The sequence below is a fragment of the Phoca vitulina genome, unplaced genomic scaffold (genome assembly GCF_004348235.1).
Source record: "Phoca vitulina isolate PV1807 unplaced genomic scaffold, GSC_HSeal_1.0 scaffold5, whole genome shotgun sequence".
Taxonomy (NCBI): Eukaryota; Metazoa; Chordata; class Mammalia; order Carnivora; family Phocidae; genus Phoca; species Phoca vitulina.
Window position 1 is genome coordinate 19238751 of NW_022589708.1, and position 72089 is coordinate 19310839.

The following is a 72089-nucleotide window of genomic DNA, read 5'->3' on the forward strand; positions in this document are numbered from 1 at the left end:
ACAAGAGATTTAACACAAGTCTGCTTAGGCAAACTGAAGTAGATACACATCCTTCTTCTAAAGTAGAAAAGAAAGGGTATCAGAATAGAAAACTAGTAGTTGCGGTCGTAGAGTTTTTCCCAAGAATTTTTTGGAGAGCAAATGTGAGAGGATTGAGATAAAACATACAAATCACATGCTTTAAAGTAGCTTTCCTTAAAATGCTGGCTTAACTCCTAGAGGGTTTTATTATACATTTTATTTATAAAGTCTCTTTTCGAGTGCTGAGCTTCTTCTGAATGATCAAAGATTAAGCATAGAGTAGGACAGACCTTTAGAGAAACTATGCTTTTTATAACTGAGAAATGGTGTGTGGAAAGCTGGGGCTATTTCCAGGAAGTACTACTTATTTGTGGTTAAGGAGCAATACTTAGATGCTGCCAAAATGGCAAGATTCAGAGTCTGATATATGAGAGAGGCTGGTGATGTGTTAAAATCCCAGCCTATGAGATCATTTGAGTCCTTTAAGGAAACAGCCCTATGATGACTGAGTCGCAATGTCCAAATATTCATGGGCATGAGGGATCCAGGGAGCTCTAAAGCAGTAAAACATGAATATCTATCAGAAGGCTTAGAAACAGATGTCTATATACATCATGCGGCTGGAGATTGGGTGTAGGGCCCTCTGACCAAAGGGCTTTGGATATACAAATACACCAGTTTGATACCGTTTCAGGCTGCATTTACTCTAATTGAAACCTTTATTCTGAACTTACCCTGACACAATGTGACCATTCTCCAGTTTTCTTTTTGTTTGTTTGTTTGTTTGTTTGTTTGTTTTTGTTTTTGGGTTTTGGGTTTTGGGCTTTCTTTCTTTCTTTCTTTCTTTCTTTCTTTCTTTCTTTCTTTTTTTTTCTGGTTATTTAAACTAGCTGGACACATGGAGGAGAAAGACTAGCTTTCGCTCTCTTGAGGAGGTAATGCACGATTTGGAAGAAGGCATGCTGGTAGTTCCGGTATAGACCCCGACGGGCAGTGTGGGACAAAAGCAGAGGAAACGGCTGAGTGTTTTACAGGCACACCAGCTGCATTTGGGGAACTTGAATATGGATGCTCTTACTCACGCTTCCAGTGCTAACTGAAAAAGTCAGAAAAACAGAGTACGGGCATGCCTTGTCTTACCGGGCTACACTTTATTATGCTTCGTAGATGCTGCATTTTTTACAAATTGAAGGTTTGTGGCAATCCTGTCTCCAGCAGCTCTCTCGGTGCCATTTTTTTTCCAAGAGCATTTGGTCACTTTATGTCTCTGTGTCACATTTTGGTAATTCTTGCAATATTTCAAACTTTTCCCCTATTATATATTTTGTTAGGGTGATCTGTGATCAGTGATTACAAGTCGCTGAAAGCTTAGTTGATGGTTAGCATTTTTTAACAATAAAGTATCTTTAAATTAAGGTATGTACATTGTTTTCTTAGACATAATGCTCTTATAAACTTAATAGACTACAGTAGAGTGTAAACATAACTTTTATATGTACTGGGAAACCGAAAAGTTCATTTGACTCTCTTTAATGCAGTATTTGCTTTATTGCAGTGGTCTGGAACCGAACTAGTTATACCTCCCAGGTCTACCTGTAAACCAAAAAGCAGGTGCCCATGTAACCTCTTAACATTGTGAGTTCCCCAAAGCAAAAAAATGGAACTGTGATAAGAAATCATCTCTGGTATCTTAAAGGGCCGAAGGCACTAAAAATATGCCGTAAATAGAAAATCTTCTGAAGATGGGAGTCTTTCCTCTGTCTTTCTGTAACAATTTCAATTCAGGTCACTCTGCCAGTTTACAATCTTCTTCAAATAGGCAAGGCCCTGAGTGGAGCTGGCGATGGAGGCAAAGACAGAAGAATTTTGAAGAATAGTCATCCCAGATAATGCATTACATGTTATCACTATGTTCAAATGATTCGAGACAAACACATGGCCTATAGCACTTTATAAAATGGCTGTCCCTTATGGCTTGTTTGCCTAAACCTATTCATAAATGCTTTATGTAATCACCAGACAAGTATTCCCTGAAGAGCTAAAGAGCGTGATTTGGGTTCATTTGAAAGTAAGTGTCACTTTTATATTTTGATCAGATGCAAGAGACCTGTAGGGATGCACAGAATAGAACAGATTCTAACTTCCGGTAGCATGCCTATAGCACATCTCAAATTAGAATTCCCAGGAACTATTGACATGGTGCGGTGAAAGATGTTTAGAGGTCACTTGGAGTAGATTCTAAGAGATGTTCAATGACAAAGATGTTATAAATTAATTTAGTTACTCTCCATTACTGGATGAGTGTTTCAGGTTTATTATAGAGCAGATCTCAGCAATACGAGTATTGATTCCTTCTCATAAACAGACCTATTTGCATGCCATTCAAATGAGTTTTTACAAAAGGAACAGAATAATTTGGTACCAGAGAAGGGAGGAGTAAAATATGATGCTGAGGAGGATGTAGCTAAAACATTGACTTTCTCCTCATTCCAGGCTAGCAGTAGAGTCAATTACCTCTGTTGGGATGAGCAAAAAAAAAAAAAAAAAAAAAAAAAAATGTGGATAGTGGCATAATGGACAGATTTTGAGGTGGGGATAGATTAAGGGAAAAAATAAAACAACAGAATATTCTGGCCCAAAGATTTAGGACATTCTCCAAAGACAAATAAATTTTGTCAAATTACAAAACAAATAGAACTCACTAATGGGGTGCTATCTTAATTAGTAACCTGGAGTTCATCTCACTAATGGAGAACTATATTAATTCGTAACTGCAAAAACCGAGGAAATAATTGATGTTTCCCAATGAATAGCAATGCCTGGTTTTGAGAGCATTGCATAATCAATTTAATCTTATTAAAAATGGCTCTAAAACTGATCTGGACCCAATTTATCTGGTCCCAGATGGCGTAAGAAGTCAAACTTAAATTTGAGACTCTTTTCTGCAGTATTGGCTTACATAAATGCTATTTAGAAGTTCCTGGAATTAGAATATATGGACAATTTGTCCTTAGAATCCTATAGTCAGAATACAGGAAACATTATGTTACCATTAAATCATTTCCCCTTACACTCAGGCTTAACTAACCAGGAACAAAATGTCATCGTAGTTGTTCATTTCCTTGGGAAATAGAGAATGTACATCACATTTTTACACATTTCTAATGCCACCAGAAATAGTGTCACTGACATTTCAGCTGTTCCTTGGAACTTGAAAAGGAAAGAAAAGAAAAAAAAGGAACATAATGTTATCCACCCGTTGAACTCTTCTTGCGGATGGATGTGTACAGGAAGTGAGATGAGGCATTGGGGACATTGCAGAGGAAAATTCTAGGAATTCAGCCAGTGGAGTATGCTGAGTTGAACAAGTTCTAGAACCTTTAGTTGGGAGAAGGCTTGGTGATACCTCATTGTTTAGAACTTAGAGATTTTACTAAATGTTTTAAGATAATTTTAGGGAACAGATGATGAGATAGAAAGTAGTGTCCATGCACGTGCTGATATTTTTTTGTTGTTGCATACCATTTTCATCATTTTTATTCAAAGGTTTATCAGGAATTCTTCTCATGTAGATATTGATGCATTACTTTTTTCAATATTCAATTAATTACCCTATGTAAAAGAAATTACAGAGGAAGTAAATTACATGTGTGTCGATATGTGTGTAAACGATCATATAAATATATACATATGTACTAAATTCTACCTATCTAGCTCTAAAAAACACAATACTCTAACTTTTTAAGAAAGGGTATACTTGTGGATATTCTCATATGTAACTTTTATTTCAAGGACATTTTATTGAATGCCTGCTTTACTATTTAATGTCATAATTGAAAATACTTTTTTTAAAGGTTTATTTATTTTAGAGAGAGAGTGCATGCACTTTTGTGCCAGTGAGGGGAGAGGGGGAGGGAGACAGTCTTCAAGCGGACTTCCTGCTGAGCTTGGAGCCAGACACCAGGGCTCAATCTCCTGACCCATGAGATCACCACCTGAACCAAAACCAACAGTCTGTCACTTAACTCACTGAGGCACCCAGGCGCCCCAGCAATGTGCTTTCTTTACATATTGACAACATAGAACAATATTTCAGTGCCCTAGGGAAATGGCACCTTTGTAAGATGAAATAATTTAAAATTAGGGGCACCTGGGTGGCTCAGTCATTAAACATCTGCCTTCGGCTCAGGTCATGATCCTGGGGTCCTGGGATCGAACCCCGCATCGGCTCCCTGCTCGTGGGAAGCCTGCTTCTTCCTCTCCCACTCCCCCTGCTTGTGTTCCTGCTCTCACTATCTCTCTCTGTCAAATAAATAAAAAAATAAAATCTTAAAAAAAAATAATTTAAAATTAGAAGTCTCAGTATTTAATATTTTTGTGATTGTGGTAGAAATTTGGTTTTCAAATCTCCTCTTGTAAAATTATCCTATTTCATTTTAAACTGGCGTGACAAAGCAAATAAAATCCGACAGGTTCAAAGCTTCTGAACTAGATTACTAATAATTAGAGTATGAAATAAAGGAAGGAGCAGAGAAAATAATAAATTAAGAGTAACCCAGGTATATACGGTCTTTAAATATAGTGTGAACTGATGTCTTCAAGGATTACTGTTTAGGTGGAAAGGAATGTACATTAGTGCTTGCTGCCATAGAATCATGCCTACCTGCTCATAATTGCCTAAGAATTCTGTTCCATCCTGTTTCTTACTTATCTTCTAGAAACCAACTTGGAAAGATATCTTTCAGCTGCGATAATTGAGCAGCTTTCTACAGCTTTAAAGTTCTGCATTAAAAGCTAAAACAATCTTCTTGTCCGAAAGAGAACAAAATGTGACCTCTAAATAACACAACTTATTTTAGAGACCTCTGCTCTGGAATAAACCTGCTGGAATCCTTTGACATCCAATGGAGAAAAACCTGTTTATTTGCTCTACTTTATTTCTATCCAAAAAAGATTAAAAATTAAAGCATAAAGTTGAAGTGCTTTACTAGCAGTAGGAGTAGAGTAGTAGGTGAGTAAGGTGAAGTAGTAAAGAATTCAATTGCCAATAATTGTGGCAGTCTTAAGGAGGGGACGCAAACCATTTTGATAGAATTTCCTTTCAATTTGAATGATCTCATCCACATATAAATAGTGACTGTAGAAAAATGCTGAGCCAATGGAAAGTCAATGCATGACAAACAACAACAACAAAAATATGTGTAGTTATTAGATTACTACATTACTAACTTTTTGTCATGGCCTGTGGTCAATGAAGTGGATTGAAAACAACATAGATCTTAAAAGAGGTCCCTTGTCCCTTCTGCTAAAGGATGAAGTATAATTAACTATAGTGACTTAAATATGTGGCTAAAAATGTAGTATATAGGAGTTTTAGCAACCTAATACCTAACAAGCAGAAACTCGGTAGCATCTTTATCTTAACTAAAATATTTGATTTTGCTTGTATTCTTTGCATTCATTTAGAAGTTCTTTTTATTTAGTGTTGAAAGGACTGTTGTAGGTGTCATTTATTTTAGCCATACAGATCAGCATCAGCTGCAAAGCTCGAGTAAGGTGATCTTGAAATAACAAGGATGCTAAGTTAGTATATCTGCTAATAAGCAATTTCATAATTTGCAGTTCCAGGATAATGACAAACACAAAGCCCTATTTCTCATGAACATCAAAGTGTTTTGACTTTCTCAGGTCACTTGGAATTACGTGATAGAAAGGAAATAATGATCCCGATGTTTCGAGTCTAGGAATACATGGTGAGCAAAGCTGGCCGCACCTAGACCCAGCCTTATGGAAGCAGCCCGAAAAATTCGCAGTTTTTCCTTGTAAGTTGAGGTGAGTTTTTGAAATACTTGATTACCAATTTATGGTTTGTTTTCTCCAGAAAACAGGGTGTTGCTTTAGGAGGGTTATCACTAGCTAAGACTGCGTTACGAAGCAGTGATGACATAAGCCTGTTGGAGCTGCCGTAGCTGCTTCTCCCATAACCAAGTTACATGCTTTTTATGAAAATAAGAAAAGAGAAAAACAGTTTTAACTTCTCTAATCGTTTTAGGAAGACACTGATCTAAAGAGATTATGTACTGCTTTCCCTAAATTGCTAAAATCCACCAGGGGCATTGACACTGAAGACCGTTCTTTCTAGCAGCCATAATCTGCTTTTGGACCAGATACTGTTAGTCAGGATCTCTCTGTTTTATTTAGTTTTCTTTGATAGTGTTCAATGATGTTTTATAATTGTCTCCACAAAACTCATGCAAGTCTTTTGTTACATTTAAGCCTGGAGACTTTTATTTAATGGTATTTTATTTATTACGTACTTTTTATGCACTTTAATATGTATATAATATTGGCAGATGTTGTACAAAGAATTGAGTTTCATACACGATTTAAAAAAAAAATCAGACAACTTGCTATAATTATTAATTAGATCCCTTGGGATTTTTCATGTTGACAAGCATCACCTACATATAAAATTTTTTGTTTCTTTCTTTCTAATTTACATATCTTTGATTTCCCTATTTTGCCTTACTCAGCTGCCTCAGCAGGATAGAGTACAAAGTCAAGTGTTTATCTTGTACTTGACTTTACAGGGATTACTTTCAAATTTTAACCATTAATAATATTTGCTTTATATTTTTATAGATACAATTTATAAGGTTAAAGACATTTCTATTACGCTAGTAGATTTTTTTTTAAATGATAAATTAGTATGTTTATCAAATTCTCATCCTACATTGGTTGAATTATGGAATGTCATTTTCCCAATCATTTAATATGTTGAATTACATTGATTTCCTAATACAAAATAAAATTTTCATTTTTTGAATGAATATGATTTTCTCAACATGAAACAGTACCATTTACAGTAACTTCAAAAAAATGAAATCGTGAGGTATAAATTTAGCAAAATATGTGCACGATCTATATGCTGAAAACACTGTTAAAAGAAATCAAAATGTTCATGAATTGGAAGACTCAGTGTAGTTCAGAGGTGCCAGTTCTCCCCCAGTTGATCTACAAATTTAACACAAATCCAATCAAAATACTGTTGTGGAAAATAATCAGACCTGCAAGAAACCAAGAGACACTCGGAGGAGCAGGAGAACTTGGGTTTATTTTATGCCCGCTGACCCAGATGAGCACGCACTCGAAATTCTGGGCCCCGGGTAGTCCCGGGTAGTGGGGTTACGGGGGTTTTATAGGGGAGTGCAGGGGCGTCAGATTCCAAGATTCCAGATTCCTACGCTGACTGCTGGTAGGTGGGTTTAAACTGGAGAAACGGGGTTGCTTTAGGTGGGAATAGTGGTTAGGGTAGTGCGGGTGGCGGGGGCGGGGGAGGGGGGGACGGCGCCTGTGGCGAGAAGCCTATTTACAGAAGCAGAAACGGCTGGTTATCTCTTGCTCCCAGGGGGGGCTTCTGGTTATCTCTTTCTTTTTCTAGTAACTTTCTACCTACTGGGGCCTGTCAGCCTGGGCCTGCTCTGGGTAATTTTCCTCTTCAATACAAGCAGTAATCTTTATAGATATAGACAAGCTGATTCTAAAATTTACATGGGAATGTAAAAGAATTAAAGTAACAAAGAGTTTTGAAGAAGAAAAACAAAGTTTAAAGAATCAGACTAACACATTTTGAGATTTACTGTAAAGATTCATTAACCCAGACAAGGTGGTCTTAGTGAAAGGACGACACATAAATCAATGGAACATAATAGAGAGTCCAGAAATAAACCCACAGAAATATGATCAATTGATTTCTAAAAGCTGCAAATAGGATGCAATGGAGAAAAAGACTTTTCTAGAAATAGTGCTGGAATAATTAGATGTCCACATTAAAAAAAGAAAAAAAAGGAATCTTGACCTATGCCCTACAATGTTATATTAAAATTAACTCAAAATGGATCAATAGAATAAATATTGTCTGGGCAGAAGACCTCCCTCTGTGCTATGGTCCTTCTAGCTGGATTTAGAATCAAATTGTCATGAGACAGACAGGAGAAAAGCAAATTTAATAAGCTTATGTATGGGGAATCCACAAAGACATGAAATTCCAAAGAGGATGAGGCAACTGGAAACTTATGCGAGCTAAGGAGAGGGGTAGGGGCCTGATGATACAAAAGAGAGAAACCTTCTTAGGTCAAAGGAGATATTTGGAAAAATAAGGTTATCCTGTTATGCACGTAAGTTCCTTAGGAGAAGGACAGTCTCTGTTAATAGCTCTCTTCCTGTTACAGGCTCTCCTTTCCAATGTAAATTTAGGCAGTTGAAGGAGAGGCAAAGAGCTTTTTTTTCCCCTGCTGGATTTTGATTACTTTTAACTCAAAATAATCTTTGTGTCAAAGTGGCCCATCTTGAGGTGGCCTGTTCTGGGCCCCTACAATGTAAAATATATGACTATAAAACCCTTAGAATGTAACACGAGAGAATCTTCATGACCTTGGGTTGGACAAAGAGTTTTTGATATGATACCAAATCCATGATTTAAAAAAAAAAATTAATAAATTGTAATTCATCAAAAGTAAACACTGTCACTTTGTGAAAGACACTGTTAAGAAAATGAAAACATAAACCACAGACTGGGGAGGAGATAGTTTCAATTTAAACATCCAAAGAAGTCTTGTTTCTAGATGTATAAAGCACTATCTAAACTCAATGATAAGAAAAAACAAACACATTTAGAAGTGGGCAAGATATTTGAAAATGCATTTCACCAAAGAATAAATACATATGAAAAGATCCCGAGCAATCAATAATATTAATAAATTAATAAACAACACTTTCTCCCTTCCTTTTTCTCTCATTTCGTTTGTTTTCTCTTTCATTCCTCCTTCTTTTTTAACTGTGTAATTTTCATTCCTGTTTTGATCATTTTTGACAAAAAAATGATTTAATAATACATTTTGAATTAATTGAAATCCTTCCAATAGAAAAAGCTATGCAGGGAATGAATTTTTAATAGTGATACTTATTCAAATAAAAAGAACTACCTTTTCAAAGCAGAATCTGTGTTTATCTAAAAACTTGTAAGAGATTAACATATGTTACTGATCTTTCCTTCTTCTTTGACACTTTGCTCTACATACTCCTTGTCTCTCATTCATCTCATTTTATGAAAAGTTATCTCATCCAATTTATCTTGGCTTATCTTCCATTCTGCCTCAACAAGAGGTGTCTTCTCTCCCAAATGTACTAAAAGTTTTTTGTTCTTTATGTAAAAATAAAAACATACAAAACAAACCAAATTCCATTCTGATTCTTCTTATGATATAATACTATCTCACTGCTAATATATATATATTATCTTACTCCTTATCACTAATTTTCTCACTAATATTTTCAAAGACATTTTAATTGTTTTAATCACCCTTTTAATCCTCAGTTCTTTATTTTATTTTTTATTTGAGAGAGAGAGAGAAGGCACACACGTGCGCATGCCCAGGAGTGGGGGAGGTGCAGAGAGAGGCAGAGAAGCAGCCTTCCCTCTCAGCAGGGAGCCCAACTTGATCCCAGGACCCCGAGATCATGACTTGAGCAGAAACCAAGAGTCAGAGGCTTAACCAACTGAGCCACCCAGGCGCCCCTAATCCTCAGTTCTCTTGCTTTCAACCTCCTGTCTCCTCCCTCCCACACAGACCTGGTTTTTTATATATGCCCTTTTTCTTTCTGGCTGTTTGGGCTTCAAAAAGTTATTTAAATGTCTAAGTTTTGATTTTTTTCATCTATAAGTGATCAAAATACCACTTTCTTAAAATAGAGTTTATTGAGCTAATGTATATATGTGTTTGGTTACACAGTACAAGTTTGACAAGGGTTAAGTGTTCAATTATTATTTTAATGATGATAAATATTAATGTTATACATACTTTTAAGTAACATTCAATTAGATAAAATTCAAAGTGATTCTAAACACTTAAGTTTCTTTGCCCCTATTTCTCTTAATTCTCCGGGGCTTTGCTAGACTCTACCCTCAGACAAAAATGTCTTTTGCTTTCAAGTTCATTTTATTTGATTATACCCCCTGGATTTGTTAGTGTGGCCTATTAGTGTTTAGATTATTTCTTTTCATTTATTAAGGCTTTTCTATAAGACATTCTCTTTCTTCTCCAAACTCTTTCCAGAATTCCTAACATTTGCAGAATGCACAGAGGCTAACTGGTCCTCAACCCTGGATTCCTCTTTAAAACAATGTAGCAGAAGGGAAGGGGTGAAGGGATGGGCAAAATAGGTGAAAGGGAGTGGGAGAGACAGATCTGCAGTTATGAAATGTATAAATCATGGGATTGAAAGGTGCACCACAGGGAATACAGTCAATGATATTGTAATAACTATGGTGACAGATGGTAGCTATTCTCTTGGTAAGCATAGCATAATGTTTAAACTTGTCAAATCGCTATGGTGTACACCTGGAACTAATATAACATTGTGTGTCAACTATACCTAAATAAAAAATGCATTGGGCCCCTAGGTGGCACAGTCGGTTGAGCATCTAACTCTTGGTTTCACCTCAGTTTATGATCTCAGGGTTGTGGGATCCAGCTCCGAGTCAGACTCCAAGCTCAGCATGGAATCCACTTGAGTTTCTTTCTCCTTCTCCCTTTGCTCCTCCTGCTCTTTGTCTCTCTAAAATAAATAAATAAAATCTTTTAAAAGTGCAGGGGCACCTGGGTGGCTCAGTGGGTTAAGTGTCTGCCTTCCGCTCAGGTCATGATCTCAGGGTCCTGGGATCAAGCCCCCTGTCAGGTTCTCTGCTCAGCAGGGAATCTGCTTCTCCCTCTCCCTCTGTGCTCTCTCTCACACTCTCACTCTAGTTCTCTCTCAAGTAAATAAATAAAATAAAAAAAATGCATTAAATCCCATAAATTAATAAATAAAACAACGTGGCAAGTGATCGACCCCAGTCAAACTCAGCAACTCATCAGTAATGCTATATATCAAAATAGTGTCCCATCCTGTAATGGTACCTCATTAGCTAATTCTCCCATCAGTTTTTTTAATTTTTTAATTTTTCTCTTAAGTAAGTCTTGACCATGTCTTGATCTCTCCTTTTCCTCCTTTGTGTGTATCCTATATACCCAATTTCTTCTCTGCATGGGTTAATGCCCCTGTTTCATGACTGTAATATTTTTTTCTAGCAGGACACTCAATGTGCTCAACTCTTTCCATTTCCTCTGTCTTCTTCAAAACCCAGGAACCTTATTATATTAAGGCCTTTGCATTGAAAAATATCTTGTTTGTATATTTTAAACCTGCATTTCTTAAATGTTTCTCAAATATTTTAACAATTTTCAAATATTTCTCAACCAACTTTACAAACGGTTTTGGTCATGCTTGGCTTGTTCACTTGCTTTTAAACAACACCTATAATATTTTCAGATTGTTTTCTTTTTTAAGATTTATTTATTTATTTTTTAAGATTTATTTATCTGAGACCATGTGGGGTGGGGGAGGGAGAGAGAGTCTCAAGCAAACTCCACGCTGAACGTGAATGGGGAGGGGCAGAGGGAGAAGGAGGGAGAGAATCTTAAGCCGACTCCACACCCGACATGGGGCTTGAACTCACAACCCTGAGACCATGACCATGACCTGAGCTGAAACCAAGAGTGGGATGATTAACCAACTGTGCCACCAGGTACCCTTCAGATTGAGTTCTGAACACAGTTTGAAAACATATCCCCAGTCAGTGTTTAGTTTTAATCATTACAAGAGTCAATTAAGCTTTGCACTACACTTCTCCCCCTTTTAAACATTCTTTGATCAGATAACCTGGACTCCTACTAAGGAGAAATAATCGAGGCTATATGTCATGAATTCCCTTAACTACTTACTTTCTCCACCAGTAAATTTCCTCTTTCCTCTTTCCCTTCAGTTTAAGTGGAATTGATGTATTCCCTCTAATGCACACATAGCTCTTTTACCTCTGCTCATGGCTTCATCCTCTCCTATGGTTTCTGAGTGGGCCTAGCTCTATCAGTTCTCTCTCTTTATGACACCAACTTCTTTTCTCCTGAATCTTTGTTGCAAACATATAATAATACTTAAATCTTTTCCATCACAAAAACTAAACAGACTAACAAAATCATCAAACCACCAAACTCTCCATTGAGAGTTAAATTCCAGACAATGATATACCTCTCCTTCTAACTTTACAAGTAAAGTTTCTAGAAATAATGCTTTATGCTCACCGACTTTACTTTCTCACTTTTTGTATATTTATCCATCTGGCTCCAACATTTATTTCACTCTGAAACTGCTCCTCTATAGGCCAACAGGCCAGATGGTCCTGAAAACATGTACTATGAGCTGGTAATGCTGAGAAAAATCTAACTGGGATTTTTTTTTTTTTTTTTTTTACAATTTTAAGAGAGGTGTGAAGACTATCAGAATCAGAAACACTATATAGGATCACTTTCTATTTTATAGGTAAGGCTCTGGCAAAATTCAGACTCTTCATTATGGGTCAATCTCATGTGCTCAATAGCTACTCCATACCAACCATCTAGCTACATGGTTGAAAACTTGTTTATCTTACTTCAGTGAAAGACAGGTAGAGACAGAATTAAAATATAGTATTAGTTAAAATAATCATCAAAGTTATACAATGACCATGAGTCCTTGATCTAAAGTTTTAAGAAAATTATGATAAATGATCTTGCAATATGAGGAGATATGGTGATTTGTGGAAAGCCATGCTGATATCACTCCAAAGAGCACTTAACTGAAGCAGGTCTAATTTTGATGATAGGATATAGATGTATGTATGCGTGTAACTCTTTCTATGTAAATTTGGAAAATATTTTAAGGCTAAGTATATGAGTATTTAGAAATAAGACATTCATACATTTCTAAAAGTAGAATAAATTGGTACCGAATTTCTTGAAGGGTATTTGTTTTTGTTTTGTTCTGCTCTTTGTTTTTAAAGATTTTATTTATTGATTTGAAGGAGAGAGAGAGCATAAGCCAGGGGAAGGAGCAAAGGAAGAGGGTGAAGCGGACTCCCTGATGAGCAGGTAGCCCAACATGGGGCTCGATCCAGGACCCCACAATCACGACCTGAGCCAAAGGCAGACACTTAACTGACAGCCACCCAGGTGTCCCTTGAAGGTCATTTGTTAATAAACGTCAAACAGCTTACTATTTAACTTTGGTTTTAATAGAAAAATACTATTCGGGGAGGTGTTTAATGCTGTATAATAGTGAAAATTGAAAACAATCTAAAATCCATGAGTAGGTGGTATGCTAAATAAATGTACACATGTATAATGGCATAATTGGAGGCGGTTAAAGATTCTATAGTACCAAAGTATATACTACTTAGAAAATATGTCACCTACAGAAGACTTAAGTGACATATAGTTTACAAAATAGTATGTATCATAGGATTCCAATTTTATAAATTAAACATAATATCTGATCTATACACTTAGAGAGAATCCTGAAATCATTTGCAATTGTTGATCTTGCCTAATTTTTGGTGGTGGGATTATGAATAATTTTTGCTTTTTGCAAAGCTAAATATCCTAATTCTAAAATATAATACAATATATTAGTATAAGGCAATCATCTGAGGAAATACTGAAATTGTTACTTGCACTCAATCACTTACAATTTAATAAAGAGGTGAATTCTACATCTGACCATGTCTCAGAAGAAAATCTATCAAACTATCTATTATATTTCACAGGTGGTGATACATAAATTATACTAGAGGCCATAACAGATTGCCAGTCCAGATGTTATTCAAATATTGTGATTACCCTCATGCCTTTAAAGTCATTGGGTCAAAAATGTGCACATTTCAGCACACGTGTCTATTTAAAGTAATTTGGACATTTGAACTATTTATTCTTAAAATCTGGGCATATTTTCTGTTCCTATGTAAGGGTTTGATGTATTTGTCACTGCTCCTGACCCATTATACACATTCTCATAAGTTTTACCATCTAGATATAATTTAAGCAACATGTATTTGTATTAAAATATTATCCCTATTTTTAGGGTTCATGTAAGATGATCAAATTCCATTATTGAAGATTTAAATGAAATTCCCTAGAGATAGATGATAGTTTTAGGAAAAATAAAAGGATATTAACTTGTGTGGAATTCATTACTCAAACATTATATATTCTTCTAAATATGCATGACTTGTTTAAGGAAAATTGTGTCAGGAATGCATTGTATTTTGTTTACCTGTAGAAAGTTTTCACAATTTCCCATAAACTTCCCCGTTACCTGGGAGAGCCGGAATGCCATTTTAAGAAGGGGAGATACAAAAATATGATTCTTTCCGTTCTTCAACAACAATTTATCCTTAGCTTTCTTCAGAATTTCCATCTATTTTGTCTTTATAGTATGTCTATAGAGGTTGATTTTTTTTACATTTACATGCTGTAATATGTATTGCTTTAATTTTGTAATGATAAAAACAAAGGAAAGAAAGCCTACAATATGTGTGTAATTCTCCTAAACTAAACAGATTCCCCTAAGCTCCCTTAATACATGAACTGTATAGGCACAGTTTCTTCATATTTATCTCCAACATTTCACATTAGTTAACTCAGTGAAGCTACTTCTGGTGTCTATTGTTACCGTATAAATATCTCCCTATTGTAGAATTAGGAAGATATGATTTAGATAAACTCAGAGTAAAGAAAATTCAAATGAAGACATATCTTCCTCTCCATAAAATTTATACATACTATAATTTGGTCAATATAGTCAATTTCATAAAAATAGATTCATTTTTATATTTTGGAAATATGGTACTATAATTGTTTTGTACTTAACCATTTCAACTCATTGATTGTGTTGATACTTAACTTGATATAGCAATTCTTAACTGTAAATACTGGGGACAACAGTCAAAATCTTTCTCAAGTTTTAACTAACATTTTGATGTGGATATTTATGACCTCAGTAGAGAAGAATCAGGAATGTAATGAAAATGTATACAATCATAATGTTTCTACCATTTTGTTGTAGCTATGATTCTGATTGATACATTGCATCTATTACTGTGTTTATCCTTTGTCACGAAATTCTTTGCAATAGCACTCACAAAAATAACAAGTCATAAATTTTAGCCCATGTAATTTTCTTCTAAGAAGTCAGGCTTGTAAATTAAAATTGAAAGAAAACATGGGATTTAATTAAAGTCAGAGAAGGCTGAATAGTGTGTTTTACTTGTTTTAGGTCATGTTTTCTTTAGTATGTATGTATATTTTATTTATTTTTAAAAGATTTATTTATTTATTTGAGAGAAAGAGAGAGAGAGCAAGTCGGGGAGAGGGGGAGAGGGAGAGAGAAACTCAAGCGACTCCATGGTGAGTGCAGACCCCCAATGCAGAGCTTGATTTCACAACCCTATGATCATGACCTGAGCTGAAACCAAGAGTTGAAGACTTACTGTATTAAGCCACCCAGGCACCCCTGTTCACATATTTTAAAAGGGACATTCAGTTTCATAGAATTACACACTTTTAAATGTCAAAGAAACATTAATCTATTTAAATTAAATAGATCTTTTTTTCTAGTTGAAACTATATAAAACGGACTGGTACAATCAATATTATCTAGTTTATTTTGTTATTTTAATAAATTACTTTCTATAATATTAACAGTGAATCTATATTATTGGTAGACATCCAAATTCTGGGTATATGAGGAAATTATCAATCTTTAAGCAGGAAAGTATATCTAAGAGTTAAGAGAAACCAATTGTTTTTAGCTAAAATACTTAGCCTACTCAATATTCCAATGATCAAGTATGAAAGGAAAGTGAGCAATGCAATGCTATGGAGCCTGCCGAAACAATTTAAGATCTTTGTTACTTTTACATTTGATCCTCCACTTTAAACTCCAAGATGACACTTGATTTTGAAAGATCAAAGAATAGATAGATTCACAGAACAGAGCAAGTACACATTTAAATACTCTGCTAATTTAGAAGTGAAAGAAAATTAATTGACATGATCCAACACTTTACAATAAAGTTCAGTGCCTTCAATGGGAAGACTTGCAAACAGTTCTGTCTTAACAACTTGTCTTGTTTCTAAAATTAATTGCCTTCAGCTGTATTAACAATAGAGTATGATCAAGTAACATGAAGGCTTTGGACAGATCAATAATAAAGGCATCCTAATTTATCCTTTCTTCATCACCATCACCACAAGATTAGTAAATTTCAAAAGAGCCAATTGAATGAAGTCTTTAGCCTAAAATTGCTACTAAAACATCATCCAAATACAAAGCACAAACAGCTCCTCAGAATTGCTAAACCAATCAGGCAAAAGTAACAAGGAAATTAGCTGTAGCGGGAGGGGGCATTCGAAAATACACATTTCTTATGCATTTGCTATAAAATGCTATAATCTGTAAGAGACTGAACTGTTTTTTGCATATGCAAGACTCAAGGAGGGAAAAAAAAAAAAAAAAGAGGGAAATTAATGACTTGGTGGCCAAAAGATTTTGTTGTACAAAGAACCATATTGGTTTATCTTCATTTTCGTCTTTTTCTTACATAGTCCCTATTGTCTGTGATAATAAGAGACAGAGCTATATAAAAAGTTTGATGATGCAAATGCTACATTAAGAAAACAATTCAATTAAATATGTACTGAGTCTACTCTACCAAGCTCTTGATATATGCAGACAAATATATATAAATTCATGAAAACTCTGTAAATAAAACATTTCTGATAAATTATGGCTTTAGGTATGTCTGCTTAAAAAAAAAAAAAAAAAATCACTGCACCAGAGTTTAGGAGAGCTTTATTCTAGTCCTATATTTGCCTAAGGAGAGTTTTCTGATCTTAGGTAAGTAATTTGTGCAATATATATCTTACGGTTATTTACTGCTCTCTAATTATATACTACCCATAATCTCCTCAGAGAACAGGAAGGAAAAGCAGACCAGTGATTTATTATTCCAACATGTTCAAAAGGGCCCCCAATTAGGTCAACTGTTAGATCTCCTGCAAATATTTGGTGATTTAAAGGTAATATGCATGTATATCTATGCATACATAGAAATTTAATTTTTATTTTAATATGTATATATTTTATTTTGTACAATATAAATCTCTCAGATTATTCCAGACTAAAGAAATGATGTATATGATCAGAATGGACATTGTTTCTGAAAATTTTAGAATATACTAAATTACTAACTTTAGCCTTGTTTTGTTATGAAAATATTTTCAGTGGTGATTGATGTCTTAAATCATTCTAAAACACAAATTCCCTTTTATATAAAGTGACTCTATTGAATTTGGTATTCCACATTTCGGCTTAGAATGCAAAGATTCTAAAAATAATATATACTCAAAAAGTAATTATGTATTTGGAGATTGAATTTGAAATCCAATGTTTTATTTCTATTTTTTAAAAGATTTTATTTATTTATTTGACAGAGAGAGATACAGCGAGAGAGGGAACACAAGCAGGGGGGGTGGGAGAGGGAGAAGCAGGCTTTCCGCTGAGCAGAGAGCCTGATGCGGGGCTCGATCCCAGGGCCCTGGGATTATGACCTGAGCCGAAGGCAGACGCTTAACGACTGAGCCACCCAGGCGCCCCTGAAATCCAATGTTTTAAAAAACACAACTGGAGATTATCATTTATTTCTAATATTGCTTAGCTCTCTTGCATTTATTAAAGTTATTTTTATATAATTTAGTAGAATAAATCCTGAGTTTCTATAATTTACTGAATAACCTCTAACTCAAATATCATCTCCTTATATGCTTATTATCTTTTATTAAACAACTAAACATTAATGAAATTAATGAAGAAAATTGAATTTATCATTCAGAATTGAATTGTTCATTAGAGATATTTATGTAAAGATAAATATATTGATAAATTGATTCCAAATGAAAAACCTCAAACTTGAAGAAGGAACATTCAGGGAGATTTAGAACAAACTGAAACTGAATAATAGGATGTGCTAAAAGGTATTACTGTAGTCATCTTAAGGGCATTACCTAGAGACAAATTTATATTAAAATATATAAAGTTTCCTCTATACTCCATTTGTTCAGGTAGTCGACAAGCCACTCTACCAGAAATACTTTTAAAATGCCATTATTGTATTATTTAATGACTTTTTTAAAATGTCAATGCTAACCAAAATGATCAAATGAGGTAAGATTGACTTTGACACCTTTGTATTTCTCCCTATACCATCTTATAATGCTAGATGAATGGGAACAGACAGACGGGGGAGGTTGCTGGTATGCAAAGCAATGCCTGACTCTGACTGAATTGACAGGATGATTCTGTGGATCAGAAATTCAATTGAGTCACTTGAAGCAATTCCCTTCCTTCCCTTACGTATAGGTTCTACCTTATAATGATCCATACCTTCCAGCCTCCAACCAGGGACCATTACTTTTTTGTGCGTATCACTCTTTGTCCTCATTTCCTTCCCTTCTGTTCTTTGAAATGTTTACTAGGAATCCCATTCACCTGAGAGGGAGTCCAATGCTGAGATTTTTAGTACCCTGAAAGCAGCAATGGACATATTACTTCTTCAAATCATTTTTTGAAAAGCTTTCTACCTATTTATAGGCCCTATATGCCATTTTTTTCACAATGCAAAAGAAATACAATAAATTCAATTAAATCACATTTAATGTAGTCTCCAAATAGAAAATACAAGCAAGACAAACCTACCAACAGTCTCAGTTATTCAGTTATTCAATCGGTTCCACTTTTAAAAACAGTATCAGTTACCTACTGATATAGAAAATAATTATTTTATCTACAAAATGTAAATGATTGGATGGGGTAGTATTGCTACAAAAACACTTTGAAATTCAACGCAGGTAAGTATTTTGAAAAATGCTTTTGAGGGATGCCTGGGTGACTCAGTCAGTTAAGCGTCTGCCTTCGGCTCAGGTCATGATCCCAGGGTCCTGGGATCAAGTCCCACATCAGGCTCTTTGCTCAGTGGGGAGCCTGCTTCTCCCTCTGCCCCTCCCACCGCTGGTATTCTCTCTCTCTCTGACAAATAAATAAATAAAATCTTTAAAAAAGAAAAGAAAAGAAAAATGCTTTTGAAAAATAGTTATTTGAAAAAAGAAAAATAGTGATTTGAAAAATCATCATAAAATAGAGCATCATTATACATATATAGTATATCTTAATTAGATGTACTGTAATGTAATAATGGATAGACTGTGATATAAGAAATGAATTCAGTGAACTCTTCATATCTTTCAGAACTTTTAATACAATTATTTTACCAGAAACAAAACTTGAATTACTTAGAAAATAATACCTGAATATTTAGTTCATGAATCCTTTATTATATAGTTCTCAATGCACAGCTAACACCCAAATACATAACAGAGAGGTTTCAATCTATATTGCTACTTATATTAATGATAGCTAAATATCCCTTGGTGCTTAAGTAGGGTGCCACACCAAATTATTGTAGGTCTAACTCAGCTAGTTCGGGCAGGTCTAAGAAATGGGATAATTAAGAGGAAGACTGAATGTGGTACAGAATAAATACAGGCTCTTCTTGAGAAGATAGCAGCAACTTTTCAGCATGAAAAACATTTTCTGACGAGTTAACCTTTAACTATATGGATAAGTGGAAGTGCTTATGATGAAAATGAGCTAAAATAGCAGGAGAAAAAGGAAAATGGAATGAACAGAAGTAATCCGTCCTCCTTTAGGCCACTGACCAATTTCACCAGGTTTATTAGGCCTATATCAAGACACTGGCCCTTGCGTCATTTGGAGGCATTTTGCCCATTTCAGTTTCTCCTCCTGGTTGTCAGTCTGTCCCTTAATCTGTCTCGCCTCTATAGCCATTCCTTAGAGTCATAGTACATCCTTTCAGCCTCAAACAACATTTCTAGATAAATATAGCTTTTATGTTTGTGACTATATTACATATCGTCTCTTTATAAGCCCCTTCTCTTCTTCATTTCTTTTCTATTTAAGACTTGGGCAATTCAGTGCTTTTAACCCCTTCTCCCTTCCCCCATTTAAAAAAAAGGGGGGTGCTCATAAATGTTGAGTTTGACTGTAAAGTCTTTTTTTTTCTTTTAAAAGAAATTTTTAATTTGAAAAAGAATTGAACATCAGACATGCTCATAAAAAGTCTATACAACCAGTTTTTCTTTAAATTTCCACGGGCTAGTAACTCTAGGTGACCTGCAGGCAGGTTGGTACTATCTGCTATTCCTGTGCTAGGAGTTTTGCTCACCTCTTGCCCCAGTCTCCGCCACTCCCTATTACTTATCTTCATGGATGCTCTACTCATTTTCTCTGTTAACTGCTCTCTGGAAGCGTTTGATATTGTATTCTTGTAAAGAGCCCCGAAGCACTGTATTAAGGAGGTGGAAATGGACTAATGAGTTAATATTCAATAAATAGGTACCCTCTCTGGGAAGACTGGCAGGAACCAACTGGTTGTTCACCAATATCTGTATTTTCATTTCTTGGCAGACTTTTAGTTTACATTTCCAAGACCCTTTGCAGTTACATAGGGTCAAGTGGTAAACAAAAGGAAATGACGGAGTCCGTCCTAGGCTTGGCCTCTAATGCCTCCCTAACCTCTTTCAAGCTCTCTCTTTCTTTATGTGACTGTAAACAGTTAAGTGGAGGTTTCTGAGACCTTAAACATGGCACAGCTTTGAGATGGAAGGGGCCAGTGTCCTTGATTGACAACGTGGAAGAGTGACTACTGCTTATCTGCAGCGTAATATGGCATGAGACAGGCACAAAACTTGAGGAGATAAGCCATGGGGAATTGTAGGATATTTGTAAGACAAGATAGATTATCCTGACTAGTACAGCTGCACTACATGGAAATTCTAATTTATAACAATTGCTATTGTGTTAGATAACTGATTTTTTTTCTTATACTTACAGTTTTTTTAATCACAAATTAATGGCATGACTATTTTTAGGAGGTTTCCTTGTCTCTTGGAAACATTATTCTTTTTGATTTCTCTGTTTCTTACCTTCAAATCAAGAAATGGTATTTTAATATGTTGATACGACATTTGTTAAATTAAATTGAAAGAGATCTATATGTATTACCAGTAAGTTGGACGTGTAATTTACTGTCCAAGCTAGGACACTTGAAAGTAAAAAGTTTTGCTAAAAATAATTGGAAATACGAATTTATAACAAATTGTAAAACAAAAATTGTTGTAAAACAGTAATTTTACAATAACAAATTCGTTTATTAGATAGGTATTTGTAAAAACCTTTCAATTTCTTTTAGTTTTTAAAAATAAAATTCTTGGGGTGCCTGGGTGGCTCAGTTGGTTAAGCGTCTGCCCTGGGCTCAGGTCATGATCTCAGGGTCCTGGGATGGTGCCCCACATCCCTCCCTCCCCTCCCCCTACTCGTGCTCTCTCTTGCCATCTCTCTCTCTCTCAAATGAATGAATAAAATCTTAAAAAAAGAATTAAAAAATAAATAAAAATAAAATTCTTTATAAAAAGTATAAAGTAATATATATACATATATGTCAGCAAAATCTTAAAAATAGCTATTTTATACTGATTAAACAAAAATAAGCAAATCAGAAAACTTATTCTTGTCACATATTTACATATTTTAGTCACTTTCCCAGCCATATGAGTCTCTAATACCAAATGATTTGTACATTTCTGAAGAATATATCTTTTCAACATTTGAAGGATCAGCATTTAAAATTTTTAAAATAAATTTGATCATGACCTTCATCACAATTAATTTGTATGCTTAATTAATTAAAAATATTTGATACATTCAATTGACTCGTAAGCTCAAACCAAAATATTTTTAATTGGGAGAAAGCTAAAAAAAAATCCTGGTAAGAAAAAATAGTATCAACTTTTTTTTCCTATTCAAATGTGAAAATATTATAGCCCAAATGTTTAACAGCTACTCTCCTTTGCCTGTGAATTCCAGGGTGTCTTTTTTTGGATAAATATTTATATGAGAAAAAAAGCCATTCTATTAGTCTTTCTTATTTCAAGCTTTGTTTTAAATAACTGTAATATCTTAAAAGGTTAAAAGGATTAGATTTTAGTTCTCCATTCACTGAATATTTTATTAAAATTTCTACCTGATTTCAAATAAATTTTAACTAAAATACAAAGTGCTGCTTTAAAAAATGTCTAAAACCACCCTGGGTTCTTGAAGGCGATTCCTAAATGTTTTTCCAAAGGTCAGATATTTTTTAAATACAACTGATAATGGGCATGAGAAGAAAAAGATGTGATATAATGTGGAAATTCAAGACCTACATAACGAAAAATTTTTAATTTAGTTACATTCAGTCTTTGTGAGTGTGTGCGTCTGCATGTGTGTGTATATATGTGTGTGTGTATGTAGTATATGTTAAATTTTGATAGCTACAGCTTCTATTTCAATTGTTGGAATATGACAATTTATTTGAATGTAATAGAAAGTTATGTCCATGCCTTGAAACCTATTTCAAGTATACTTTTCACTCCATATGTTTTTAAATTTATTAAGGATCATTTTTTTAAAATATGATACTCTGCCCCACCAAAATTTATCATTAATATTGACTTTATGGTAGCATTAACTAATGTTTGATGTTTAATCTTTGACAAAATGAACTTCTTTTTTTTTTTTTTTTTTTAAAGATTTTATTTATTTATTTGATAGAGACACAGCGAGAGAGGGAACACAATCAGGGGGAGTGGGAGAGAGAGAAGCAGGCTTCCTGCTGAGCAGGGAGCCCGATGTGGGGCTCGATCCCAGGACCCTGGGACCATGACCTGAGCCGAAGGCAGACGCTTAATGACTGAGCCACCCAGGCGCCCCCAAAATGAACTTCTAATACCTTCATTCTGATTTCATAAATTGGATGAAAATATGCAACCGATAGCAAGTATTAAGTAACTTCTTATTTGAAGTAGCTGATAGCATCGATATAAAACTGGAATAATTTCATTACCTATGAAGGGTTTTCTGATAACAAAGCTAGTATATTGACTATTTTTCATGATGTATAAGAAAAATTGAAGATGAAAATAGAACAAAAATAATTAAGTATGCAATCTTTGAGTAAAAATTTGTTTTTTTTTTTGTATAATGATATGTAAACACTCTTTCATAGCAGCTGTAAGTTTATAAAGATAATAATAGAACTTGACCAAAATAATAGGGATAGACAACAGAACTCTAACCAGGTGACAATTTCAAATGTGGTGCTATGGTAATGAATCATCAACCTTTACCATAGAATCTTCAGTTGCTAAATCCTTATATTTGAACACATACTTCTTCACACATCAAATAGCTTTATTAATTCTTCCTCAGCAGACTTGATATTTTAGACTTCCTGTACTGAATCTCGTCACCATGGCGGGCAGTAAGTATAGGCCAACATTCTGTGCGGCTACATGATCAATAACAACTTTCTTGAATGATAAAAACATGTAACTCAATTTACCATTAAATGTATATACTTTTTAGTTTATTGCTACTGATTTTTTTTAATAACACAAAGCAGCCCAACAAATTATGACCAAACAATAAATATAGAGTTGTGGCTTTGAACCATAAATGACAAAAATAATCAGTGTGACAAAAGCATCCATACCGATATGTTCCACTGCAGGGCTACTCAATTTCTACGTAATACATATATTTAAAATATAGTTAATGTATGACTTCTCCTTACTCCTGGTGGCTTTTGGTATCGTGTAAACATCATCAGGTGCCATGCATGACACAGCTAACTATTTATGAACTGCTCAGCAAGGAGAGCCAAGTGAGAGAATGAACTTCATGTTATTAGTTAGAATGCTATCTTTAAAGAGGTTAGTTCCCTTGGGTCTTGGAAAGGTTAGAGAGATGAGAACCAGGATGTTAGTTGTCTTTCAGATTTAAATGCATGTTAGAACTCAGTTCACTACCCATGAGTCTCTACCACCCCAAGGACAAAGGCAGAAGATGAAAGTACGAAGGGAAAATATGCCATACCCATTCTAGGTGAATACAACTACTGATAATAATTTTTAATAACCACAACAAATCAGGAACAAATGCCAAATAAACCAGATGGGTCTCAGGGACAGTAGGTGTCAACTGGATATATCCCAGGTAAACCCACATCTGGTCACCCATGATATTGACACTTCTGTACCATAGAACCACATTTGAAATTGTCACCTGGGTAGAGTTCTGTTGTCGATCCCTATAATTTTGATTGACTTCCATTATTACCTTTATAAACTAAAAACTGATATGAACCTTGAAGTTCCAGGAAAGAAAAATCTGTCTGATAGCTACCAATAGTGAGTGTCAGTATCTGGATGGATTGCCAATCACAATAAACAACCTAATAATCTCATTTTTAACCCAGTTACATTTATGCAAGTCACATAAATTTAATCTGGAATTACAATTATATAATATTCTTATCATTCAACAGTCAGAAGTTTTAAAAAGTGCTGAATGTATTACAAAGTAAGAAAGCACATTGGATTAAAGAATACTTGGGTATTCAGTTGCTTGCTCAGTGAGGGAGTTGTGAAAATGGAAGACTCTAAACAGTAACACAAAGGTCCTTTTGCCATTAACATCTGTGACAGCCATGGTTATTAATATTATAACCGTTTTTCACAGCAGGAATGGTTTCAACTTCCATTTTATATTACAACAAATAATTTGGGACATGATTAATGAGATTTTTAATTATAGATTGAGTTTATCTTAAAACAATCTGTGGCACTACAGCTGGAAAGGATCAGGCTTTAATTACATCCAGGAAAAACTCCACAGTAAAGCGAAACATGTCCATTTTAGGGTGCCCAGACCGTCTCCATGACTGGTTCACCTTCACACTTGGCTGCTCAGCTTTGTTTTTTAGCACATGGTGCTAATGAGGCCACGGTCATGTTTTCACTCCCCATATGTGCCAGTTAGCTTCTCTCTGCTCCCGTGCTCCAGATTGTTTTCCTAAACTTGTGCTGCCAACTCAAAGATTTCTCCACTCATTCACCCGGGAGATCTGGCAAAAAAAAAGCATGGAAGATTCATCATAAAATTAAAACTACTGCTGATTGCTTGGAGATGGGGGTAAGAAGGCTTACTTGGAAAAATCAGTGTCATTATATTCTTCAAAATGGCATGTTACCTCGGAGGCTTCCTCTGACTTGATTACTGTTAGTTTTACTTTAAAAAATAATTACTTAAGGGAGACAGCATAGAATAAAAGGACACTAGATTAGGATTTTAAAACCCAGATTTTATTCTGATCACATTGCCAAAGTAACTGTATGACCTTGAAGTGTTATCTAATTAACCTATGCTCATTATCCTTATCTGTGAAGTCTGAATACTGCCTCAGATCATTGTCCACCAGGCAAGCTCTAAGGGTTTATAATTCCATGACTCAAGCTGTCAGGCGCTGGAAGCATTATTGGACATGAAGCTGGAGGCTAGAAGAGGGGACCTGATGCATGTCACAAACTCAAACTGAGTCTCGGGCAGATGGTTATTAGTTGTTAGTTGTCAGGATCTCTTATTGAGCAAAAATGTGCTCCCATTGACTTCCAGGTGCCTCTGTTTTGTAGTGCTAGTTTTCCAGGTTGTTGCTTCCAGGAAGTGTGCAACATCAGCCTTCAGGCCGGGGGCAGAAATACATGATATTGGTCTCGATGAATTTGCTCACTATCTTCCTTTTGTTTATCTCAGCAGACTTCTGCCGTAGGCTTGGATTGAATACATTCTTCCTTGTCAAGTCCTGCTAATTATTTTTCACCATAAATAAGCACAGAGCCCTTTTCAGCTATGCATCACCGAATAACTGTCAGAAGACAAGTGCCATGACAAGAAATGTCCCTCCTTAAAATGATTTATTTATTTCTATCCAAAGACACCTGTGGAGGGGAAAGGTTGACATGAAGTCTTTCCGCTTCACATAAAAAAAATGTTCTTGTTTACTAATCGAAAGAGGAATAAAGCTATATTTAACATAAGTGCTTATCGTAAAGACTTAGTGTTTGTTTTAACAAATATAAGCTGAATATGAATTATACCTAAAGCAATTCTTGTTGAGGAATATAAATTATTACACCTAAAAAGCAACAGTACCCATTTTTAGCTTATTCATATTAACTATGACAAGGGTGGGGTAGACTGGGAATGCTTTTATTTATGAATGAATGAATTTCCATGGTTTAGTGTTCGTGAGACATAACTTTGAGTATTGTTCCGCAGATACTTAGCAGTGTATGTACATAATACAAATATTTGCTTTCATTCAATCACACACACAGAATATTAATGGTCATTTATCCTAACCTTTCATTTCATTCCATTGATTCTTACTCCTGGTTATACGTTAAGAGGTGGACAAGCAGCTTTGTCTTTCTGACTGCAACTTTTGTTACTCTCTCTATTTCAACCTGGTTCTGTGTGTGGAATGGAAATAATTAGCATTAGAGTCTATTGCCAGAAATTTTACAAGGATCTAGCATATTCATTTTTTATAAATTTGTGGAGAATGTGGTGAAATAATTAAAGGGGAAACACTGTCCTTGATGAGGAAGAGGGCTCATGTCCAATTGGGGAAACATATAGACCAGACCACCTCAGTATATTTCCTGCCTTTGAAATTCACTTTATATGATGTTGTGCTAGTAAAATGACTTCATATTTATAGGAAACAGACAAATGCATTAGTTAATTGAAAATGAGCATAATTTTTTTGGCATTTTCATTTTGATATGGGGACTAGAGGTGATTAAGTATCTGTTTATATCCTTTATGTAGAGTTTAACTGAGTAGGAGGAGACTAATACGTTTTGTGGTAGTATTACTGATGGTTTATTAGCAATCTTACTACACTCAGATTTTGGAAGAAAATAGGTTTTGGAGAAAGTATAAATTCTAAGTTGTCAGGACAATCACGTGGAAAGGAATGTTAGGATTTCTTCTCCTATGTCAAAACTTCTCCTCAGTTCTCTCTTCATGATGTCACATATTGGGTAAGAAAATATTTATGAGAAATACCTCAAATCAGAATCAAAATTTTATGTTAAAACACTGAAAGCACTGTGTTTAAGATTAGGAGACAGAGAAGAATGCCAAAAATCACCTTATTATTATTGTTCTGGAACTAAGGGAAGAAGCTATTAGAGCCAAGAAAGAAACGAGAGATGTAAATGTGAAAAAAAGGCAGAGTGAAATTTATTATTCTCAGTTGACCTGATTATGTGCATAGAAAATCTAAAAGAATCACATAAGTTTTTTTGAGTCAATAATCAAATTAAGTAAGAGGGCAGTAAATTAGTAATCGAGAATCAAGAACTTTTAATATGCTAATTATCACAAGATAAATCATATTTTGGAAGAAAATATTCTATTTCAATAGCAAATAAAAATATTATAAAAACAGCAGTTCTTCCTTAATCTATCTGTTGAAAACAATAACAAATAAATCACAAAAGGTATGTTTTTTTATAAATGGGCAAAATATGCTAACTTCCTTGTGGAAAATGAATTAGTTTGCCATGAAAATCTGAAAAATACGAATGATAAAATAACTAAATTCGTGGGTAACAAAATATATGTTGAAGCAATAATATATAAAATAAATTTTAGATAATTTATAGACTTTTATTCTTGCATTTCTTTTTTAAGCAACAATCTGATTGGCAATAAAACATGTTTAGATTATAAGACATTTTTATGTTTTGGGTATTAAACCTCTGACTATTAAACAAAGGTTGTTATTTTCAAATCTTTGTTACCAGTATATCAAAGTCAGAGCATGAAGGGCATAAAGTTGCTTTAGGTCATGTCTAGGGACTGTTTAACTGCTTTTTCTTTAGCTGGTAACCCATCATGAAATTAAGAACCAGGTTTAAAGAACTACAAAGCCAATTCTAAAATTATATCATTATGCTCTATTTTGGAAATTGAGAACATATTCTGTTGAAAAGTTAGTGGAGATTTAATTGATTTGTCATATTTCTTAAATAAAACAGATGCTTGTTAACTATTTTGCATTGTTTTCTTCTCCTATCAAATGGCAATTGTGCAGAAGAATCGGAAGAACATATTTGAAAAGACCTCTGCTTTGACACATGTCACTGCTCTTCTTCCACACATGCTCCTTAGTCATCATAAAGCAGGTGGCACCAGGGGCAGAAGATAAAGAAATATCAAGGATTAACCGTCCCTCACGAATACCCAACAGTTTACCTTGTCCTTGATATTTGGGAAAAATAACTCCAACTCAATCTTAAATATCAGTGTAAACAATCATATGCGCTTCAAAAAAGTGCACTAGAAGCAATGTACTTTACAGTTAATTCAGTTAACCAGCAGTTTGATGGTTTTAAATCCAAAATTAGAGAAATGGAAGAAAGGGTAAAACTACTGGAAAAACGCAGTAGGGAATGTAAGTAGAGTGTGAAAACTGCTGTGGAACAGATTGCTGTTATAATTAGAGACAACATTTCACTCTCCTTTAAATACGAGTCCCTGGAAATTGCTCTGAGTAAAAGAGAGGGAGACAGCTGCTTCAGTGTACAGCTGGTGGGAATCACAAAGATCATAGTCAGATATAAACCGGTTGAAAAATAAACCAGCTAACTAAGTAACAGGAACACCTGGCTAGACCTTAGATGCAAATACATATTGTTCTTAATAGATTACTGTAAACCCACCTGAGAGTGTTGATCATGAAGAAGAAGATGCTTACCTGGTACAAAATATATTGCATGTATATAATGATTTCTCTAAATCTTCATGATAGATAGACGTGAAAAGTCTAACTCCGAAAGAATGAGGTATTTGAAAATTATAAGTTCAATAGGGTTAATTGTAGCTTTAACATTAAATTATGTCTCATATAAATCTTGAGAAGAAGCAACCAAGTATTTGGTGATTAATCAAGATTCTTCTCCCTGTACAGTGAAAAGAACATTGAATGCATGACCAGGAAGGTCATTCCGCATGCACAATTTCTGGGGTCACCAGCCCTCTGCGTGTTCTCTGGAGGATCACATATCCTCTACCCTCTCTCTTGTTTTGTCTTCCTACATCACTAGGCAAATAATAAAGAATACATACTCTTTTGAGTTAGAGTTGACTCAAATCTCAGAAATAGCAGAATTCCTCATTTTGTCCTCTCATTTTTTAATTTTATCAAATAATGACACATACATTAGAGTTTTCTTCCATCTCCTATTCCTCTTCCTCCCCCTCCTTCTTCTTCTTCCTCCTCTCCTCCTCCTTTTCCTCTTCCTTCTTCCTCTCCTCTTTCTTCTCCTTCTCCTCCTCCTTCTTTGTTTTCACAAAATATATAGAACAGTTCCTACAAGTACATGAGCTGTACAATTGTCACGCAGATCTATCTAGATTTTCTTAGAGAAGCTCTTATGATATTTGTCAAAAACACATTATCCTGTGAGTGTGAGGATTGTCAAAGAGGTGGTAAGTGATTTTTCACTGGCCTCTAGGAATCCGCAGACTGTCTGTGTATGCCCTTCCTCAAAGCGACCTGGGAAACCTGATCTATTTGTCTCTTCAATGCAGACAATTTTCACTTTTCTTGCCTTTGATTCATTCTGCTAGGGAAGAAAGGAGTGTAAAGAAGAAAAACCTCTCTGATGAGAATCCAGATACTCAAATAGCCTTTCTTCAGTGTCTCCCTTCTCTCTGATTGCTGTCCCATGGAGCACTTGTACTTCAGCATCATGAGGAAAGGAGGAAATCTTTTCTTCTAAGTTAGGGACATGCTATGTTTTACTGGATATGGTTTAATCAGCTGTTGTTGATAGATGTGTTGTACAAAAGTAAGAGATGTAGTAATCCTAATCCCATCTTCCCTTCCCTAATCCTTGCATATTAAGGAAATATTTGCCATATTTCAATTTCATGTGTTAATAGTCACTTGTTGGGGCGCCTGGGTGGCTCAGTCGTTGGGCGTCTGCCTTCGGCTCAGGTCATGATCCCAGAGTCCTGGGATCGAGCCCCACATCGGGCCCCCTGCTCTGCGGGAGGCCTGCTTCTCCCTCTCCCACTCCCCCTGCTTGTCTCTCTCTGTCAAATAAATAAAATATTTAAAAAAAAAAATAGTCACTTGTTTGTAAGAGTGTCTTGACTACCTCTCCTGATCAATAAAATGATTCTATCTTATACTTTGACAACTGTGAAACAGGCACAAAAGAAAGAATGAAGCCAAGTTACTGATAAAAAAAGATGTGGAATATAGTATGAAAACAATATTAGGTCAACAAACAGAGTGACTCAGACAATTTTTGAAAACAAAAGGCATTGCTTAAACTTAGGAACTTTTATTCATCTGTAAGAATAGAATTTTAGTGCAATTCCTTAGTTGAACTCTGAAGTCCCAGATGATATGATATTATACTCTTTAATAACTTCCCACAGTGCTTCAAATTTATTGATCACATTCAAAATTTACCTAATGGCTGTATTTCCCACCAGAAGGATTTCTGCATGAAAGCAAAGAAAATATCTACCTCTAGTGCACATACTAAATACTAATTAAACACTTCCTGATTTACTATTTATTCATTCATTCACTCATTAACTCCACGGATTTTATTAAGCACCTGCCATTGTGGAACTTAGATACTACAGTAAGAGATCAGACGGTAAAACAGGTAAATCATCCATTTCGTTAAAAGAAGAGAAAGGTCACAGGTAAAAGGAAAAACAGAACAGGTTAAGAAGGATTGAGGATCCTGGCATACGGAGTAGGGTAAGATAGGCCTCATAAAGAGACTGTGATTAGGACAAATCTGAAGGAAGTGAGCTAGATTTCCACTCGAATTTCTAAATGAAAACTGCTCTAGGCAGAGAAAAAGCAGGAAAATATCTAATATATTCAAGGAACAGAAATTACATTTGTTGAAGTATTATTAAGAATCTAGATGCATTTTTACGTTCTCTCCTCTTCCTAAAGAGTCTCTGTATTTGTGGGTTTTTTAGGATGGCTTTAGAGATTACACATGAATTATTTTCACAGTTATGATGCCAGGAATCCAAATACTATCTTTTGACACCACAGATCTGTTTTCCAACAGAGACATTCATTCCTTCCATCTGAAACGACCATGGAGAAAATAGAGTTGAGGTGTAATAGAGCTTAAAATCAACTTTATTAAATTGAATTTCTCCCGAATTGAGAAGACATCTTACTTTTTCTATAGCCTTCAGGTAAACACTTCCAAAGTGGTATTTTAATAACCATTTAAGCACACAAGGACAGCTGTTCAGGTGGTCTCAGAGAGGATGAAAAATTGCGTATGTCATCTGCCAGAGCACATACTAAATTACCTTGGCCTACAGAAATTTTTTATTTGCCTAGAAGGTATTTATTTTCCCACTTGAGGTGTTGGAAAAACAATGGTCTAAACTTCCTGTGACAGAAAATATATCAGTGAAAACTCAGCATCACTTTATTCTTTTATTATATACTGTTACTAGTGGCCTAAACTTTCTATGATAGAACATCAATGAAAATAGCATCACTTTCATCTTTTACTACATCCTCTGTTACTATGTTTCTAGGCTTATTGATAGCATATGCCAAGGATTTGATCAGTTTCTTAGTATGCATTTCTTTAGCATTTCACATCGCCTATTCAATCAAAAGAATGCTAGTTCACAGAGATTTAAATTACATATTTTCTTCTTAAAGTTTGTTTAATTCATACATCACATGCTACTTTTCTAAGTACTTTTTTTTTTCTTGGAGTCACTTCAATATAATCAACCTATCGAGCTCTGTTAATGCACTGAAAAATAATTAATTGAAAATTATTTCAGCATTACACCTAACATTGAATGCCTATGAAAATACCTTGGAAAATTTGTGGTGATTTATGCCAAAGGAGGGAAAAGAATGAATACAACAAGATAATCATTTTTGTTACTTATTAAAGTGTCTTTCAGTGTTACATGTAATTCTCCATATAAAGCAAATTTTTATTTTATATAAAAATGTTGACTCATATAGTGATTATTTGAATTAAGAATAAGAGCAAAGCACCTCACACCCATTAGGATGGCCACCATCAAATAACAGGTGTCGGTGAAGGTGGGCAGAAACTGGAATACTCATCCATAGCCGGTAGGAATGTAAAATGGTATAGCTGCTGTGGAAAACAGTATGAAATGTCCTCTAGAATTAAAAATAGACTTACCATTTGATCTAGCAATTACACTTCGAGGTATTTACCTAAAATAATTGAAAGCAGGGTCTCCAAGATATATTCGTATACTCATATATGTAACAGCATTACTCACAAGAGCTACAATGTAGAAGCAGCTCAAGTGTCCGTTGATGGATGAATGAACAAGTAAAATGTATATACACAAAATCTGTATACACACAATGGAATGTTATTCCGCTTTGAGCAGGTGGGAAATTCTGACAAATGCTACAACACAGATGAAGCTTACAGATATTATGCTAAGTGAATAAAGCCAGTCACAAAAAATAGTTACTGCATGATTCCACTTATATGCAGTACATAGAATAGTCATAATTATATAGACAGAAAGTAGAGTGGTGGTTACCAGAGGCTGGGGGAAAGTGAGATGGCAGAGTTATTGTTGAATGGGTACAGAGTTTCAGTTTTACAAGATGAAAAGCGTTCTAGAGTTGGGTGGTGGTGATGGTAGCACAACATTATGAATACACTGAAATCACTAAATTGTACATTTCACATGAGAAGCAGATTGCAGGAACATTTTAAAAAGTAAAAGCACAGGACCTTGATGTCCTTACCCTCACACTTGTGTCTCTATTATTTTGCCATCACGGTTGTGCCCGTTTCTTAGGTAGTTTTGTCCATACTTAATTTCTGTCGAGTTTCAAATTAACATTATGTGAACATACTTCATTATAAATGGCTGCTGAATATCTTGCTAATGAATGTTTTGTAGTTCCCTTTTGTGAGGAGACTTCTCCTCCTCCCTCCCCCCAGTAATTTGATAAAGCTTCAGCGAATTGCTGTGCATAACAGATAGGATTATTTCCTTAGATATGCAGATGTGAAATAAATTGAATCAAGGAATATAAACTTAAGGTACCTTTTATAAATTGTATGACAAAGTACTGTTTTAGTCCCTGTTGCTAGTTACAGTACACTTTCACCTGCAGTGGTTGTTTTAATTATGTAACCTTTGTGCCTACTGAATCATAAATACACATCACATTCATTATCAAATAAGATGTGAAATCCTTTCCCAGGCTTATTTACTAATTATTACTTTCTTGTTTTGCCTTTTTCTCACTTTTTTTTGTTTTTGACAATGTATTTGAATCAGCTGACAATATAATAAAAATATTATCTATAAAAATGGTTAAATAGTGGGGCGCCTGGGTGGCTCAGTCGGTTAAGCAGCTGCCTTCGGCTCAGGTCATGACCTGGGGTCCTGCAATCGAGCCCCACATCCGGGTCCCTGCTCCGTGGAGAGCCTGCTTCTCCCTCTCCCTCTGCCTGCCACTCTGCCTACTTGTGCTCTCTCACTATCTGTCAAATAAATAAATAAAATCTTTATAAAAAAAGAATGGTTAAGTGGTAAATTTTGTTATGTGTATTTTACCATATTAAAAACAACTGAAAAAACAAATCAGTACAAAAGAATTAATATAATTTTAAGATATAAATTTTGATTAAATTATAAACACATGGAGCAATATTAACCATATCAGTGTCACAAACTGACAAGAATAAGATGCCATTTCAGCTCCCCAGGATCTTAGCATCACATTGACGGCTTAGGATCCACACATAACAAGAAAAATGATGTTCATAGTGTGAATATATGTGTGTGTGTTTAACTTTGACTAAATTTCATTATGGAATTATAAGTCATGATTGTATTTGATAGGTAATCTGATAATGAGAAAAATATTACAGTCCTTCAGACAATTTCAAATATCATTCTGGCTTTTTCTTTTCTTTTTTTTTTTTTTTTTAAGATTTTATTGATTTTTTAACAGAGAGAGAGACAGCGAGAGAGGGATCACAAGCAGGGGGAGTGGGAGAGGGAGAAGCAGGCTTCTCGCCGAGCAGGGAGCTCGACATGGGACTCGATCCCAGGACCCTGGGATCATGACCTGAGCCGAAGGCAGACGCTTAACGACTGAGCCTCCCAGGCGCCCTGGCTTTTTCATTTTTAATGGTTAAAAAAAGGGACGTTATATAAAATGTATATTCCTAAACTGAGTCTAATAAACCAAAGTCCACTTGGAAGGAAAAAGTAGGTATGCAAGGTCTCATTTAGGATTTATATGATACATATTCAAGGTTATGAATTGTTTTCTTACGATGACTTTTATTCAATGAGCATCTTGAAGGAGGTCATTGAGAGGACGTGACCTCGGATTGACCCGCGAGCCCATCCGGGCAATTGGAGGCTCCTCAGCCCCTCCCCTTGGAATGTATGTTCTGCCAACCGTTCCCGAGGTGGGAGCAGTTTCAAGGATGCAGCCTTGAGAGAGCGGTGTGTTGTCCAGGCTCTCTGGACGTATCTATGGCAGAATCCCGTTAAGGGCTCTCGGTAAACCCTGAGATGCTGGCGGCAGCCACGGAGATCTGCTTGTCCGGCGGCTGCCTGAGACAAGCCTCCCGAGTAAGTTCCCTTGCTCGCTCAAGCCGCACCTGCCCGCCCGCGGGGCTGGCCCTCTGTGCGTCTCCCCTTGCCCTCTGCGTGCGGGGCCAGTGTCAGATTTCAGCGGGAGCGCTCCCAGGCTGCGAAGCAACAGAGCCTGAGCGAAATCCGTCTCCGTCGGGCTCGTGCATGCCCTTTTTAACTGGAGGACCCACAACAGTATAGCAAGTTAAACAGTTTTAAAATACGTGATCGTATTTGTCCACCTAGACAACGTAAGAACTGACGAGTTGTGTAAGTTAACAGTGCAAACCCTGTTTGACTTCTCCCTTTAGCAGAAAATATGTGACGGCTTTGTGTCTCCCTCCTCCCATAGAGGCTGCATTTTCATGAATTAGGGTGGCCCTGTCCAGAGCTGATCCAAACACCACGCAAGGATCCATTTCTTCCACAGTATCCATCGATAAATTTAAAAATTTCCAGAGTTAGTCAGGTGATACAGAACTCATGCTATTATAAAAGTCCACATAAATATTTGTCATACAAAATGTTAAAATCTTTTTTTTTTTCCCAAAAGGGATGAATAAGCGAGCTGAATCATGACCAATAATCCTGGTGAGCTGCTTTAAGTTGAATGTAGACTAAGTGGACATGGAAAAGCATTTTTCATATCCTCTATTCATTAAATGAAGGATATTGCTTAATTTTGTCTTGGAAAAATACATTTATGTGTCCATATAATTGATATAATAAATTGATTTTGATACATGCTTAAATGTTTTATTAAATAAAAACATTATTATACTAATATATCTAACACTGAATATCTATACATTTTTAATTTGGGAAGTTTGTAACAATTTGTGGCAATGTAGGAAAAAGAATAGATGTAAACTTATACCTCATTTCACATACCTGTTTCTTCATCTCAATTTTTAACTTCTATATAATTCAACAAATATCTGCAGTAGCCATATCAGCTAGAATTACTCTTTAGGCTACATGAGCGGGTAATTTGACTTCATCAAATAGAAATTTCTTCCTGTCACATAAGTAGTGTAAAGGAGGACTGTTCAGACAAGATATGGCAGCTTCATTATGTCCTCGGTGACCCAAACTTCTTTAGGCTTCTTTTCCATCTTCCTTAGTGTGTAGCGTTCATCCTCGTTCTTGTAAAATGGCTTGTGCCTCTCTAGCTATCATACTCGTGACCCAGAGTACAAGAGAGAGGAAAGATGAAAGGTGATAATCAGAAGGTGTGCATGGATTCTATAGGTCTGTCAACTCTGCCAAGCTAAAAGCAAGAGATAAAGGTTTTATTATATGAAAAAAATATATATGATGAATATTTTTAATTTTCTTTAAGCATAAGAGATTGGAATTAGGAGTCAGATCATGGACAGCAATTGGGAAAGTTAGAAACCTTTTCATTATAACTATGAATAGGGCTATAACACAAAAGATAAAAGAATGGGTCAGGCATTTGTTATTATCTAGAATCAGGAAGGAGGCCAAGAAGAAAGCAACAATTAAACCAAAAAGAATCGATGCCAGGGTTTAAAGTGCATAGAAATGTAGACTTTAGGAAATCAACATCAAGATTGTGGCTGGTTACAGAGATTGCATCGAAAGAAAACATGAAATAGGAAGACATTCTTTATACTCCATATACCTTTTAATTTCTTTTGGTGAGAAAACTAGACTAAATATGAGTGATTTACTACTATTAAGAGGAAGTGATAGCAATTTGTTGCTAATACGAGGATTACCATAAACATTTATTTTTTCTCTTGGCTGGAGTAAATGTGAGCCTCTTAGAATTATAATATCTATTGCAGATACTACAAAGCATTCAAGTGCACTTTTTAAGAAATAGAGACTTGCTGACCGCTGACTGAGTCCTATGATGAGAAATTTCACTTGTGTAAACACAGTAGGGGGATATATATTGGTCCCACTAGTCTATTAAGCCTCCTGCTGTTTCAGCCCAACTGTGGCAAGGCTTTTATGGATTAGTATAGACCAGAATGTTTGGCTGGAGAAAAATTAACCGGCAAAAACAAAACATCCCAAGAGGTTCTAAACACGAAACTGAATTGTAAAGTGACTCTCAATCTCTCTGTCCCTCTCTCTCTCCATATATGCGTGTGTGTATATATATTTCTATCTTTAAAAAGAATAATTAAACTCCTATTTCAATTAAATAGCTTACAGTAAGTGCTAGCAAAGTATCTGTTCCATAATAAGCATTTGCTCAAAAGTAGCTCATATGGAAAAAAAAAAAAAAAAAAAAAGATGGATCATTTTTCTGGAAGAATAAAAACATACAATTGTTTCTTAAGAGTTTAGTTAGAGGGCGCCTGGGTGGCTCAGTCGTTAAGCGTCTGCCTTCGGCTCAGGTCATGATCCCGGGGTCCTGGGATCGAGTCCCACATCGGGCTCCCTGCTCGGCGGGAAGCCTGCCTCTCCCTCTCCCACTCCCCCTGCTTGTGTTCCTGCTCTAGCTATCTCTCTCTCTGTCAAATAAATAAATAAAATCTTAAAAAAAAAAAAAAAAAAAAAAAAAGAGTTTAGTTAGAAGGGGCCATTTTACACATCACTGATTTTTAAAATTTGGGGCCTCAAAACCCTTTTGTAAAAACCGTTTTATGGAGAATTCCGATGTCAAAAAATGTAAAAAACTATTCTAATTAAAACAGAAGTCTGGAACCCTGCTCCCTCTGCCCCTCAATCCAATGTCTTTGAGACTCCTGGGGCAAGTCCAAGTTGCCCTAGGAGTCCTCAAACATATTAAATTTGGTAGAACAGGCCATGGAGAAATTTATACTTCTAGTTTTAAAATATTTCAAATTTGGAATGTTCTTGTCTATCTATATTGTTGATTGTTCAATATCATAAACTATGAACCATAGCTACTTCTTGCAGTTTTATTGAAATCTCCCATTGTAATATATTTCAGAAGATTTTAAGCTGGTGAGAACCAAGCTATTAAATTAGGCTACTGGTCTATACTCCCTTGTGTTAATGTATTATGATGGGCTACTCCCAGCACTTTTTTTTTTTTTTTTTTTTTTTTGTACAGGTCTCTCCATTCTCCTCATATACTAACCTGGGGATTAAAATGTCATTCTTCAATTATTTTCATTTGGATTCTCATTCAGCTTTTTAAATCTAGAGCAAGTGACACAGACACACATAAAATTGGATTATTTGGAATTTATGTCAGTGGTGGTATCAGGTACCAGAGTGCGAAAGTAGCCTTCTGAAGAAGGAGTGACTTCTTTAGATTATAATTCTTCTGGGATCTGACCTTCATTCTTATATATTTTCCAAACTTGCTTACTGTTCTTCCCATTGATTTTATAAACTGAATAACAACTTTCCATAGATTCCATTTTTAAAATAATAACAAAAGTCAGACCTGGTTTCTAATAACCTGATTTGTTCCTTAACCTTTATGTATGTATATACATACACACATAAACTCATATACACACACTTATATAATCACAATACCATGTAAGTATTGGGTTATTGTAGAGATGACTTGCTACGATACTATTCTCTTTATTTTATTTCACTGATTTTATCAAATTCTCAATATATGATTTTGGTTAATAATACTAATTTAACTTTAATAGTAGATTTCATAAATTTCTAAAGTTGGTGGATCACATACATCTTTAATTTTGGTAATTGAATAATTGTGTTAAACAGTGATGCTTCTACTATATACATTTAGTTTCTACCTCATACTACTAAATGTATAAATGCTCCAAATTCTTAGCCTAAGCCAGCATATATTTTGAAATAGTTTTGAAGAGTAATGCTTTTAAAGTGTATTCGCATAAAACTTAAAATGTGAAACTTGTCTATTCTTTTTTTTTTTTTTTTTTTTTTAGCAGTTTTAAGTTAACAGCAAAATCAAATGGAAAGCAGGGAGTTCCTACATATCTCCTGCCCTGTTACACTCACCACGATGGTACGTTTGCCACAGTTGGTACAATAGCATTAATATATCATTATCACCCAAAGTCCATAGTTTACCTTAGACTCCACTCTTGGTGTTGCATGTTCTATGTTTTTTGACAAATCTATCATGACATATATCCACTATAGTATCATACAAGATAGTTTCACTGCCCTAAAAATACCCTATTCTCTACCTATTCATTTCTCCCTGCACACAATCCCCTGATAATCACTAGTATATTTACTGTCTCCATAGTTTTGTCTTTTCTAGAATGTCATGTAGTTGGAATGATACAGTAAGTAGGTTTTTCTGATTGCTTTCGTTCACTTAGTCCAATGCATTTAAATTTCCTCCATGACTTTTCATGGCTAAATAGCTCATTTCTCTACCACTGAATAGTATTACATTGTACAGATGTATCACAGTTGATTTTTCCATTTACCTACTGAAGGACATCTTCGTTGCTTCTAAGTTTTGGCAATTAGGAAGAAACTGCCATATATATACATGTGCAGGTTTTTATATAGACATAAGTTTTCAACTCATTTGGATCATACCAAGGAGCACAATTGCTTTTGAATTGTATGGTAAAAGTTTGTTTGGTTTTATAAGAAACTATGAAGCTGTCTTTCAAAGTGGCTGTAGTATTTGGCCTTCCCACCAGCCGTGAATGGGAGTTCCTGCTGTTACACCTTTTAGCCAGCATTTGGTGTTGTCAGCATTATAGATTTTAGCCATTCTAAAATTGTTGTCTATTTTGAATTATGTTGTTTTTCTGACATCTTGCTATTATTTTCCTGTTATTTTGGTTTGTTCTTCATAAAAAAAAAGTCTTGTCAATAATACCTAATCATAAAGTATATGACAAAAATCCCATTTTTCATGAACATATCAAAATATTGCAGTGATTTGCCCAAGAAATTTTCCAGTGGTTATTTCCTATGAATAGCCTTAGTGTCCTTATTGCTTCTTTCCCTGAAGAGAGCAATAAATGTGGTTTTCTTCCTTTACATTATGTTCAATTAGATAATCATCTTTATTGAAAATAGTTTCCCAATCTTTCTTTGGGGAACCAGATTTTATCTTATGTAAGCAAGATAATTTCTTGCTTAGCACATACTTATTTTCTTACTGTGACAGACACTGTTGGTTGCATTCTTGTCCTTCCTTCTTCCTCACCAACTGACTCCTGATTTTGCTTAGGTGCCAAAATGACCAGCCCCAGGGATGTATCTGAGCAAGTCACAGCAATCTTTCCATTTTGCCTCTGGTTGGAGCACTGGAACTCATGCTACTCAGTTCTCCTCAAGCAGAGAGGTAAGGTGCAGTCCATGAGGACTTGAAAAATATATTTTGTTTCTTGATAAAAAAGAGACAGAAGTTCCTTTGGCTGTCTTCTTTCTAAATGGGTCTATGAGAATATGTTCACTGGAGCTATGGCAACTATCTTGAAAGAAGTAATGTGTTGGAAATACAGATGGAAAGATGATAAGAGCTTGGTTTTTTATGTGATTTTTGACTTATGGAATCACTCACAGTACTGCCTATGTTCAGACCGTTTGCTTTGTGAGATACTTATCTTAATATTAAAGACACTGTGATCCGATATTCTGTTACTTGCAGCCAAATGGATCCTAATTGAAACTCCCCTCTTAATGGAAGGCTTAGTGCAAATGGCCTTGCCCATATCTTTGAAACATTATCAACATTATTTACATCACAAAAAGATGTCAGCTGGATTTCTTGCAGTCCAATTAAGGCCTAATCAAGGACAGGGTATTACTTAATTACACATTTTGCCTCCTCTTAAAATTCATGTTTATAAGAAATTTAAAGCAGCTTTTTGTTTGTATTTTGCATTTGTGTCTTCACTTGATCTCAAGAGACTTTAAACAGAAAAAAAACCCAAGATATTCATTGTATGTCATCTGTTAAATTGTACCCCCCAAAATCTAGAAAATATGAAGACAAAAGTTCATAATAGCTCTGCGTGAAATTTCTAATATGTATTGTTTCTTCTTCTTCCTTTTTTATCTTACAATATTTATTTTATTTTAGTCTTCAAGTGGAGCCAATGGGCTACACAGCCCCTTCTTGATGATCAGCAATCCCCACCCACCCCACCGCTAAACAACTCTCACACAAAACATACATTTTAATAGAGTTCTTTCTTTTTTGAGATTAAGATCAGTAGCAGATGGATCAAGCCACTCTCTTTGAGAAAAACTCACATTTTCTTCCATTTGCGCTTGGAATAAAATTCAAAGTCATTAACACTGGGGGTAATGCTGCTAACTATCTCTCCAGTTGTATCTTTATAAAATCTTTCCACAGAGTCTCATAGTTGCTGAAATTCTCCAAAATATTTCCAAACACAGACCCCAAGACTTTACAAACAAAGGACCTGGGATTGTCTTCTCCTAGAGAGCTTCACTTCTCATCATTTAGCTTTCCCTGCAAATATTTCCAACTGAGAGCAATCTTTCCTGTTCACTCTCCTGAAGGTTCTGCTTCCCATCTGCTCAACACTAGATGGCTTTTATTCATTATTTCATATCACTTTTCTTATCCCAAATACATATTTTAATCTATGTCCCTACTTCATTATTGACAACCCTTTTCTCCCACCACTGACACAAGGTATGACCCATGAGAGTATCTTGTAAATTTCGCTCTCACTCATCATAGTGCTTGGCAAACAATTGTTTTGAAAATATACTTTTGAGTAAATACATGAATAGATGAATAATGATTCATAATAATGATATAAATGAAAATGACTTTAGACTCCCTTTCCTTCTTTCATTCTCAGTAGCTTAAACTTCAGCCCGTTCAGGTTGGTTCACCTTTTCCTTTCTCTCTCAACATTACCGCTTCTGAGTTCCTCTCCAGCTCTCATTACTCTGCTAAGACATTTAGTAATGACTTGAGTATCTTCTGTCCATGGCCTTGACAATGAAACCTCTATATCCCAAAAGGCTTACTTTGTTATTTTCATGAACAAATATGATCTACTTCTTAGAAGTACTCTGGTATCAGTTGTTAAATTGATATTTTTCTGCCACACCAGATAAGATAACCAGTGTCCTTCTGGTAACATTTACCCAGAGATAAAGAGTTTTTATTTTCATCCTTCCTACTGAACTATGAGTGAATTATTTTTGAACATTCTAAAAATATTTTTAAAGTTTAGATAGTCTATTTATCTGATTATCTAACTAATGGTCATATTTCTCATATTCATAATAAATGTTTTATAACACTGAATTTTTTTTTCTGGAAAAATCTATTTATGCCTCTGTAATAGCCATTAAATTAACAAACAAAATCAATTTATTAGTATCAGAGAGTTTGTAAGTATTATTGAGCATAATTGAATTCAGGAAATATGACAAACACAAAAATAACATAAAAACTTAGGGACATTCTCACCTAGAAAAAAAGTATGGTGAACATTTTTTCATATTCAAATATTTTCTTGTTTATATAAATCTATTATATGCATGGATACCCACAATCACAACATTATACATCCATTTAATATAATTCTATATTACTCTTTTCCCCCAGTATTATGTTTCAAATATTCAAACTGATAGGGGACCTTATCTAAAATGGCTGTATGATTAATTGTATTGGCCTGTATTGGCATTAGACCAACTTATATTAAAATGTTATTTCCGGGGATGCCTGGGTGGCTCAGTTGGTTAAGTGTCCGACTCTTGATTTTTGCTCAGCACATGATCTCAGGGTCATGAGATCCAGCCCCATGTTGGCTCTGTGCTCAGCAGGGCGTCTGCTTGAGATTCTCTCCCTCTCCCTCTTCATCTTAATCTGCTCCGCCCCCTGCTTGTGCACTCTCTCTCAAATAAATAAATAAATAAATCTTTTAAAAATCTTATTTCTGGGCGCCTGGGTGGCTTAGCTGGTTAAGCGACTGCCTTCGGCTCAGGTCATGATCCTGGAGTCCCTGGATCGAGTCCCGCATCGGGCTCCCTGCTCGGCAGGGAGTCTGCTTCTCCCTCTGACCCTCCCCACTCTCATGTGCTCTCTCTCTCTCATTCTGTCTCAAATAAATAAATAAAATCTTTAAAAAAAAAATTAAAAAAAAATAAAAAAATAAAAATCTTATTTCTGTCAACTATTAATCTATTAATACATACATTTAATATTAAAATAGACATACATTTAGATTGGCACAGAAACGTTTCTCTTTATTTTCTTTAAAGATATTATTTATTTATTTGGGAGAGAGAGAGAGAATGAGCTGGGGGGCAGGAGGAGAGGGCCAAGCAGACTCCCTACTGAGCAGGGAGCCTGACACAGGACTAGATCCCAGGACCCTGAGACCATGACCTGAGTCGAAGTCAGGAGCCTTTTTCTTAGTTATTCTCCAAGATCAGCTCTACTTATATTAAGGAACATTTACATAATGCTCTCCTTTCATAGAAAATAACTTTAATTCATGTACAGAAAGCATTTATTGGAGCCACTTACAATGTCTTGAGAATATAAGATATATATTGCATATTGAATAAAAGATTAATATGGTAAAGAGATATGCTTCCTCTAGATTGGTGTTTATCAACAGAGCATGAGTTTCCCTTCTGCCCTTTCCCTCCCCATCCCACTCTGCACAGGTGGTTTAGGAATATGCAAGGCTTTCTTGAAAGTTCTGGTGATTGAGGTTGGGGTGAGCATTTAGTTTTGAGCTGGCAGAACTGGTAAACACCCTGAGTTGCACATGACATTCTACACAAAAGTAGTAGTCTTTTTTAAAATGTCAGAACTAACCCCATTTGAAATAATGAGAGGTAGATATATAATATCTATATGGAATTAAAATTAAGATTTCTGAATTTGTAATGTCAAATGATACCAAGCCTTGAAGAAAACAATAGTATCAGAATCCTCTACCTTAAGTTAAAAGAAAACTTTTCTAAAAATATATTAAATTTGTCATCTTGGGTTTTCTTGTTATATTATCTTGTCTAATGGAACCACGTATCATTCTCAGGACATGAAAAATTTATTTAGCCCTTTCCAATTTTTTTAACTTCTTCTATGTTTTCCATGTTTTTGTTTTGGCCAGAAATTCCAAACAAAAATGCTAAATAAAAAAGTTTATAGTGGTCATCATTTTTTTTTTTTTTTGTCACTTCTGGTAATAGTTGAAAAAATTAGAAATTCTTTATAATACTTTGTTAGTTTAATAAAATTTTAAATTTCTCACTATTTTGATTAAGACTTTATCTTACAACCTTTTAAAATTATCAACAAGCATTCTGACATCTTTCATAGTTTTTAAATTGTTTTCTCTATAATAATTAAAATAGTGTATGTCTAATGTTAAATTTCTCAATTGTGTAAAAATTCAAATGATACATATGACTACAGATACATATGACTATGTTTTAGATTTTTAAAAAGGAATGATGTTTCTTTTTAAGATTTAACAGGGAATATAAGATCATTCCTTCAAATAAAGACCAACTATCATGATTTATATATATTATTATTTTATATCCTTTTATTTGTTATTCTTATAAATCTTTAATTCAATCCAATTTTTTTTCTGGTAGAGTCTTTAATCTTCTAATTCTTTAGTGAGTAAAATCAGTGCTGTTCTTCATAGATCTTTCCCTCCTTTTGTTACAGCTGCTTTTATGTTCCCTGGTGATTTGTCAGTCCATGTGCTCAAATCCATATTGCCTTCTTTCTTTTTTTTTTTTAATTTTTTTATTGTTATGTTAATCCCCATACATTACATCATTAGTTTTAGATATAGTGTTCTCTGATTCATTGTTTGTGCATAACACCCAGTGCTCCATGCAGAACGTGCCCTCCTCAATACCCATCACCAGGCTAACCCATCCTCCCACCCCCCTCCCCTCTAGAACCCTCAGTTTGTTTTTCAGAGTCCATCGTCTCTCATGGTTCTTCTCCCCCTCCGATTTCCCCCCCTTCATTCTTCCCCTCCTGCTACATTCTTCTTCTTCTTTTTTTCTTTCTTAACATATATTGCATTATTTGTTTCAGAGGTACAGATCTGAGATTCAACAGTCTTGCACAATTCACAGCGCTTACCAGAACACATACCCTCCCCAGTGTCCATCACCCAGTCACCCCATCCCTCCCACCCCACCCCCCACTCCAGCAACCCTCAGTTTGTTTCCTGAGATTAAGAATTCCTCATATCAGTGAGGTCATATGATACATGTCTTTCTCTGTTTGACTTATTGCCTTCTTTCTCAAACTGTTTCAAGTTTATCATCCAATTCCATCTGGCCAGTGTAATCATGTTAACCATTTACCATCTGTTTAATCTGCTTATACTCTGTTAATACCACTGAAGGAAGACAAGGACTCCTACTAGAGTTCCCTAACCTCTGACCTCAGCTACCCTTCAGACTGGACAGCAAACAGGCTGGACAGGCCAAACACCATACTCTAGAAGCACTTTCTTTCACTGGCCTCGTTTGCTTTCAACTCAACCTCAATTCTTCATCCTCTACATAACCTAACTTCTCTAAAAATCTGGTCAAGCGAAGAAAAACTACAGATACTTACGGACAAGATTTAGAGGAATGTTAAATAAGGTAATTTAAGTCCTTAGCAGTGTGTCTGGTAAATCAGCAGTGCTCGGTAAATGTTAGCAATTATTATTATTTAATTATCACAATCACCAAACCTTCCCCAAATTATTTTACTTTACATAAATGACTACTAGTGGTATTAGGAAATCCTTCATTATTAAAATAGTATTAAAATGTTGATATTAGAAAGTATAAGAAATGTACTATGAAGTACATTCTAGTCACTTAAAATTAGACTTGTTCATGAAATAGTCTATTACACATTAAAGGCAGAACTATAGAATTTAAGAGATAGAAAGGACTTAAGGTTTTCCTATTTTGGGGTGCCTTGGTGTCTCAGTCAGCTAAGCATCCAACTCTTGATTTTGGCTCAGGTCATGATCTCAGGGTCATGAGATTGAGCCCCACCTTGGGCTCTGTGCTCAGTGGGGAGACTGCTTGAAGATTCTCTTCCTCTGTCCCTCTCCACTGCCCCCCCACCACTCGCATGCTCTCTCTCTAAAATAAAGAAATAAATCTTTTTAAAAAAAACATTTTCCTTATTTTAAAATCTTCAATCAATGGAAAAGCCAGAAAAAATGAGATTTGTCCAAGGACCTTCCATCAAAGCCTCATTAAACAATTAATGTTGGAGGAAAATAGATTTGGTACATGTTGAAAATCAATTTCTATGTTTAATCATTCACCGAGATTATCAGAAACTATAGAGCATCAAACAGGTCCTTATTTCAGTTATCATTTCTAATGTTATTTTAGTGTACATTTTAAGAGTGTAATGTCAACTCAGGATTCAATATCACTGGTTTATTAATTTTATTTATATTAGAAAAACAGAGTGCCTAATATGTGCTATCATTAAGCTAAGTATTTTATGAATAATACCAAACTTGAGCTTCACATAATCCTATCAAATAAGTACTCCTAGTAATCCCACTTTTTAAAAGATTTTTTTTTTTTTTTTTAAGATTTTATTTATTTTTTTGACAGAGAGAGACATAGCGAGAGCAGGAACACAAGCAGGGGGAGTGGGAGAGGGAGAAGCAGGCTTCCGCAGAGCAGGGAGCCCGATGCGGGACTCGATCCCAGGACCCTGGGATCATGACCTGAGCCGAAGGCAGACGCTTAACGACTGAGCCACCCAGGCGCCCTTAAAAGATTTTTTAAAGATGAATTTGCTCTTTCAAACAAACATTGGTCCCAATTTTGCATGCAAACTTCCTCATATTTCATTGTTTCCCAGTCAAACTGTGTGTATCTGGCTGATCAAGCCCTCTACTTCCAGGCATAATCAGGTAAAAGAGATGAAATTGGGTGTATGAGTTTATAACCAGTTTTTTATCATTTACCTTCTATGATTGTAGTCTAGGAAGACTATGACCCTAGAAAATGACTGTATAAATATATGTATGCAAGGTGCTTGTTGAAAGACTGCCAGGTTCCATATCTCTTTTATTATCAGGTGGCCTACTAAAAGAAACCTCATATACATCTAATAATTGCACAAATAAATTCAATAACTATTGGCTACAGTGCACTAAGGAGTAATTTAGTGAAGCTCTGATTTCGTAGTGTAATAGCATGTATTATAGTACCTGTAAACATACCATAATCCTTTTATCCAATTTCCTACTAAACTTTAAAGTATTTAAAGTTGCCTAATAACACAGTGTGGTATGACTCACCTATGTGCCTCAATCAGACTTTGGTTTCTCTTTCTTAAATTTTTTAGTATCCTTTTGTATTGATTTCCTTTACCAAAAAGTGTTGGCTCAGCTTTTGAAATATGCAAGAGATTAAGGCTGCTCATTCACTGATTACCATTTTATTGCAGGATTTATGAAACATGTATCTCCTTGTTATATACATCCCAAACCATAGCTTCGGGTCTGTGAAATACCTAAGCTTTAGATTTGCATTTCAAAGAGGATTGCAAGCTTTCCGTTAAAGGTAAACTATTTGATGCTTTCATGGAAAACAATGTTTAAATTCTATTTAATCTGCAAGATCAACTCTAGATCTAGCATTTTTATTACACAAAATTAAGATTCAAAGTGTTTATATGTGGAGGCTTTTATTTAACTATTGATTTTATGCTTATCTTTTTCTATCTCATATAGACTGATAATGCAGAAGTAATGTGAATAGGTACAAAAGAGTATTCAGTAAATTTTTGGAAATAGGTATAATGGAAAAGCACTGTTACCATCTAGATATATGAATTACATCGGAGTAGATGCAGAACTAAGACACTTGGTAGGGATGGAAGCAGCCACAGGCCATTTCCTTCCTAGGAAGGACTTGTCATTTTCTTTATTGAATTTAGATCATTTAGATCTCTTAACGTCCTCGTCTTTATGATAGAATCTGATTTTCTAATTTATCCGATTAGTTCTCATGCTTAGGATGGAACAATGGCCTTTTCAAATTCATTCTTTACTAATACAAGCACCTATAATCTTCAGGCCTTATACTACGTGTTGGGAATACAAATATGAAAATTGTTTTCCCATTCCTATTTAGAGGATTAGTAGGCTCCGCACATTTTTGTAATCAATATAAGCATGATAGTAGTGATTTCTCATGTAGCACATACGTAGCAGGGGAGAGGGAATCCAATTCTATTTAGAAAAAGAAGAAATAGCAAGCTAGGGATGAAAAAGAGTTTCAGGGTTCCTCCACCGGTTCTGGGACTAGTGAAGAGGACTGTCCCTTCCATGTATATACCACACTGTCTGAATCTATTCACTTATTGACAGATACTTGAGTTATTTCTAGTTTTGGGTAATAACAAATGAAGTTCTTGTGAACATTCATGTACAGGTCAATGTATAAACACATCCTTTCATTTCTCACGGGTAAATGCATAAGAGTGCATTTTCTGGCTCATGGAGTCCATGTATGTTTCCCTTTCTAAGAAACTTCCCAACCGTGTTCCAAAATAATTGTACCATTTTACGTTCCCACAAATAGTATGTGAGAGTTCCTTTTGTTCCATATGTTTGTCAATACTTGGTAGTCAGTCTTTTTTGCTTTTAGCTATTCTAAGAGGGTGCAGTAGTATCATATTGTGATTCTGATTTGCATTTCTCTAGTGATTAATGATGTTGCATATCTTTTCATATGCCTATTTCAGGTCAAATAGTTTGCTCATTTTTAAAATTGGATTTTTGGTTTTCGTATTGAATCTTGAAAATGTGTTTTATTCTGGATACAAGTATTTTATCAGATTTATTATTTATAAATACTTCTTGATACAACCCATATCTTGTATTTTTCCTCTTCTTGGTATATTTCAAAGAACAGAGTTTTACATTTTGGTAAAGTAAATTTATCATTTTTTTGGCTAGATTGTGGTTTTGGCATTGTATTTAAAAAATTGTTGCCTAATCCGAGTTTACAAAGATTTTCTCTTATCTTTTGTTCTAGAAGTTCTGTAGTTTCAGGTTTTGCCTGTATCTATGATTCATTTTGAGTTACTATTTTAATATGGTGTGAAGTAAGGAACAACATTCTTTAAAAAATATATGAATATCCAGTTTTTCCAAAACAATTTCTGCAAGATCTATACTTTCTCCCTTGAACTGCTTTTGCTCCTTTGTCAAAAAATCAGTTGTCTATGTAAGTCAGTGTGCTTTCACAATGCTTTATTCTGTTCCATTGTCTATTTTCCTATCTTTAAACTGAAATTTGAAATCAGGTACTGTTAGTTCTTCAACTTGGTGCTTTTTAAAGATTATTTTGGCTCTTTTAGGTCCTTTGCATTTTGATATGAATTTTAAAATCAGCTTATCAATTTCTGAAAAATTGTAGTTGGAATACTGATAAGGACTGGGTTCCATCTATAATAAATTTGGGTAGTATTGCCATTTTAACAGTAGTAATTTTTCTGAGTCATGGACACTGGATGTTTTCCATTTATTTAGAGCTCCTTGAATTTCTCTGACCAGTGTTTTGTGCTTTTCACACCTTTTGTCAAATTTATCCTTAAGTACCAATTATTTTATACTTTGATGCTATGGTAAATATTATTTCTGTCTCAATTTTCAATTGTTCATTGCCATTGTATAAAATACAATTATATTTTGTACATTCCTCTTTTATTCTGAAACCTTGATGAACTCACTTATTAGTTCTAGTAGCCCCTTACGTAGATCTCATTGCATTTTCTATCTAGATGGCCATGCTCTCTCCTATTAAAGATAATTATGTTTCTTCCTTTACATTCCAGATGTCTTTTATTTCTCTTTTAGTTTGCTAATTTGGTGAATTGCATTGATTGCTTTTCAAATGTTAAACTAAACTTGCATCCATGGGGTAAACCACACTAGGTCATGGAGTATTTAGATCGATAGGTGGACTGGTAAGTAGATAGAGTCAATTTGCTAAAATTTTGTTTAAAATTTTGGCTCCTGGGTTCATGAGGGATATTTGTACTATTTTTTGTTTTGTTTTTTTGTAGTGTCTTTGTCTCATTTTTTAAAATTTTTATTGTTATGTTAATCACCATACATTACATCATTAGTTTTTTATGTGGTGTTCCATGATTCATTGTTTGTGTATAACACCCAGTGCTCCATGCAGAACGTGCCCTCTTTAATACCCATCACCAGGCTAACCCATCCTCCCACCGCCCTCCCCTCTAGAACCCTCAGTTTGTTTTTCAGAGTCCATCGTCTCTCATGGTTCATCTCCCCCTCTGATTTCCCCCCCTTCATTCTTCCCCTCCTGCTATCTTCTTCTTCTTCTTCTTCTTTTTTTTTTTTTTTTTTTTTTAACATATATTGTATTATTTGTTTCAGAGGTACAGGTCTGTGATTCAACAGTCTTGCACAATTCACAGCACTCACCATAGCACATACCCTCCCCAATTTCTATCACCCAGCCACCCCATCCCTCCCACCCCCCACCACTCCAACAACCCTCAGTTTGTTTCCTGAGATTAAGAATTCCTCATATCTGTGAGGTCATATGATACATGTTTTTCTCTGATTGACTTATTTCCCTCAGCATAACACCCTCCAGTTCAGTCCACGTCATTGCAAATGGCAAGATCTCATTCCTTTTGATGGCTGCATAATATTCCATTGTATATATATACCTCCTCTTCTTTATCCATTCATCTGTCGATGGACATCTTGGCTCTTTCCACAGTTTGACTATTGTGGACATTGCTGCTATAAACATCAGGGTGCACGTACCCCTTCGGATCCCTACATTTGTATCTTTGGGGTAAATACCCAGTAGTGCAATTGCTGGATCATATGGTAGGTCTATTTTCAACTTTTTGGGGAACCTCCATACTGTTTTCCAGAGTGGTTGCACTAGCTTGCATTCCTACCAACAGTGTAGGAGGGTTCCCCTTTCTCCGCAGCCTTGCCAACATGTGTTGTTTCCTGACTTGTTAATTTTAGCCGTTCTGACTGGTGTGAGGTGGTATCTCATTGAGGTTTTGATTTGGATTTCCCTGATGCCGAGCGATGTTGAGCACTTTTTCATGTGTCTGTTGGCCATTTGGATGTCTTCTTTGGAAAACTGTCTGTTCATGTCTTCTGCCCATTTCTTGATTGGATCATTTGTTCTTTGGGTGTTGAGCTTAAGAAGTTCTTTATAGATTTTGGATACTAGCCCTTTATGCGCTATGTCATTTGCAAATGTCTTCTCCCATTCTGTCGGTTGTCTTTTGGTTTTGTTGACTGTTTCTTTTGCTGTGCAAAAGCTTTTTATCTTGATGAAGTCCCAATAGTGCATTTTTGCCCTTGCTATTGTGAAAATGTTAATGCTACCTAGAGCAATCTACACATTCAATGCAATCCCCATCAAAACACCAGCAACTTTTTTCAAAGAAATGGAACAAATAATCCTAAAATTTGTATAGAACCAGAAAAGACCCTGAATAGCCAGAGGAATGTTGAAAAAGAAAAGCAAAGCTGGCGGCATCACAATTCCAGACTTCAAGCTCTATTACAAAGCTGTCATCATCAAGACAGTATAGTACTGGCACAAAAAGAGACACATAGATCAATGGAACAGAATAGAGAGTCCAGAAATGGACCCTCAACTCTATGGTCAACTCATCTTCAACAAAGCAGGAAAGAATGCCCAATGGACAAAAGACAGTCTCTTCAACAAATGGTGTTGGGAAAATTGGACAGCCACATGCAGAAGACTGAAATTGGACCATTTCCTTACACCACACACAAAAATAGACTCCAAATGGTTGAAAGACCTAAATGTGAGACAGGAGCCCATCAAAATCCTAAAGGAGAACACAGGCAGCAACCTTTTCGACCTCAGCCGCAGCAGCTTCTTCCTAGAAACATTGTTTTTGTCTCATTTTGATGTTAAGATCTTGCTAACCCAATAGAACACGTTAAGAACTCTTCACTCTGTTTCAATTTTTTGAAGAATTTTTTTTTTAGAATTAGTATTATTTTTTCCTTAAATACTATGTTCACTCTACTAGTAAAGCCTTCTGGATCAGGAGCATTCTTTGGGGTAAGTATTTTAACAAGAAATGTAATTTCTTTAGTATCATCTCTCATTCCTGATATCTGAATCTTTTGTTCTTTCTACCCCCCCCAATCTATCTGCGTAGAGGTTTATCAATTTCATTGATCTTCTCAAAGGGTCAGTTCTTGGTTTCATTAATTTGTCTATTTTCCTATTTTTCTAGTTTATGGATTTCTACTCAGATTTCTATTCTTTCCCCTCCTCTTCTTTGAATTTTATATTTCCTTCTTTCCTAGTTCCTTATGGAGATGAATGACTTAACAAGGCATTTCTGTTTTTATAGTATAAGCATGTAGCACTCTAAATTAATTATCCTCTAAGTATCTCTATTGCTTCATCAGCATCCCACATATTTTAAAATATTTTGTTTTCATTTTCACTCAGTTAAAATACTTTATAACTTCTGTTTTTATTTATTCTTTGGACCATGTGTTATTTGGAAGTGTGTTATTTAGCTTCCTAATATTTTGTGATTTTATAGAGATCTGTTACTGATTTCTAAGATAATTGCATTACGATTAGAGACAATACTATTAAAATAATTGATGTTTGTTTATGGCCCAGAGTAAGATCTATCTCAATAAATATTCCACCTATTCTAGAAAAATATGTGAATTTCACTTTTGTTAGATATAGGGTTCTTTATCAAGGTAGTAAAGTTAGTCAATATATTCTTACTGATTTTATGTGCTCTTGTTCCATCAATTATTATTAGAATTGTATTGAAATCTCAATTTGTAATTGTGGCATTGGCTAATTCTCATTGCAGTTCTATCAGTTGCAACTTCATGTATTTTGGATTTAGTTAATAGATGTGTAATATTTAGGTTTGTTATGTCCTCTTGATACTTTGACCACTTTATCACTACAGTATTATACTTTTTTGCTCAGACATATTTTGTTTGATAGTCATATAGCCCACCTAGCTTTCTTTTGTTTGGTGCTAGCATGATATAATATTTTATTCACTTACTTTTAACTAATTTGTGTCTATATTCAATGTACATTTATTTTAGGTAGCAAATAGTCAGGTCTTGCATTTTAAAATTCAACCTGACACTTTTTGACATTTAATTGGGCTTTTCCGTACTGGAAAACTACTTGGCAGTATCAGCCATTTTTATACTTCATGGTTCAAAACTCCAAACAGAATTCCCATGAATTTCCCAAACAAGCCAGAAATGAAATTTTTAATGCAATATTGCCTGGTGGTAAGAAATAGGGGACAATGTAGGGGCCCATTTTTGAGAAATGGGTAAGTATAGTAGGATACAAACTATTAAATACTTTGAAGTGTTCAAAAGCCAAAAAATCTACTGTGATAAGCAATGTGGTTAGATATTTAAACAATGTTGAGTAAAAATATCACATAGAAAAATATCTGAATCAAAATGCCATTTATGTAAATGTATGTTCAAAATACATACCAAGCTATATATTTAAAGGAATTTATAAAAACTCAAGGTTATATACTAAGCACTTAGGATAGAGGGGAATATAAAGGAATATGCAAAAGAGAAAATGAATATTTGCAGGAATAATGTGTAACTATAAGTGAAATTAAATGGTAATTTACTACTAGGATCCAAAAATTAATTAAAATCAATTATTAAAGATTTTATTTATTTATTTATTTATTTATTTATTTATTTTAGAGAGTGCAAGCATAAGCAGGGGGAGGGCCAAGGAGGGAGGAAGAGGGAGAGGGAGAGAATCTCAAGCAGAGTCTGTGCTGAGTGAGGAGCCGGAAGCAGGGCTCAAGCCCATGACCCTGAGATCATGACCTGAGCTGAAACCAAGAGTCAGACACTTAATTGACTGAGCCACTCAGGCACTCCCTAAAAATTAATTAAAATTTAAAATGAAAACTGAAATAATTGTAATATTTTATCACAATTATTTCATTTACCATTAAGGAAACAAACCTTTGAACCAGGTGTTTGTAAGACAGGAGTTGTACTTGTGAAGTTATTGATTATTTATTGCCGTCATATTAGTTAGCATGGAAATTAGCTTAGTAAATTACAGAAATATATTTAAGTGCTATATGTTTCTGTTAATTCATGCATGCCATTGCAATTATCAAGAAATGCTAAGCAGAGATCAATTACTAACCCTAATCAATATTACAAAGTCAGACTTTACAATTAACTAGAGTTAGATGATGAGCTTGAATTTTAGTCACCTCTAGACATTTTCTAACATAGTCTTCGTAATCATCCACACCCAGTATCTCTGAAAAAAAAAAAAAAAAAATTAAAAGGATGGCAGTAAAACTAAGACTCAAATGCAATATGTTCCCTGAGTTTGAACCAAACTTCCACTCACCATGTGTTTGATGGATCTGAACTTTAAAAACCAATCGTTTACACAATATTGTATGTCAAACATATTTCAATTAAAACCCTATCACCACTGCCGACAACCGAGGCCTTGTCTGATGAGAACAGCCTGAGCTGCATCTTGCATATGGAACTCTTCAGGGGGGCACCATTCACCTCACCATCTCCTAGACCTGTATATTTATTATGAAAGTTTTTGGCAAATTGCAGTCAACTCTCTAAAGAATGAGGTGATTTGGGCGCCCGGGTGGCTCAGTCGTTAAGTGTCTGCCTTTGGCTCAGGTCCTGATCCCAGGGTCCTGGGATCGAGCCTCGCATCGGGCTCCCTGCTCAGCTGGGAGTCTGCTTCTCCCTCTTCCACTCCCCCTCCTTGTCCCGTCTCTCGCTCTTGTTGTCTCTCTTTCAAATAAATAAATAAAATATTAAAAAAAAAAAAGGAATGAGGTGATTATTCTAATGCTCCCATAAGTGACATTCAGGCCAGCCTCAGTCCTGAGAGCAGCATCACCAGTTTAAGTGAGCTATTGATGTCATTTTCATTCACACCTACTACCTCCCTCAATTCACGTTATCTTCTTCTTTTACTTTATTCTTGAAAAGCAAAAAGACCTTTTACTATCTCTCCTGGGTAATCTAGTAATTAGGTCAGTACGTATATCTGTTTTTACTCTTTAAAGGACAGGCTATACCCTGACGTGATTGGTCTTTACTTCATACAGCAGAATGGCAAGTGTGAGCTCCCTCATTAGTAATTTCTCAGTTATAACCAAATTTAGATAAAGAAACCCAATAGACCTCACCCATAGCCAAAAATAAACAAATGAATAAATAAATAAATAACTTTTAGTTTAGTACATTTCGGTATATAGTTTTCATTGAGCTTTATGAATTTTGTATCTTGCTTGTCCCAAGACCTCCAGCCCATTGTCCTGGTGTGTGTGCGTGTGTGTACGTATATTATATTGTTATATCTGGGGTACACCGAGTCTTCCCACTGGTTTTGCCAAAAGTACTCATTATCTAATTTTCTTTCACACTGGAGGAGCAGTTAGGCTTTATTTTGAAAGTATTGTGTCAGGGATCCCAAAGACCACAGTCGGGTTTGATGATATTCTGGAAGGACTCACAGAATTCAGAAGAGCTGTTACACTTATGATTATGGTTTATTATAGTGAAAAGATCCATATTACCATTAAGGAAGGAAAAAGATGCTTACAGTGGAGTCTAGGAGAGTCAAGGATGATCTTCCATTTGTTCTCCCTCAATAAAGTCACAGGGATAGCGCTTTACCAGCAACAATGTGTCACAACACATGTGATGTGTTGCCAATCAGGGAGGCTCACCTGAACCTTGGCCTCCAGGGTGTTTATTGGAGGTCGGTTACTTAGGCATGTAGCTCCCAAAAGTCAAGCTGATACCTGTGATCCAAAGCTCCAGGAATAAAAAAAAAAAAAAAAAAAAAAAAAAAAAAAAAAAAAAAAAAAAAAAGACACTCACCATAAATTACATTGTTATTGTAAACTATCTGGCATGCTCCAAGATTTCAAATATACAAAGATACTTTTATCAGGCAGGATGTTCCAAGGGTTCAGAGATTATCTCCCAGGAGCTGGTGAAGGTTAGTTCTGAAGTCTTGGAATGCAAAGAGTTTTAGCAACCTAGGTCTGCTGACTTAACTCTTGCATAGTAATATTAAAAGATACAGGGATATGGCATTGTGAGCTACTCTTTCTCGTTTTTGCTTAGTGGCATCTCTATATAAGGATTGAGGCAGTAGCAATTGGTAAAATGGCCTGACAAGGAAATATTCCTTAAAACTACTATTTTTACTTAAATTGAACATATACTTAGGAGGATAAGAAGAGCTGCAGTTAATCTCACCATATCTAAACTGACTCTTGATAGTTCTATTTCTCTAATAACTTCTGAAAAAAAATTCCAGTGGGAGACTTCCAAAAGAGTAGACAACTGTTAAGTATGATTCTTGTTTTCCCATTGACACACTTAGTCTGGAATCTTACACCAGCTAATGGTCTACATGGCATCCTTTCCTCACTGAGTGCATACTCTGGGAACCATAACTGTATTTTCTGGATCTACTCTCATTCCCTGGCATTCCTCTATTAGTAATTTGGATGTAATGGTGTAGTGTGCTTGGCTCAATTTGATGGCAAGCTTTCAAGTGAGGCTGCTGATTATTACACCACAGTTCAACAACTCTGGGTGATAGTGCACAAAAACATAACCTTTCCATTATGCCTTTGGCATTTGGCAGGGCACACAAGTGCAGATAGACCATTAGCAGAAAGAACCCATTATCATTCTAGTTGATCCTGAGCACTCAGAAGCCAGGATGCGGTGCAAAACATGGCTTTCCTCTTTCTATCTGCCTCTTTTTAGTCTATGCACAACCTCCTTTAAGTGGTTTCCTGAAATCTCCTTATTTCTTGAACTCCCCATTTCGCCTTTACCTCTCTCTCTCTGGGTTCTGTACAGAATTCCAGCCTCATCCTGCTTATGGCCAGTTTAGTTGATGTCTTCGAGCTAGGTGTGCTCCTTATGTCTGAAACCAGAGATATCAGGTGATCCTATGTGGCCTAGATTAGAAAGACACATTTAACTGTGAACACTATAAAGGACCATTATATCCAAGAAATTGCAAGGAAAGAAACTTCTCTTCAGCTAATACGAACATCACTTTGCCGTCATGGCCTAAATTTGATGTATTTTTATGTTCAAAATCCTGGAGACCAGATTAGGGATTGTAACTATCCTCTTAATATCACAATATGAATAGGATATTCTCAACATTTTCTTTGCTTTTATTTAATGGAACCATTAGTATTAACTGAAAACTTATTAGAAATGCAAATTCTTGGAGCACTTGGGTGACTCAGTCAGTAAGCATCCAATTCTTTTTTTTTTTTTTAAGATTTTATTTAGTGTTTATTTGAGAGAGAGAGAGTGAGAGAGAAAGAGAGCATGAAATGGGAGGAAGGTCAGAGGGAGAAGCAGACTCCCTGCTGAGCAGGGAACCTGATGCAGGACTCAACCCTGGGACTCTAGGATCATGACCTGAGCTGAAGGCAGTCGCTTAACCAACTGAGCCACCCAGGCACCCTGGTAAGCATCAAACTCTTGATTTTGGCTCAGGTCAAGATCTCAGGGTCTTGAGATCAAGCCCCATGTCCGCCTCCGTGCTGAGTGCAGAGTCTGCTTAGTATGCTCTCTCACCCTCTCTCTCTGCCCCTCTCCCTGCTTGTGTGTGCACTAAGTAAATGAATCATTAAACAAAATCTTAAAAAAAAAAAAAAAAAAAAGAAAGAAACACAATTCTCAGGCCCACACAGACATACGGACTCAGAAACTTTGGAGGTGGTTCCCAGAAATTTGTGTTTTAATAAATCCTTCAGGTACTTCTGAGAACACTCAAGTTTGAGAAGCACTGCCTTAGAAAATGAGAAAATGGAAAACGAGTATTAGTTTAGGAATTGGGAATTGAAGATTAATGTTATTAGTATAGCTTATGCTTGAGATAAAAGAAACACAAATCGTGGAAGTAAATTATGGTTCGGATGGTGAATATGTCTAGGAAGACAATGGGTGATAGATACATATAATATTGTCCTAGTCATTCCATCTATACAAAAATGTTTGCTGCTTTTGCCAAAATTTCTTCCTTATATCTAACAAAGCAGTTCATCCATGAACAGTAATTTTAATTTGAGAGGGCTCTCTTTGCCTTCTATGGATCTGAGAATTGAGAAGCTCTTTCTCCCCATTTTTCTGAATGCAAATTATGTGTAAATACGTCAATGGAATTATGTCCCTGCTTCCGATGGAACAGATTAGACTGCCTAGAGGGATGGGATCTAGTCAAGGTCAAGCTTGTTTCTGACATATAGGAGTTGTGTAGCGATGAAGAAAGAGGATAGATTGCATATATTCTTGGAGGATTATCTGGATCACTTATGATGTTTTCCACAAAGGGAAACAAAGTGAGTGGTGGTGCAGACCAAAAGAAGGCAATTCTTTTGGTAGGAAGGTCAATATCCACCCATCCATTGGAGATTTATCAATCCAGAAGACAGACACCTTTGTCATAAGGTTTCTTGCCCTTGGCCCAGGAGACTAAGACTTTACTTCTACTTTTTGTTTAGTTTCCAGGTCTAAGAGAAATTTATTTGTTTGAAGTTTTCAAGTATGCTAAAAAAAATGGAAAAAAATCTAGAAATTACTCAACTCAGTCTTACAACCATTCTAATATATATACATATTGTTCCTCCCTGTTCCAATTACAAGAAACAACTCTGGACTCAAAATCAAGAAACCATGTATAGGCACAGCAGGGTATTTTTCAATAAGTATGCTCTTAGTCTTGAAAAGTATCAGAGGGCCAGCTAAAGTTGCTATTACATATTATATAAGATCTACACATGTCCTGCGTATCAACTTGGCTATCTCATTGTCACTTTATGGGGTTGGCAGAACAAATATCCCACCAAAGATCATGTCTTAATCCTTGGAATTTGTAAATATTGTACCTTGTGTGGAAAAGAGGGAACAGCAAATATGATTAAGGTTATGGTATGGGGATTATTCTGGATTATCTGTGTAACCATGAAGGCTTAAAAACAGAGAGACTTTCCTGGTGGTGGTCAGAGAGAGATGTGACTGGAAGAAGTTCAGAGAGATGTGGCATAAGAACAATATGTCTCCCTCTTTCTAGTTCTGAGATGTGGGGGCTACATCCAAAGGCTGGAGAGAGTTTTCTAGGATCTGCGAATGGCCTTTAGCTGATGGCGAGCAGGAAAATGGAGACCTCTGTCCTTCAACTGCAACAAACTAAACTCTGTCAACAGAAGAATGAGCAAAGAAACAGATTCTCCCTACAGCTTGCAGGAAAAGGAACACGGCCCTGCTGACACTTTGATTTTATACTAGTGAGGCCCATACCAGACTTCTGACCTACAACAACTATAAGATGATAAAATTGTATTTCTTTAACCAGGTTTGTGGTAATTTGTTATGGCAGCAGTAGAAAACCGATACCCTTCATACTTAATATTTCAAAAATTTATCTCTAACATCCCCCTAAACTGGATCCTCCTCCAAGTTTTCCTATCTTCATGAATGGAGTTATCATTCATTGATGAGCATGCCCTCCCATCTATTTTAGGCATATCCATCTAAAGGACAAATGCCTCTGTCAGCATTATCTTTCTAAGAATGACGAGGGGAATTGGGCATTGGGCAGATAACTGGCAGTGTCTACCATGTGCAAACATGTGAACAAACCCATTGCTGAGATATGTGTAGCCCAGGACACGGGTACAAATGGAGGCCTATGTGCCACGTGTCTGCATATTTCGGGTGTTATACATCACTGTAACAAATTCCTAATATGCTCTATCTTCTGACTTGTCAGATATACCTTCTTAAAGTCCAGGTAGACAAGATTTGAATTTAGGATTCTCAAACTCCTGGTGGTTCTATGTCTGTCTGTAGCAGTGCAAGGAGAGCTGGCATGCACCCAGACCCTAAAACGTGGGACTCAGAAAAGGGCCCCCTCGGCCTAGTTACAAAAGATGAACAAAAAAGTAAAAATGCTCAGTCTTCATCATTCTTTTTTTTTTTTAAGATTTTTTTATTTATTCATTCGAGACACAGAGATAGAGAGAGAGAGAATATGAACAGGGGGAGAAGCAGAGGAAGGGGGAGAAGCAGGCCCCCCGCTGAGCTGGGAGCCCGATGCGGGGCTCGATCCCAGCACCCTGGGATCATGACCTGAGCCAAAGGCAGACGCTTAACCATCTGAGCCACCCAGGCACCCCAGTCTTCATCATTCTTATGCTCTAGTTGGCAGACAGAGAATAAACAAGAAACATAAGTATGTAGTGAGTTGTAGATTGCGACCATGTCCAATTTCACTAAACATCGTCAAATTTTTATGAAAATGGTTATATTAGTTTTCTATTGCTGTGTAACAAATCACTACGAACTTAGTAAGTTAAAACAATATATGTTTATTATCTCACAAGTTCTACATTCAAAAATTTGGGCATGGCTTAATTGGATCTTCTGGTTAGGGTCTCCCAAGGCCTCCATCAAGGTTTTGGCTGAGCTGAGTTTTCATTCTGGTGAGTCAACTGAGGAAAAGTCTAATTTCAAGCTTCTTGCTGGCAGAATTCATTTTCTTGCACCTGTATGGTAGGGGACCTGTTTCTCCCCCACCTGACTGTTAGTCAGAAGTTCTTCTATTGTTCTAGAGATCACCCACATTTCCTAGGAGCTGCCAACAGTTCCTATCATGAGGGCTTCTCCAACATGACTTACTTCAGTAAAACTACACAGAATGCTTGGACTCTTTGACCTCAGAGAAGGCCAGGCTACTAGGGACAGTCAATTCACTAAGGCAGGTCAATTCAGCATATTTTTTCATTAACTCAAAAACAAGCAATAACAAACCTTAATTACATCTGCAATACTTCTTGACCTCTCCATATTCTATAGGTTAGAAGGAAGTTACAGGTCTCGCTCACACTCAAGGGATTATACAGAGGAGAAATATCAGGGGACAGGGATCACTGGAGCAACTTCAGGGTCTATATGACAAATGGAATTTATGATGTATTTTACGTTATTAAATATTCTTTTTATTTTTTGACGTTGAATATTCTTGACAATGCTTGGTACTGTCAGCTGTTTTATTCATCTGTGGGGTATGAATTGCTTTATCTTAGTGGTTTCAGTTGGCATTTCTCTAATTATTAGTCATATTGGCTTTTTCATTTCTTTATATTCCTCATTAGGATTTCCTTTTCATGTATTCATTGTTTATCTTTTTTGTTCTTATTCTCTCAGATTTTTAATAACAGTTTGCCTTTTGGGATGCAGGTAATATACAATTGTATGACATTAAAATTCCTCCCACTCCAATTTCTGTTGTGACTGTTTTTTAACATAAATATAATTTAATTAATCTTGTTATGTTTTGTGATTTTTGCAACGTTTTAAAGAAATGTCTCATGTACAAATTCATAAAGGAGTGCTCTCTTAAGTTTCAAATATTTATATTAAGAATTAGTTGTTTAATTGACATGGAATTTTTTGTGTATGAGTAGTAGGAATTTATATTTATGTTTTCCCATATGTATGCCAATTACTAGATCTATTTATAGAAGTATCATCCTTGCCTACTTTTTATTTTTCCATTCCATCCAATATCCGATTCTAATCTTGCCTGGAGTTTTCTTTTTGTTGTTGGACAATTTTCACCAATGCTACAATATATCATATAATAAGCCTTGATATTTAATGGAACTTAATATGTGGAATTTCCATTTTTCACCTTCAAAGTTGACATTTTTGGTTTTGGTCTTTTCTTTTTAGTACACATTTTAATATTAATTTGTCTTCTCAAATCAAAGGGGTTAAAAATAAGACAGGGGAATTTTGATTAGAAATGCATTGTCTTGGGGCGCCTGGGTGGCTCAGTTGGTTAAGCGACTGCCTTCGGCTCAGGTCATGATCCTGGAGTCCCAGGATCGAGTCCCACATCGGGTTCCCTGCTCAGCGGGGAGTCTACTTCTCCCTCTGGCCCTCCCCCTCTCATGCTCTCTCTCTCTCATTCTCTCTCTCAAATAAATAAATAAAATCTTAAAAAAAAAAAAAAGAAATGCATTGTCTTTATGGATTGATGTCAGTATAATTGACTTTATCATACTGTATGTTCCTATAGACAAACATGAGATATCCATTCATTTATTCATTAATTTTTCCACAAACGTGAGACATCTATTCATTTATTAGGTTTTCCTTTTTTTCTTTTTAAGATTTTATTTATTTATTAGAGAGAGAGAGTGAGTGAGAGAGAGAGAGCACGGGCAGGGAGAGGGGCAGGGGGAGAAGCAGACTCCCCGCTGAGCTGGGAGCCCGATGTGGGGCTCGATCCCAGGACCCTGGGATCATGAACTGAGCTGAAGGCAGATGCTTAACTGACTGAGCCACCCAGGTACCCCTAAATTATATTTAAAGATTTTATTTATTTATTTATTTATTTATTTATTTATTTATTTGAGAGAGAGAGAGAGAGCATGAGCAGTGTGGGGAAGGGCAGAGGGAGAGGGAGAAGGAGAAATAATCTCAAGTAGACTCCTTACAGAGCTTGGAGCCCAAAGTGGGACTGGATCCCACCACCCTGAGACCATGACCTGAGCCAAAACCAAGAGTCAGACACTAAACCAACTGAGCCACCCAGGCGCCCCTAAAATGTTTTTGGAAGTATATTTTTCTTTTTTGTTTCCAAACACAGGGTTTGTGTTTATTTAAGAATTATTGATCTCTTATTTACTTTCAGAGTAATTTACAGTTGAAGGAATGAGGAAAGAAAGGTTACAGGCCCAAGGTCAAAGCAAATAGGTGGTAGAGGGGAAAATCATACATTGGCTATGTGAATTCATGTCTGAACTTTTCTAATTACCCATGCTGGGCCCATTTCACTTCTTTTCTTTGTGTATTTATGAATTTTGAGTGTATCAAATCATTTAGTATCTATAACAATAAAGTATACTTACACATTCAGGTATAAAATTACTTAAACAGCTTAACTGGAAAATATGTCAACATAACTTACAGTTGACTTTTAGGAAACATGAAGCATCTGAATTTATTAGAGTGGCAAAGATATGTGCAATTACATATCATAAAAGCAATTACTGAATCCATATTATCAAATAGGTTAATTACAGCGGCCAGATATGTATATATTATTTTGAGTCCATTAGAAAATTTCAGAGAGATACTGGCAAAAAAAAAAAAAAAAGTCTGTAAATTTAATATCAAATTTCCATTGCAAGTGCTAGGAAAACTCCTGAAATGCTCCATAGACTTATTCTACTATAGTAATTCAGATGATCTGAATTGATTGAAATGGAAAATTATTGACTAAAGCTATTTCAGGAAAAACCAGCTGTTGAAGTCAGCTGTTTTGATATAAATAAACAAGTGAAACCATAACAGCAGAATCTTAGAAATTTGGAAACTTAATCATGCCATCTGGAAATAAATAGACTAATCAGAGAATGCAGATTTAGAGAAAATAAAATTATAAATAACTTAAAACACAATAAGAAAAATATATTATCTTTACCCTAAATCTCATTTGCTTACTACTTACGGGATGAATGTATCTTTTTTATCTCTATTGCACTGTACCATTATATTTCTATTAGTACAAACAGTTAATTTTTTTAAGGAGACAGATGGTAATTTTCTAAGTTTTATTTTCCATGCCTAAACTAAGTTGCATTTCATTATGTGACTAGGGTTTATTGCCTATAAGTCAGTTCACTGAAATAAAAGATGCTTAGAAATTTTCAATATAGAGATCAGAATGCTGGTGTGTGTGTGTGTGTGTGTGTGTGTGTGTCTGTGTATGTGTGTGGAGAGAGAGAGACAGAGTATCTTAATTCCTCTGAAGGATTTTTTAAAATCTCCTTGATCTTTAAGTTCAACAACGCTCCTAAGTGGGAAAACGTCCAAGAAATAATGAAGACAGTTGTCTCTACAGCAATAAACAAAATCATCAACATCCTCTTATATTAATAATAACAATATTAAATACAACATGCTACATAATGAATGACTACAGTGAACATGATTTCAGTCGATTGAAGAGAATTAAGAATGCATTAATTTGTGACAGTCTTTGAATATTGATTACACACATATATGACTGGAAATATACATGATCTAATGATCACATAAAAATTTTGAAATCTCAAATTGCAGTCTGTATATTCATGATGAATTTTGCAATTTGCAAGATAGAGAAAGACAAAGAAAAATGGAAGAGAAATACAAAAGACAGAGTGGGTTTGATTCAAATCTCTAACTCTTTGATCAGAAATAGAACTGCCATAAACAGAGAGATTTTCTACTCTGAATTAAACCAATAATGACAGTTCTCTCTAGTCATTTTGGCTGCCAATAAATCCCTTTTCCATGAGTTCTCACAATTCCACTTTGATAATATTAAGTTACAGAGCTAATATTTTTTTCAAAGAATATCACCACTGTTTTCTTATAATATTTCAATGCAGGGGGAAAATGGCATTATTTTCATTTGAGGAGTGTGGAAAGTACAGCTTATACATGTGAGTTCTTCCAGAGACACCTCTTAGATCTGGTGATACCCAGTCTAGTATTATTAATATTGTTGTACATCTAACTATAATATTTTAACCATCTTTGAAAGCGATAGGCATAAAATACATTTTCCCCCAGAAAGGATCTATATCTGAAAAATTTACACATGTTGTAACATTGAAACACTTTGCTAAATTTAATTCAAGTAAATATTGCTTTAGTAGGCACCAAATTGATGTCTCCTGGCCAAGGGAAATCGTACATATTTTAGCAAAATCATCCAAAATAAGTTGAATAGGAAAAATCCTTGATCAAGATCATCAAAGTACTGTTTGTTCTCTGGGAAAGTTATCCAAGGCTAGCCTACAATTTTATCAGGTGTGAATCCTCTTCTCTAACCATTTTGCTTGATGTTATTGTTCTGGGCTGGTTTAGGTTCAACAGTTGGGCTGGATTACCAGAAACCTGTTCTCTCAACAGTTATGGTCTGATATCATGTGCACTATAGTAGCTGTTTTTCTTTTTATTTTACGATTCAGAAAAGGCAAAAGATGATATTAAATATATAAAAATAATGGCATAACAACCTAAGTACTTAAATTACTCCTTGTCATGAGGAGAGAAGCTGAGAAAATATAAGAAACTAGGTATATGAAAGGGTTTGCTTAATTGCTTAATTATTTGTGAATAATAATAGGATTTTGTTTGTAAAAGTGAGCTGCACAAAAATTTAACTTTTACTTCATTATTCTGTGAATATTTACTAGATATCATACATTGTACCAAGGGATCTGTGTGCTTACTTGAATTTCATCCTCACAATGACCATCAGAGTGTAAATGTCATAGAAGAGGAAAGAGGTTTGTCAGAGGAAGTACATTGACAAAGTCCCCTGGGCAGACCCTGGCTCAGATGTTCCAGGCACCAAACCCAAGATGTTAACCACAACTTTAGAATTTACCCCAGGAAAGCAGCTTTGCATTGCTCTGAATGGTTGATTATATTTTTCTCTTTAAGAAAATAGACTTCAGTTTTAGGAGAGTTAGTTGGTCCTCTATATCAACAACAAACACGAGTGGAAAAATCATCAATTACTTCCCAAGAGGCACGTGGAGAATTTACCTCTAGTACTGTGGTGTTCAGATCAAAGAAGTGCCTTGGGCGACAACAGTATTTCCCTCTAGGAGGTCAGTAAGCTCCTCTCCCCTGCAGGAGGGCTTTGAGGAGAAAGGATCCTTACACTGGTACTTTTGGTACAGTGACTACTTGAGATTTTACTTCTGATTCTTCTTAGGAAACTTCTTAGGAAATACTTATCCAGAGATAGAAGCTTCAGGAAAATAAAGCCTTTACCTATCACTTCAAAGATTGTAAGAAAAACGAAGTTGTCGTTACATTTTGAAGACAGTGACCATGCGTGCTAATTCAGGTGCCTGAGAAGAAACAATAGTGTCTTAGATTAACATCAATAAAATGCTTTAATATAAAACAATTTAGAAGATGAACACTCAGTTCAGAAGTCTAAACTGTTTGTAGATCAAAAGGCGGGATTTAAAATGGAGATTTAATTTTTTGGTTATTTTATACTATACATTCAAGGACATGGAGGGGCAGGAAAATTATGCCAGGAAGCAATTTTCTAAGAAATTAGAATATAGTGATGACTTGCATGCTTGTATAAATTTTGTTACATGAACTCCCCACATAGCTGAAGCTACAGATTGAAATGAACATTTTTTTATAATGTGTGCTTTCTTCAAAGAACTTCCAAAACAATATAGCAAAAAAGCATGAAATTAAAATTGCTTTCCAAAGAAGAGCATGCAGTTTGCATCTGCTTCAGATTCTTTTAGCACTTTAATTTTGAAGCTATACTTATACAATAGTTAATTACAGATGGAAAAATCCTATCAATCAGCCAGCTACTTTGATTGTACTGTGCCAGGTAACTGCTTTCACATATTTATGCCCCACTTAATTTAAAAGACATATCAACAGATAGAAATGTGATTTTTGCGAGGGCTGGTGTGTGTGTGTGTGTGTGTGTGTGTGTGTGTTTTAACCAGACAGACGACTAAGGGCATTATCATTAGCCTGAGACTAAGCAATTTGATTAAAAATAAAAAAAAAGTTAGATGTATTTCTTAAGTTTTATATTTAAAAGCAACCAATCTGATTGACTTCTCATGATTCTCCTAGTGTAATTAATTAGTTGACTTAATTATTGTTTGGCAATATTGTGAAACACAGTTCAGGTGAGTGTCTTCGGAGTTCTGTTGTTTATATAATTTAAGAAAAGGAAGGGGACAATTTACTTATATTCCCACATCATTTCACAAAGGATTTCAGGTACTATATATTAAACATACATTAACTGAGATAGCAAACGTCATAACTATGTATGTATATATACACCACATATATGCATATATGTAAACTGTATATATTTACACATAAATATAACATATATAAAACAAATTTTGTAAAATACATTAAACAAAGTAATGAATCAAGACAAAAAAGAGACAAAGACAATTATGAAGTTGTAAGTGGGGGTGAATATGTGATCATATCACATTAGTTTCAAGACATCACAGCCAAAGCTTTTTGCCATTTTATGGTTTTATTTTAGAAAATATAGCTATGTTTTTATGTGCACCTTACAGGCAACATTTTTTTGGCTCGAAATTCTGAAAGGAACTCCTCACATAGGGCTTTATATAGAGAGGTGTGAACAATTGATTTTCTGTAGCTGCTTTTAGATGCATTAGCTGACAAAACCTGATTGGACAATGTTGGAATTGATGAGTTTAATTTTCCTGGTTTTCCTCAAAATAAGAACATATACAACAAACACATAAGGGAAGTATTTGAGGTCTAAACCTGCTCAGTGATTTTCTTGAAACCATCACTCTACCTAAAAGATGAGTAATAAATAGAATGCATATTTTGAAATTCCACTTTCTGCACTTTTCCCCTATTCTGTGTGTTGGGCAGTTTAGAATCTTGCAACAAATATACACTCTGGACAGACAGGCTAGAAATGCAATCACAGTCTGACCCCTTTATCATGTGTACCATTGGCCTCTTTTTCGAGTCTTAGCTTCTTCTTAAAAAAAGGATTTAGTAACTTCTATCTCATAGAAGTTTTTGTATTGATTAAATGAGATAGCTGGCACCAAAAGCCTAGTATGTGCATGAGTTATTATAAAACACAGAAATACAAATATTTACTAGATTGAGAGAGATGGATAAAGTTGATAGATTAAGATATTAAAAGGATTATCTAATATTTAATATACTTTTGAAACTCAATGTTATACATGGATGTTGTAGATGGTTATTATCTTAATGGGATGCTTCTTTCATTTGTATTGCTTCAATGACACACTTGACTTATTTCCATTCAATCATAAGTGCCTTGTTTTTATCACAGGGATAAAACAGAAGTATGCTCTCCAAGATGATATAGGAGTCATTTTCATTATGGGACAAGCCCACTACCTTATGGAAAGAAAGAAACAAGGGAAGGAAGGAAAGAAAAAGAAAGGGAGGAAGGTAAGAAGGAAGGGAGGATGGGAGGGAGGAAGGAAGGAAGGAAAGAAGGAAATGAAGGAAAGAAGGAAATGAAGGAAAGAAGGAAGGAAGGATGGATGGAGGGAAGGAGGGAGGAAGGAATAAATCTTCCCAGGCTGCTCTCAGTATTCCTCTGTCTTCCTGGTCAGATTGTTGAGTGGGCCAGACTGGGTTAACCATCAGTGTCCAGCAAAGTAAAACAGCCCTTTTAATTCCAAAGACCTCTCTCAATAGCTTCGGCTAAAATCTGGCAAATACTTTCTGGGCCTAATGTGAAAATGAAGAATACTTGGTCATTGTCCTTGAATATATTTCCTGTTTATTTACATAGATGTGGTCTGTGGAAATTAATAAATATGTATATATATTCAGTAGTCGTTTTCACATACATTTTGGTGTAAGTTACCCTTTCTTGCATAACAAATTACCTCAAATCAAATGTTTACTATAGTACAGTTTCCATGAATCAGAAATCAAAGAGCAGCTTAGGTGAGAAGTCGTTGCTCATGGTGTCCCTGGGCTTACCATCAAGCTATTGACCAGAGCTAGTCTTTTTAGGGCTTGACTGGGGAAGGACCTGTTTCCCATGTCATGTGAATCCTGACAAGCCTCAGTTCTTTGCCATGTGTGCGTCTCCCTACACTCCCACAGTATCCCCCTAAGATGGCAGCAAGCTTTTCCCAGGGAAAGCAATTCAAGAGAGAGCAGGGAAGTGGGGGAAAGGATGAAAGAGAGAAAAAGACAGAGGGAGAAAATTCAAAATGCAAAACTGCAGTCTTTTTAGAATCTAATTCAGAAGAGGCAACGTATCACTTCTGTCACATTTTATTCTCCAGAAATGATTCATAAAAAACAGCCTACACTTAAGTAGGGGAAATTAAGTTTTACCTCTTGAGGGGAGAAGTATCTAAGTATTTGTGGCTATGGCTTTAAAACTACCACAGTGTGTTTATCTAAAGCCTTTATCCATCTGTATATTCTAGGTATTTATTTAAAGCAAATAAAAGTAATGTAGCTGCTGTTACTAAAAGCTAAAAAAAATTAAAATACATTGCTTTTGCCTATAGTACTGCAAAGAATTAAACTGAGTCCAGCGAGGTGCTGCTTATGTAATGGTTTTTGTACTGACCCATTTATTTGTGCTATCCATCCAGATAATTAAGATTAGTCAATCTGAGTTCTAGAGATAATTCAGAGGTTGTGCTTGTTATCTTCACATATACAGTGTATCCAAGAGTGTCTGACCCATGACTTCTCCCTTCTCACCTCAATTTCTTGGAACATTTTTCTTTAAAGCAGTAGATCTTTTCTCTTGGTTTGTGGTACCAAAATTTCCCTTAATTATTTGTATAATTGGACAACTCATAAAAATCCATTCCTGCCTTTAAGTACCTATGTTATGCTCATTTTAGAAATGCAGATCATAGAGGTCTGAGAGACGAGTTTTCCTTTTCTTTCCATCTTGGAGAAAATATTGAGGACTAATGGGGATACAGACACTCACAGTAGCCAAATGCACCCTGAGCACGTTCTGCCTTTTGTTCATAACCTTTTTTTTTTTTCATTCTTCACGAAGCAGCCTGATGTTTATATTTTTATGCTACCTACCGATGTTTGCAAAAAAGAAAAAGCTGCTTTTATACTCTTGGATCTGTTCTATTTGCAACTTCTTAGATTTTCTTTCTGTGAGTAGCTGTGCTCTGCTTGATACAAAAGCCTGGCTAATGCTCTTTTTAATGGTTGAGTAAGGCTGAAAGTATTCACATCAATTTCCTATTGCCACAAAATGATCTGGGTCATGACAATCTACAAGCCAAGTTACTAGACCATTACTAAACTACCTTCACATAAGGATAAGTTAGCAAGGTTGACCTTTTAAGCTAAACTGCAAAATGTTCTTTTGATTAAAGTCTACAACAGTCCGCAGAGATCTCCAGTGCTGAATGTTAGGGATTTAACACAACACTGAGATCTTGGCAGATAAATGTACCTTTACTCATAAGCTTTTCAACTCACACACGGTTTTAAATTCCCCTGCTCTATAGAATTACCATTCTGCACTTAGTTTTATTTTGAAGGCTGTTGCACTCATTTCCAAGATGAGGACTCATGACCAGGAAGCCAATTTAACCCAAGCAAGTAAAAGCTTTATTCTTCCCGAGAAAATTAGCCATTTAAGGATAAATACTTTAATTTGTCCTTTCAACCTAGGTTTATGGGTAATTCCTGGCCACTTCTGAATACTATTCTGATTTCTCCCTTGACTATTATTCCTCTTGCCTTTTCAGTATTTTTTTTTTCATTCCTAATTCTTAATTCACCTCCTGAGAATAATAGCTCAGTAAACCTTTTATCATTGTAATTTTTGCACATTGCTGTACCCGATATTTATTTCTAATCTGGTCTGTATATTTTTGTACATATTTTCTATAATGCTAGCTTAAACATAAATCTAAACCATGTATTATCAATAGCAGCTTTATTGTTGATGCACATGAATATTTTCATTTTCACATTTTTATGTTTACTGGCATAGAAAATATATTAGAGAGCTAGAAAGTACGTGTAGGTAACCATTTAATTATTTTGTCTTCCACAAAAACCAACATCAAGATGTGAATAAATGTCATTTCCTCTTTTTAAGTTGGGAAACTCAGACTTCTAAGTTCCTCTTCAGAATTGAATAACATTAGTTCTTTAGAGTTAATGAGAAAACTTTCAGGGGTTTTGGTTGATATGTAGGTAAAATTACATTATGGTTTATTCTTCTGAGTTGTTTTCTTTTGCCTGGTTATGTTTGTCTAAATATATTTATATAAAAGAAAATTGTTTCAATATGACTTTTATTAATATACTAAACAGTAATCAGGAAATATTTATTGGATTTGCATTTCATTTTAACTAATAATATTTTTGTGTTCTTTCAAACCTAATAGTTTTTTGTGATTTATGCTTCTGCCCAAACTGCCTTTGTTATTTTTTATAACTAAGTTTATTTTACCTCAGCAGTCTTCCTGCTTCACTGAAGTTTTACAAATTTTTCAAACTCTGCTATTTGAAGGTCAGAATTTTATCAGGAGCTACTTCCACGAATGAGAGAAGGAAGTGGGCAGATAAATATACAAATTCTAGGATCATATCCTAACAGCAATTTTAATATTTCTTCTTTAATTTGTGTTGTGTATGGAGTACTGGTACAGTCTTCATTTGCTGTAAGGGGTAATATCGAAATATATTTGGTGACTGCGGCTCTCAGGCATCATTTGCTTTTCAGTATTATTTTTCTACTTAATATTATGCTTCCCCTGTATACTAACTGTTTATTCTCTTGCCCACTGCTAACTTCAGATCTTCACTAACATTAGTCATGTTTATCTGGGCCCTCCATCTCCTCATATTTCATAAAATATTCTAACTTTGCAATTTAAAAACAAGTGCATCTTTAAAAAACAAAACACATGCATCTCTCTCTCTCTCTCTCCCTCTCTCTCATCTTCTATCTCTGTTTCAGACAGAATTATGTCATACAGGAATAGAATTTACTCACACAATCAGGCTTGGTCATATACATTACCTAAGATCACATTTATCATTTGTAATGTAAGAATTTACCTTTGATTTAGTTGGTTAATATATCCTGAATACCTTCGCGAATATATTTCCTAACTAAAAACGAGTGAGAATAGTCTTTGTAATTTCCAAGTTGTGAAAGAAGGGGCAACACATCTAGGCATCTTTGCAAGATGTGACCTTGGAAGATCACCTAAATGGGTCATTGCGTACTGAGATGGTTCCATACTTTGGCTGCTACCCTGAAGACATCACAGGAAAACATTGCTGTTAATTGTGTCTTAAAGTTTATTGAAGAAGTGGTTTCTATAATTATTAAGTGATATTATTTGATAAATCTTACAACACATAGTTGTATTAACAGATTAGTGACTATATTGCATAGCTACATATTATGTGAATAAATGTTTCTTATTGTATACTTCTTTGGCCTCCCCACATCTAAAATTTCCTGGGAAATAAATTGCTCCTTCAGAGTACATGTGAATTTTAGATAGTTTCTTCACAGGTATCCATTTTGCCACTGGTTTAAGCTCTTTCTAAAATTTCACAATACAGTACAGGTAAGAATTTTTTTTAAAATCATAAAATAGGGGCGCCTGGGTGGCTCAGTTGGTTAAGCAGCTGCCTTCGGCTCAGGTCATGATCCTGGAGTCCCGGGATCAAGTCCCACATCAGGCTCCCTGCTCAGCAGGGAGTCTGCTTCTCCCTCTGACCCTACCCCTCTCATGCTCTCTGTCTCCCATTCTCTCTCTCAGATAAATA